General features: G+C 42.7%; 5 protein-coding genes across 8 annotated transcripts in view; 1 reads left to right on the top strand and 4 right to left on the bottom strand.

Moving 5' to 3' along the window:
• Positions 1–16,538: 16,538 nt before the first annotated feature.
• On the bottom strand, positions 16,539–19,346 carry LOC129851464 (major histocompatibility complex class I-related gene protein-like). The gene is made up of 2 exons (XM_055918019.1): positions 19,219–19,346; positions 16,539–19,119 (listed from the first exon to the last, which is right to left on the bottom strand). The coding sequence occupies exons 1-2, from the start codon at positions 19,292–19,294 to the stop codon at positions 18,176–18,178; spliced, it is 1,020 nt and encodes a 339-aa protein (XP_055773994.1). The 5' UTR covers positions 19,295–19,346; the 3' UTR covers positions 16,539–18,175.
• A 160-nt stretch (positions 19,347–19,506) lies between these two features.
• On the top strand, positions 19,507–38,269 carry si:dkey-261l7.2 (uncharacterized protein LOC569751 homolog). Of its 2 annotated transcripts, none has more exons than XM_055918018.1 (7): positions 19,507–19,733; positions 21,872–22,009; positions 22,418–22,507; positions 23,485–23,579; positions 23,764–23,924; positions 35,134–35,247; positions 35,949–38,269. In XM_055918018.1, exons 2-7 carry the CDS (start codon positions 21,885–21,887, stop codon positions 36,042–36,044), a joined length of 681 nt encoding a protein of 226 aa, XP_055773993.1. In that variant the 5' UTR covers positions 19,507–19,733; positions 21,872–21,884; the 3' UTR covers positions 36,045–38,269. The 2 variants fall into 2 exon arrangements, with proteins under 2 accessions (XP_055773993.1, XP_055773992.1); XM_055918017.1 differs by having other exon boundaries at positions 19,508–19,733; positions 21,877–22,009.
• Positions 29,072–42,236, bottom strand: irak1bp1 (interleukin-1 receptor-associated kinase 1 binding protein 1). Of its 2 annotated transcripts, XM_055918015.1 has the most exons (4): positions 41,889–42,234; positions 40,565–40,630; positions 36,902–37,032; positions 36,391–36,821 (listed from the first exon to the last, which is right to left on the bottom strand). In XM_055918015.1, exons 1-4 carry the CDS (start codon positions 42,177–42,179, stop codon positions 36,575–36,577), a joined length of 735 nt encoding a protein of 244 aa, XP_055773990.1. In that variant the 5' UTR covers positions 42,180–42,234; the 3' UTR covers positions 36,391–36,574. The 2 variants fall into 2 exon arrangements, with proteins under 2 accessions (XP_055773991.1, XP_055773990.1); XM_055918016.1 differs by lacking the exons at positions 36,391–36,821; positions 36,902–37,032 and adding an exon at positions 29,072–29,743 and having other exon boundaries at positions 41,889–42,236.
• Positions 42,237–50,191: 7,955 nt separating this feature from the next.
• On the bottom strand, positions 50,192–52,487 carry LOC129851461 (homeobox protein ANF-1-like). The gene is made up of 4 exons (XM_055918014.1): positions 52,193–52,487; positions 51,912–52,093; positions 50,785–50,886; positions 50,192–50,451 (listed from the first exon to the last, which is right to left on the bottom strand). Exons 1-4 carry the CDS (start codon positions 52,329–52,331, stop codon positions 50,344–50,346), a joined length of 531 nt encoding a protein of 176 aa, XP_055773989.1. The 5' UTR covers positions 52,332–52,487; the 3' UTR covers positions 50,192–50,343.
• A 644-nt stretch (positions 52,488–53,131) lies between these two features.
• Positions 53,132–70,184, bottom strand: part of LOC129851460 (DCC-interacting protein 13-alpha-like) — a 20,627-nt gene continuing 3,574 nt past the window's right edge. The window contains exons 3-22 of one of the 2 annotated variants that reach the window (XM_055918011.1): positions 68,820–68,879; positions 68,361–68,432; positions 67,926–68,013; positions 67,612–67,653; positions 67,438–67,496; positions 67,161–67,307; positions 66,934–67,016; positions 66,597–66,755; positions 66,052–66,240; positions 57,904–57,946; positions 57,718–57,774; positions 57,417–57,508; positions 56,917–57,102; positions 56,529–56,581; positions 56,226–56,400; positions 56,072–56,108; positions 55,695–55,841; positions 55,337–55,387; positions 55,139–55,228; positions 53,132–54,928 (exon numbers count right to left, since the gene is read on the bottom strand). In XM_055918011.1, the coding sequence (XP_055773986.1) occupies positions 54,773–54,928; positions 55,139–55,228; positions 55,337–55,387; positions 55,695–55,841; positions 56,072–56,108; positions 56,226–56,400; positions 56,529–56,581; positions 56,917–57,102; positions 57,417–57,508; positions 57,718–57,774; positions 57,904–57,946; positions 66,052–66,240; positions 66,597–66,755; positions 66,934–67,016; positions 67,161–67,307; positions 67,438–67,496; positions 67,612–67,653; positions 67,926–68,013; positions 68,361–68,432; positions 68,820–68,879 (1,986 nt within the window). In that variant the 3' untranslated portion in view covers positions 53,132–54,772. The remainder of the gene's footprint in view (positions 54,929–55,138; positions 55,229–55,336; positions 55,388–55,694; positions 55,842–56,071; positions 56,109–56,225; positions 56,401–56,528; positions 56,582–56,916; positions 57,103–57,416; positions 57,509–57,717; positions 57,775–57,903; positions 57,947–66,051; positions 66,241–66,596; positions 66,756–66,933; positions 67,017–67,160; positions 67,308–67,437; positions 67,497–67,611; positions 67,654–67,925; positions 68,014–68,360; positions 68,433–68,819; positions 68,880–70,184) is intronic. The other variant, XM_055918013.1, reaches the window with a different exon arrangement.

The raw sequence follows: 70,184 nt of genomic DNA, 5'->3' as shown, positions 1-70,184 counted from the left end.
TTGGTAGCCTTGCCTTTAAATTGTTTAACTTGGGTCAAACATTTCGGGAGGCCTTCCACAAGATTCCCACAATAAGTTGGGTGAATTTTGGCCTATTCCTCCTGACAGAGCTGGTGTAACTGAGTCAGGTTTGTAGGCCTCCTTGCTCGCACACACTTTTTCAGTTCTGCCCACACATTTTCTATAGGATTGAGGTCAGGGCTTTGTGATGGCCACTCCAACACCTTGACTTTGTTGTCCTTAAACCATTTTGCCCCAACTTTGGAAGTATGCTTGGGGTCATTGTCCATTTGGAAGACCCATTTGCGACCAAGCTTTACCTTCCTGACTGATGTCTTGAGATGTTGCTTCAATATATCCACATAATTTTTGCTCCTCATGATGCCATCTATTTTGTGAAGTGCACCAGTCCCTCCTGCAGCAAAGCACCCCCACAACATGATGCTGCCACCCCCGTGCTTCACGGTTGGGATGGTGTTCTTCAGCTTGCAAGCGTCTCCATTTTTCCTCCAAACATAACGATGGTCATTATGGCCAACCAGTTCTATTATTGTTTCATAAGACCAGAGGACATTTCTCCAAAAAGTACAATCTTTGTCCCCATGTGCAGTTGCAAACCGTAGTCTGGCTTTTTTATGGCGGTTTTGGAGCAGTGGCTTCTTCCTTGCTGAGCGGCCTTTCAGGTTATGTCGATATAGGACTTGTTTTACTGTGGATATAGATACTTTTGTACCTGTTTCCTCCAGCATCTTCACAAGGTCCTTTGCTGTTGTTCTGGGATTGATTTGCACTTTTCGCACCAAAGTACTTTTATCTCTAGGAGACAGAACGCGTCTCCTTCCTGAGCGGTATGACGGCTGCGTGGTCCCATGGTGTTTATACTTGCGTACTATTGTTTGTACAGATGAATGTGCTACCTTCAGGCGTTTGGAAATTGTTCCCAAGGATGAACCAGACTTGGCTGATTTCTTTAGATTTTTCCATGATGTCAAGCAAAGAGGCACTGAGTTTGAAGGTAGGCCTTGAAATACATCCACAGGTACACCTCCAATTGAGTCAAATGATGTCAATTAGCCTATCAGAAGCTTCTAAAGCCAAGACATCATTTTCTGGAATTTTCCAAGTTGTTTAAATGCACAGTCAACTTAATGTATGTAAACTTCTGAAATTGTGACACAGTGAATTATAAGTGAAAGAATATGTCTGTAAACAATTGTTTAGATAGATTGTTCAGTAGATGTCCTAACCGACTTGCCAAAACTATAGTTTGTTAACAAGAAATTTGTGGAGTGGTTTAAAAACGAGTTTTCATGACTCCAACCTAAGTGTATGTAAACTTCTGACTTCATCTGAACATACACACAGACATTACTCACGTGGCTTCAAAGTAGCAATCGTAGGAAACGTCTGTAGACTACAGTGCCCGATTTCGGGATTTACTGGTAAGTACTAATATGTTTACATTACTTATTTTATTCATTCCCCACCGTTCTATATGTCAGAACACAAAAAAGTTAAAAACACTCAGAGGCTTCTCTGTCAAATAAATGTGTCTCTGACTACATCGAGAGGTCGGCCGCATCATTACAATCCATTTTTGTCAGCTCTTTGCCACATCACGTCAATGGAGCGGTCCTTAGAAAGCTGCTCTGCTGGTTGACTCGCTCGCAACACAGACATGACACAAACATCACTGGATTCCTATTGAGCATATAACCTACACACTTCATTAATCCTAAAATAAGTAATTTTGTTTGGAAGTACAAAACTTTTTTTTACGTTGGAGACAGACAAAGCACATCAGTAGAACCAAGAAAAGGCACCCTTCTCACAGCTAATCTCCCCTTGTCGATAGGGTGCACATGCTGTTTAAATGGTCAAAATGTTGAATTAGACATTCACAAATTTTACAAATCACCATGTCATGATATTTTGGGTAAAGTAATAAAGAAGGTGAAATATTTTGGGTGGATCTTCCTAAAACTGATTTTAACTCTACAGTACGTATACAGACATTGTGAAGTATGAAAAGGCTTATTTATGGTCAATTATGAACATTTGAACATCTTGGCCATGTTCTGTTTTTAATCATTTAATCATTTTAATAAAATTTGGACTCATCAGACCATATACAAATATGATGATATCATAGTGAATTAATTTCAAGTGAAGAAATAAATCAAATCAAATGTATTTATATAGCCCTTCTTAAATCAGCTGATATCTCAAAGTGCTGTACAGAAACCCAGCCTAAAACCCCAAACAGCAAGCAATGCAGGTGTAGAAGCACGGTGGCTAGGAAAAACTCCTTAGAAAGGCTGGAACCTAGAAAGAAACCTAGAGAGGATCCAGGCTATGTGGGGTGGCCAGTCCTCTTCTGGCTGTGCCGGATGGAGATTATAACAGAACATGGCCAAGATTTTCAAATGTTCATAGATGACCAGCAGGGTCAAATAATAATAATCACAGTGGTTGTCGAGGGTGCAACAGGTCACCACCTCAGGAGTAAATGTCAGTTGGCTTTTCATAGCCGATCATTCAGAGTATTTCTACCGCTCCTTATGTCTCTAGAGAGTTGAAGACAGCAGGTCTGGAACAGGTCAGGGTTCCATAGCCGCAGGCAGAACAGTTGAAACTGGAGCAGCAGCACGGCCAGGTGGACTGGGGACAGTAAGGAGTCATCAGGCCAGGTAGTCCTGAGGCATGGTCCTAGGGCTCAGGTCGAGAGAGAGAATTAGAGAGAGCATACTTAAATTCACACAGGACACCGGATAAGACAGGAGAAATACTCCAAATATAACAGACTGACCCTAGCCCCCCGACAGGGCCAAACAGGCAGAATATAACCCCACCCACTTTGCCACAGCCCCCACACCACTAGAGGGATATCTTCAACCACCAACTTACCATCCTGAGACAAGGCCGAGTATAGACCACGAAGATCTCCCCCACGGCATAACCCAAGGGGGGGGGGGGGCGCCAACCTAGACAGGAAGATCACGTCAGTGACTCAACCACTGAAGTGACGCACCCCTCCTAGAGACGGCATGGAAGAGCACCAGTAATCCAGTGACCCTGTAATAGGGTTAGAGGCAGAGAATCCCAGTGGAGAGAGGGGAACCGGCCAGGCAGAGACAGCAAGGGCGGTTCGTTGCTCCAGTGCCTTTCCGTTCACCTTCACACTCCTGGGCCAGACTACACTCAATCATAGGACCTACTGAAGAGATGAGTCTTCAATAAAGACTTAAAGGTCGAGACCGAGTCTGCGTCTCTCACATGGGTAGGCAGACAATTCTGACAACTGCCTCCAGCTGTTTGCTTAGAAATTCTAGGGACAGTTAGGAGGCCTGCGTCTTGTGACTGTAGCGTACGTGTAGGTAGGTACGGCAGGACCAAATCGTAAAGATAGGTAGGAGCAAGCCCATGTAATGCTTTGTAGGTTAGCAGTAAAACTTTGAAATCAGCCCTACTTCACTACATTCATAAAGAAAATGATGTACTTTTTTACTCCATACATTTATCCCTGGTCATTCCTACTGCCTCTGATCTGGCGGACTCACTAAACACATTTCATTTGTAAATGAGTGTTGGAGCATGCCCCTGCCTATTGGTAAATTTAAAAATCAAAGATATTGGTGCCGTCTGGTTTGCTTTACATAAGGAATTTGAAAAGATTTATAATTTTACTTTTGATACTTAAGTATATTTTAGCAATTACATTTTCTTTTGATACTTAAGTATATTTAAAACCAAATACTTTTAGACTTTTACTCAAGTAGTATTTTACAGGGTGACTTGAGTCATTTTCTATTAAAGGTATCTTTACTTTTATTCATGTCAATTGGTTACTTTTCCCACCATAGCTGGTATGTGTTTTGTTACACTCAGTCAATAATGGGGCGTTACGTTTTTCCACAATTGTTTCCACATGTTTGCTGAATCTTTGGCCCATTTTCACAAAACTCTAAACACAAAACCACAAACAAAATGCAAAACTCTACAAATCTCTAACAAAAGCAAACACTGCATTCAAAACTGTTCTCTACAACATTTTTTTTGCACCAAAATCACACACACACATCATATGAATAGATCTGTCTACCAACCAACACACTGATGTGCTCAACACTATGAGTAGATCTGTCTACCAACCAACACACTGATGTGCTCAACACTAAACACTATTGTGAGTATCCCATCCGTAGGTTCATGCCTTTTGCATTTTCAGTGTTACACTGTAGCCGGTTGTAAAAGATTGCTACAGTAATGTATACCTATTAAAATATACACAAATAAACACACACAAATGCAATACAGTAACAAAATATATTGTCTTTTATTTCCAAAATGCAGTATTTTTGAACACTTGTGTTTTGTATGTAACACTTTCTATACCCAACAGGAGAAAACCAGGAAAACATTGGGTTAGATAAAGATTTATCTGTACAAAAAAAAAAAAAGGAAGTGTCTCATCCTTTCAAAACACAAGACAAACACACGTGCAAAATGTAAGAAAAAAGACATTGGGCTGCATCCTATTTTGGTCTGGCAACAGCACCTCATCTACATCATAAGCGATGTTCTCCCTGGAGTGACGGATCCAGCCGCCGAAAGCCCCCACATCAACTTCACCAATGCATCCTCCATTGCATGGAGAAGAGGCATGCATGCGAGGGGATGGCGGTCATACACCTTCCATCGCCATGCTGAAAAAAACTCTTCAATTGGGTTTAGGAATGGGGAATATGGGGGGAGGTAATAGAACACTAAATTGTGGGTGGTCGATGAACCAGTTGCGGACCAGAGCAGCCCGGTGGAAACTCCCGTTGTCCCAGATGACAACATACCTGGGCTGCTCTGGTGCACCCCTCTGCTAGGCTGGAATGAGGACGCCATGTAGTGTGTCCAGGAATGTGATGAGAAGGGCAGTGTTGTAGGGACCAAGGTTGGCATGGTGATGGAGGATGCCTTTCTGGCTAACAGCTGAGCACATGGTGATATTCCCTCCACACTGTTCAGGGACATTCACAATGGCACGGTGGTCAATAACGTCCCGTCTTTGTCCCCTTCTTTTGGCTAGTACTGTAATGTGTCTATACAGTGCTGATATGATAGTAAATTCACAGTATAGTACTTACTTGCACATATTTATAGAGCTGTTCTTTAACCCTCTCTGAGTTTTGCTCAAATGGCACCCTGTAGACCTGTTTCATCTGGATTCGGTTGTGCTGTAATACACGATCTAATGTCCACAAACCCACCCGGTGAATGTTATTGAATATTGTGTTGTCTGCAATTATGTGGTTCTGGATTTCTCGTAGTCTAATGGTATTGTTTGCCACCACCATGTTCACAATAGCGGTCTCCTGTTCTGGTGTGAACAGCCAGTGTCTTACACCAAGGCCTTGCCCTCTCTCAGTTCTGCAGAAGATCTACAAATATGACATGATCGGTTACAGTAAGCTAAAATAATCTATTTTCTTTCAATATGAAATTACTGTAACATTGGCAAACAATCACTGAGTAACATAGGCCTACTGATATGTCGGACTGCAATATACATACATAAAGAGCGTAGGGTAGATGGTAGGTAACTTACCGGTTCTCATGTCTGAATGTACGGATGATAGATGCAGTAGTGTAGATGGTAGGTAACTTACCGGTTCTCATGTCTGAATGTACGGATGATAGATGCAGTAGTGTTGATGGTAGGTAACTTACCGGTTCTCATGTCTGAATGTACGGTTGATAGATGCAGTAGTGTAGATGGTAGGTAACTTACCGGTTCTCATGTCTGAATGTACGGATGATAGATGCAGTAGTGTAGATGGTAGGTAACTTACCGGTTCTCATGTCTGAATGTATGGATGATAGATGCAGTAGTGTAGCGGCTCAAGTTCGACTGAACTCTCTGATTGGCGTTGCTTCCAAAGAGATTTTAATTTTGAATGTTGTGCCTAATGTAGAGAACTGTGTATTGTTTTGCAAAAAGTGTGATATAGAATTGAAAACTGAGTGTAAAGCAGGAATTGTGCTTGCAATTTTACAGACTTGGTTTAGGGATTTGGTATATTTGTTTCAGGTTTTGGTGATTGCGTTTCAAGTTCCAATTTTAGTGTGTAAACAATTGGGGAAAACTGTAAGATGAGCACCTGCAGTTGTGCTATTGAAAGTCTGAAAGTGCTTGCTACAAACACAGATATTTTGATATTTCTCACATAAACTGGATACACCTCCACGGGGCGGTACTACGTCCTAATAAGCATGCTGAATTCTGGATATTGTGGTTTGCTTCTAACCAAGAAATGTATCTGGCCCATTTCTACCAGTGAGATGCAGAATTTCTTGTATTTGCGTGTTGTGAGGAAATTCTGCATTTTTATACACATATGATATGTTAATCACATATTAATGAACATATATCGTGAAATAGAGCAGTGGTGAAAATTCCCTTTAAGATGGCAGGTAGGCTTGTGTCTCCATGTGTCATTGTATGCACTGATGGCCAGTCTAGTGTGATTTTCTCCAACCACGAATGTCCCAGTAGTAATGGAAAGTCTCCTTTCACGATGTAGAGTGGCAGCTTTTTAGTTTGTCTGTTTAACTGAACTGTGACATCAGTGATGCTTCCAACAGCGACAGATTCACCTGTGTAAATCTTTAACATCATGTGTGCTGGCTGAAGTGGAAGGTGTTTCAGTGTCTTTTTGTAGACTGTGTCTGACACAAGAGATACAGCTGCCCTTGTGTCAATCTCCATACATACCGGCTGTCCCTCTAGCAAGGGGGAGAACATAGTAGCCGTGCGGCCCCCCAGCAACAGTCAGTATATTCAGTGTGACTTCCTTGTCTGATGAGTTACTCACCCAGTGTTCTCCTGCTCAACAGTGTGACTTCCTTGTCCTTGTCTGATGAGTTACTCACCCAGTGTTCTCCTGCTCAACAGTGTGACTTCCTTGTCCTTGTCTGATGAGTTACTCACCCCAGTGTTCTCCTGCTCAACAGTGTGACTTCCTTGTCCTTGTCTGATGAGTTACTCACCCCAGTGTTCTCCTGCTCAACAGTGTGACTTCCTTGTCCTTGTCTGATGAGTTACTCACCCCAGTGTTCTCCTGCTCAACAGTGTGACTTCCTTGTCCTTGTCTGATGAGTTACTCACCCCAGTGTTCTCCTGCTCAACAGTGTGACTTCCTTGTCCTTGTCTGATGAGTTACTCACCCCAGTGTTCTCCTGATCAACAGTGTGACTTCCTTGTCCTTGTCTGATGAGTTACTCACCCCAGTGTTCTCCTGCTCAACAGTGTGACTTCCTTGTCCTTGTCTGATGAGTTACTCACCCCAGTGTTCTCCTGCTCAACAGTGTGACTTCCTTGTCCTTGTCTGATGAGTTACTCACCCCAGTGTTCTCCTGCTCAACAGTGTGACTTCCTTGTCCTTGTCTGATGAGTTACTCACCCAGTGTTCTCCTGCTCAACAGTGTGACTTCCTTGTCCTTGTCTGATGAGTTACTCACCCCAGTGTTCTCCTGCTCAACAGTGTGACTTCCTTGTCCTTGTCTGATGAGTTACTCACCCCAGTGTTCTCCTGCTCAACAGTGTGACTTCCTAGTCCTTGTCTGATGAGTTACTCACCCAGTGTTCTCCTGCTCAACAGTGTGAACATGTCTCTTTTTCTTTCATTGGAATATTTCTTACTTGTTTTCAGTCTTTGACGTTTTCTCTGAGCTCTTTTTGTTTCTGCAGGCTCATTCGATGTGGCCCTTTTTACCACAGGCTCGGCAATCCATGTCCTTACACCAGCCTGATGTCCCATTTTGCCACAGCCGAAAGCATGTGCCTTGATTTCCCTGTCTCTGATTTTCAGTTTCAACTCTGTGCACTTTTCCTGATTAACTCAACTGCTGAGCCTCTTTAGCAGCTAGTTCCATGGACACACTGACTTCAATGGCCTTTGCCAAGGTCAGATTACTTTCAGTCAACAGTCTCTTTTGTGTAGCTTCACTCCGTAGCCCACTTACTAGTCTATCTCTAATGGTGTAATTTAAAACATCATTAAACTCACAGCACTCTTGATAGTTTCTTTAACACATCCACAAACATTGTCACTGATTCTCTCTATCTCTTCCTGATTTCTTCTGTGGAACCTAAAACTTTCAGCAATTACTAGTGGTTTTGGTGAAAAGTGTCTTTTCAGTATTTCCACAAAATTCCCATACGTCTTATTGCCTGGCCTGTCTGGCTGTAGCATGCTGCATAGTAAATTATATGTGGTCGGTCCTATTACACAAAAAAATGTAGGCCAAATTTTGTCCTCGATGTCATTTACAAGAACAAAATATTCAAACCGTTCTGTATATGAGCTCCACTGCTCAATACTTTCATCAAACTGTCCAATGTTTCCAATAATTTCAGGCATTTTTTGTTTCTTCATTGTCACTCACTTCAATATTGTCCTCAACCACGGCAATATTCTGTTCAGCCATGATCATCTGAATTTCTGTCTCCCGTCTCATTATTGAATTGTTATAAATATGTGGTTATGAAACCCACGAGACATAACAAAATATTGGCTACAAAGAAGTCTGAACCGACAGTGACTATTCTGTACAGAATTTTTTATTTTATTCTATGTTTAAAACTTATTTTCCATGGTACAGTCTAAGCCAGGTGTATTCAACTCTTACCCTGTGTAACGATCTGAGTGTCGGGAGGTGCGAAGTCAGACGCAGGAACAGCAGAGCTTCAATATGTTGAGTCCTTTAATACTCAATTTGAAAACCCAATGTCCAACACGGACATACTGGGTGTCACATACAACGGTCCAACGACACGAATAAACGAACCCAGTCCACAATAATAATATCCACTCCCGAAATCCAAAAGCCACAATGAAACAATCCCGCACAAAGAAGCGTACGGGCTGGCTGACTAATAAAGCCACACTAATTAACAATTAACTGAACACAGGTGATACAAATAAACACATAAGGAGGGGGAGGAAAAAGAGTCAGTGGCAGCTAGTAGGCCGGTGACGACGACCGCCGAGCGCCACCCGAACGAGAAGGAGAGCCTGCCTCGGTTGAAGTCGTGACACCCTGCAAGGTCCGTAGTCTGCTGGTTTTCTGTTATTTCTGATAATTACATTGCACTCACCTGGTGTTCCAGGTCTCAATCAGTCTGTGATTAGAGTGGAACAATTTAAAAAAGCAGTGGAACTGTCTTCGAAGTCCAGAGTTGAGTTTGAAAGGCTAATGTTAGCACAGTGCAATGCTAGCTGAGGCAAGTGCATAGCTAAGAGAGAGAGTTAGCTTCGTCATGGACGGCAGAAAAGGATTCGAGACGGATAACGGAGCGGGGAAAAAACTTGATTAAAAAGGGAGGAATATACAGTGTGTGTCACGTTCCTGACCTGTTTTCTGTTGTTTTGGTATGTGTTTAATTGGTCAGGGCGTGAATTTGGGTGGGTAGTCTATGTTTTCTGTTTCTATGTTGGTTTAAGGGTTGCCTGGTATGGCTCTCAATTAGAGGCAGGTGTTTGGCGTTTCCTCTAATTGAGAGTCATATTAAGGTAGGTTGTTTCACAGTGTTCGTTGTGGGTGGTTGTCTTCCGTGTCTGTGTATGTTGCGCCACACGGGACTGTTTCGGTATGTTTGTTCGTTCGGTTTTTGTGTAGTCTGTTTTTTCCCTGTTCTTGCGTTCTGCGTGTTACATGTAAGTTCTTAATTTCAGGTCAGTCTTCGTTGTTTTGTTATTTTGTAAATCATTCCAAGTGTTTGTTTTCGTGTTTTCGTCGTCTGTCTAATAAATCATTATGTATTCACAACCCGCTGCACGTTGGTCGAATCACTACTCCTCCTCTTCGTACGAAGAGGAGGAATGCCGTTACAGAACCACCCACCAATCCCAGATCAAGCAGCGGGTTAACGGACAGCAACGACAGCGCAAGAAGGAGGAATGGACATGGGAGGATGTTTTGGACGGTAAGGGTTGCTACACATGGGAGGAGATCCTGGCTGGAAAGGATCGCCTCCCATGGGAACAGCTGGAGGCAGCTCGGAGAGCGGAGGAAACCGGAGAGAGAAACCGGCGTTATGAGGGGATGCGTCTAGCACGGAAGCCCGAAAAGCCCGTGAGTACTACCCAAAAATGTCTTGGGGGGGGGGGTGGCTAAGAGGTAGTGGGCCGAGGGCAGGTAGGAGACCTGCGCCCACTTCCCAGGCTAACCGTGGAGAGCGGGAGTACGGGCAGTAACCATGTTACGCAGTAGAGCGCACGGTGTCTCCTGTACGTGTTCATAGCCCGGTGCGGGTTATTCCACCTCCCCGCACTGGTAGGGCTAGATTGGGCATTGAGCCAAATGTCATGAAGCCGGCCCTACATATCTGGTCACCAATACGTCTCCTCGGGCCGGCTTACATGGCACCAGCCTTACGTATGGTGTCCCCGGTTCGCCTGCATAGCCCGGTGCGGGTTATTCCACCTCCCCGCACTGGTCGGGCGACGGGGAGCATTCAACCAGGTAAGGTTGGGCAGGCTCAGTGCTCAAGGGAGCCATTACGCCTACACGGTCCGGTATATCCGGCGCCACCTTCCCGCCCCAGCTCAGTACCACCAGTGCCTACACCACGCACCAGGCTTCCAGTGCGTCTCCAGAGCCCTGTTCCTCCTCCACGCACTCTTCCTATGGTGCGTGTCTCCAGCCCAGTGCAACCAGTTCCGGCACCACGCACTAAGCCACCTGTGCGTCTCCAGAGCCCTGTACGCACTGTTCCTTCTCCCCGCACTCGCCCTGATGTGCGTGCCCTCAGCCCGGTACCTCCAGTTCCGGTACCACGCACCAGGCCTATAGTGCGCATTGAGAGTCCAGTGTGCCCTGTTGTTGTTCCCCGTACTAGCCTTGAGGTGCGTGTCTCCAGTCCGGTACCACCAGTTCCGGCACCGCGCACCAGGCCTGCTGTGCGCCTCAGCAGGTCAGAGTCGGCTGTCTGCCCAACGCCGCCTGCACTGCTCGTCTGCCCAGCACCGTCTGAGCCATCCGTCTGCCCAGCGCCGTCTGAGCCATCCGTCTGCCCAGCGCCGTCTGAGCCATCCGTCTGCCCAGCACCGTCTGAGCCCTCCGTCTGCCCAGCGCCTTCTGAGCCATCCGTCTGCCCAGCGCCTTCTGAGCCATCCGTCTGCCCAGCGCCTTCTGAGCCATCCGTCTGCCCAGCACCTTCTGAGCCATCCGTCTGCCCAGCGCCTTCTGAGCCATCCGTCTGCCCAGCGCATTCTGAGCCATCCGTCTGCCACGAGCCATTAGAGCCGCCCGTCTGTCCCGAGCCATTAGAGCCGTCCGTCAGTCAGGAGCCGCTAGAGCCGTCCGTCAGTCAGGAGCTGCCAGAGCCGCCAGCCAGTCAGGAGCTGCCAGAGCCGCCAGCCAGTCAGGAGCTGCCAGAGCCGCCAGCCAGTCAGGAGCTGCCAGAGCCGCCAGCCAGTCAGGAGCTGCCAGAGCCGCCAGCCAGTCAGGAGCTGCCAGAGCCGCCAGCCAGTCATGAGCTGCCAGAGCCGCCAGCCAGTCATGAGCTGCCAGAGCCGCCAGCCAGTCATGAGCTGCCCTCCAGTCATGAGCTGCCCTCCAGTCATGAGCTGCCTTCCAGTCATGAGCTGCCCTCCAGTCATGAGCTGCCCTCCAGTCATGAGCTGCCCTACAGTCATGAGCTGCCCTACAGTCATGAGCTGCCCTACAGTCCGATGCTGCCACTCAGTCCGGAGCTGCCACTCAGTCCGGAGCTGCCACTCAGTCCGGAGCTGCCACTCAGTCCGGAGCTGCCACTCAGTCCGGAGTTGTCCCTCTGTCCTGAGCTACCTCTCTGTCCTTAGCTACCTCTTTGTCCTTAGCTACCTCTTTGTCCTTAGCTACCTCTTTGTCCTTAGCTACCTCTCTGTCCGGAGGTGTCTCCTCTATTGTGAAGGGGCCTTAGTGAGGAATCCTGGACCATGGTCGGGGGCGAGGGTCGCCACTCAAAGGACGCTAAGGAGGGGGACAAAGACAGTGGTGGAGTGGTGTCCTCGCCCACCGCCGGAGCCGCCACCGCGGACAGATGCCCACCCAGACCCTCCCCTTGAGTTTTAGGGGTGCGCCCGGAGTTCGCACCTTGAGGGGGGGTTCTGTCACGTTCCTGACCTGTTTTCTGTTGTTTTGGTATGTATTTAATTGGTCAGGGCGTGAATTTGGGTGGGTAGTCTATGTTTTCTGTTTCTATGTTGGTTTAAGGGTTGCCTGGTATGGCTCTCAATTAGAGGCAGGTGTTTGGCGTTTCCTCTAATTGAGAGTCATATTAAGGTAGGTTGTTTCACAGTGTTCGTTGTGGGTGGTTGTCTTCCGTGTCTGTGTATGTTGCGCCACACGGGACTGTTTCGGTATGTTTGTTCGTTCGGTTTTTGTGTAGTCTGTTTTTTCCCTGTTCTTGCGTTCTGTGTGTTACATGTAAGTTCTTAAGTTCAGGTCAGTCTTCGTTGTTTTGTTATTTTGTAAATCATTCCAAGTGTTTGTTTTCGTGTTTTCGTCGTCTGTCTAATAAATCATTATGTATTCACAACCCGCTGCACGTTGGTCGAATCACTACTCCTCCTCTTCGTATGAAGAGGAGGAACGCCGTTACAGTGTGTAAAGGAAAGGACATTTATTCAGCTGTGAAGAGGAACTGAATATAAAAAACTGCTAAATGAGCGAACTTGAGGATGCAACGTCAGTAAGTGAAGTGAATGAAGATCACGTGACTAAAGAAAATATTGCCATGGCTGAACAGAATATTGCCGTGGTTGAGGACAATAAGAACCCCCATGATGCTCTGCGGCACAACCCCAATACACCACAAACTGTCTTGATCACCTGTTAAACTCGACTGTAGGCTATAAATCGCGCTGCTTATGGGATTGCATACAGCAAGAGAGATGCGCATGGTCATTTGTTGTATGGCTACTTCAGGAATATGAACCCATCACGGCCAGAAAAGGTGACAAACTTATTCTGCAACGGTTATGAATATAAAATAAATAGGAAATAGATTGCTATGGCTATTGTAAAAGGTTGAGTCAATCAAATCTGGTATCAGAATAAAATGTGATTCAAAGTCACCGAATTTACAGTACTTAAAGTATTTTTATTTAACATTAGCTCAGAATGGTAAATGCAATTTTCGTATATACGGGTTCACTGTATCACCACGCAGGGTAAAGCAGGGAACTGACTGAAATAGTACAGACATCTTCTTTTATACTGTGACAGAGGTAGTTCCAACTTTAGAGTTGGCCTGTCACAGTAGAGGCTTAGCGTGGTTTAAACTTGCTAGCCTATCGGTGGTGTCCAGTCACAGCACTCAGGATTGAAATGCCCGGAATGGTGCTTGTGAAGATTGAGCTGATTTGTTGGTTTCTACTCATTCCTCAGTTCCTGTTTTCTTGTTATTCAGCATTTTCCCTACTCATTCCCCAGTTCCTGTCTTCTTGTTATTCAGCATTTTCCCTACACATTCCCCAGTTCCTGTCTTCTTGTTATTCAGCATTTTCCCTACACATTCCTCAGTTCCTGTTTTCTTGTTATTCAGCATTTTCCCTACACATTCCTCGGTTCCTGTCTTCTTGTTATTCAGCATTTTCCCTACACATTCCTCCGTTCCTGTTTTCTTGTTATTCAGCATTTTCCCTACACATTCCTCAGTTCCTGTTTTCTTGTTATTCAGCATTTTCCCTACACATTCCTCGGTTCCTGTCTTCTTGTTATTCAGCATTTTCCCTACACATTCCTCCGTTCCTGTTTTCTTGTTATTCAGCATTTTCCCTACACATTCCTCGGTTCCTGTCTTCTTGTTATTCAGCATTTTCCCTACACATTCCTCCGTTCCTGTTTTCTTGTTATTCAGCATTTTCCCTACACATTCCTCAGTTCCTGTTTTCTTGTTATTCAGCATTTTTCCATCTTGTCTCAACCTTGTGGTTTACCCAGTCGACACCCACCCTAGATTAACAACAGCTTTTCTGCAGTCACGCTATGTTTTGTGATTAACATGTCCTTTTTCTATAAGGCATATATTAATGTTAAAAAGAGAACAAAACCATCCTTCACACTATGTTGAATTATTTTAGATTCCAACACATCGATTGTCACTCTTCTCACTAAAGGCAAATGGCTGCATCCTGTTATTATGTTTTTATGAACCAGGCGGTGATGTGTTTCATCCCCCATATGTCCAAAATACTTCATTCAACGACCAGTAAATTTGCGAACACATGGTCTTAAGTTTGCAGGTGAGCACATTCTCACGTCAAGTTCCATTTTTATAAATGCCAACTTTTGCGTGAAAACTGGCACAAACACATCTTTGGGTATATTTTATACGTATGCACGGTTTATAAATGAGCCCCCTGGACTCCACTAGCTATTCCATGCACATTTTTGCTATATGTTTAAAAATATATATACACTGAGTGTACAAAACAGGACCTTCCTAATATTGAGTTGCAGCCCCTTTTGCCCTCGGAACAGCCTCAAATCGTCGGGGCATGGCATGTACAAGGTGTCAAAAGCATTCTACAGTGGTGCTGGCCCATGTTGACTCCAATGCGTCCCATAGTTGTGACAAGTTGGCAGGATGTCCTTTGGGTGGTGTACCATTCTTGATACACATGGGAAACTGTTCAGTTCATCGTTGCAGTTCTTGACACACTCAAACTGGTGCACCTGTCACCTACTACCATACTCCGTTCAAAAGCACTTAAGAATGTTGTCTTGCCTCCCGGGTGACGCAGTGGTCTAGGGCACTGCATCGCAGTGCTAACTGCGCCACCAGAGTCTCTGGGTTTGCGGCCCAGGCTCTGTCACAGCCGGCCGCGACCGGGAGGTCCGTGGGGCGACGCACAATTGGCATAGCGTCGTCCGGGGTAGGGAGGGTTTGGCCGGTAGGGATATCCTTGTCTCATCGCGCTCCAGCGACTCCTGTGGCGGGCCGGGCGCAGTGTGCGCCAACCAAGGGGGCCAGGTACACGGTGTTTCCTCCGACACATTGGTGCGGCTGGCTTCCGGGTTGGAGGCGCGCTGTGTTAAGAAGCAGTACGGCTGGTTGGGTTGTGCTTCGGAGGACGCATGGCTTTCGACCTTCGTCTCTCCCGAGCCCGTACGGGAGTTGTAGCGATGAAACAAGATAGTAATTACTAGCGATTGGATACCACGAAAATTGGGGAGAAAATGGGATAAAAATTAAAAAATAAATAATAATAATAATTAAAAAAAGAAAGAAAAAAAAAGAATGTTGTCTTGCCCATTCACCGTCTGGATGGCACACATACACAATCCATGTCTCAATTGTCTCAAGGCTTAAAAATGATTATTTAACCTGTCTCCTCCCCTTCAGCAACACTGAATGAAGTGGATTTAACAGGTGACATCAATAAGGGATCATAGATTTCCCATGAATTCACCTGGTCAGTCTATGTCATGGAAAGAGCAGGTGTTCTTAATGTTTTGTACACTTGGTGTATAATTTGCAAGCAATTTAACTTTAAAAATGTATTTGAAATCACATTTCACAATTTGACATAATGGCAGGCAACATTTTAGTCTTTACATTAGACATTTTCTAATTTTCTCATATTCTATTTTTAAAATAAATTCTTAAGCACTAAGCTACTGAATGAAAAGCCGTTTTGGAGCCAAACAAATAACTCTTTTAGGTGAATGGAGACAAACGATCCGGCTCACCAAAAAGACTCGGAATGCCCATCACTACTCCACAACAGTCTTCCATTGAAGTTTCCACTTACAATCATCCACTCTCCTCTAGCAGTCGATGCTTCCAGTTACAATTGCATGAGCGGTTTGATTCTTCCAATAATCACTCCTTTGCAGCATTGCCTTCTCAGTTGTCATTTGAATATTACAAGTTACAATCGAGGTATAGGTGTAACGGATGTGAAATGGCTAGCTAGTTAGCTGTGGTGCGCGCTAATAGTGTTTCAATCGGTTACGTCACTCTCTTTGAGACCTTGAAGTAGTGGCAAGGGCCACGGCTTTTGTGGTGCGATGGGTAACGACGCTTCGTGGGTGACTGTTGTTGATGTGTGCAGAAGGTCCCTGGTTCGCACCCGGGTCGGGGCGAGGGGACGGACTAAAGTTATACTGTTACATAGGCACGTATAATGCCTCATAATTAATGTTGTAGTTAACTTGAATCAATACATTAATCAATTAGGCTACATTTCATTGTCTGTAATAAAGGTATTATTGTGCAGGATGAACATACTGCATACACCACATACAATACAAAACATGGAGACAATGTAAAGCCATTCCAATAATAAACAGACCTCATACACATGATTCTCCTTACAGTACCGGTGTGTGGGTAAAATCACTGCCGAAGCCAAGCCAGAAAAAAATAGCCATATTACAACCCATGTGTTGTGATAATTGCATTGTTCCCTCTATAACCTGTTAGTTCATATGCCTTGCCACCGTGATATATAGGCCTAATTTCGAGACAATAGGAAGACACAATGGCAGAATAAATTCAACAACACATTTGTTTCATCAGAAAACCAGAGAGCAACATCTGTTCGGTGAAGTCCACAAAGCATATTGCATGTAACAAACAGTTAGTTACATGACCTACAGCATGGACAAGCAAGTTAATGTTTCCAACATTTTTGGATTACTAAACAACTATTGATTTAGAACCACGGAGAGTTAGGCTACCGCATTAAACAGAAGCTGCCTATACTATTCCAGCACCATTTCAACATCATCAAATCACCTATGCTTAATCTAATACAGAGACAACTAAAATATACCAAAAACAATTTAGTCCAATCAACATCAGCAAAATATGATGTGGCTGTTCATGTACTAATTTGTTTGTAGAAAAAACATGTTAACTCACCCTACTTGTAGAGAAACGCCAATGCCCTCCTCCTGTCTTTCCCGTTCCTGAAACGGTCTATGACTCTATCATACAGTACACACTTTTAGTTTTGTTGTCCTAGGCTACCTGGCTAAAATGCTTACTCGCTAGCCTATCTTCCTTTCATGGGCAACGATGATGAGCCAGCTAGTTAACATTAGCTACATATTGAACTTCCATCCTCTCAGGTAACAGGCACAATGTATGAATTTATGGTTGGATCAAAAATCGCCGTTATAATCATTGGCCAGTGCGGAGAATTAAATAAAACCACAAGTCAAAATCCCTATCTCCATCCATGGCTAATTTAGGAAAGGGACAATTTTAGCTAGCTATCCACCGGAGGACAACAACACAACGAGAATCAACAATTCAAGTTTTTTCTGTCCATGATGTTTGGCTTTTGATGTGATGTGATTGGTGTGAAGCCAAATCCAGACTGGCTTCCCTTGACACTTTTTTTTTGGTGCACCAGGACCCTTCCCAGTTGAGCTTGCTCAGTTTCGCTCAACAGTGATTGGCTATTATTTTATACTTTTTTAATCAAGGGAAGCCAAATACTTGCTGGCTTCCCTTGCATTCAATGTTATGGGCAGCAACAATATTATACTATTTTTGACCAGACAGCATCAGATAGATGGGCTACACATACAGAGACAGAGAGGGGCTGTTTCGCTCGCTCGGATGGTTTCTCCGGTGAAATACATTAATCAAATTAAGAATTGAAAAAAAAAAAAATGAATCACAGAGACTCAATATAAAATGATTGAATGATTTTTTTCTTGGTAAAGTCTTTGGGGAAGCCTGGCTTCCCTTGGCACCCATGAATACACGCCACTGTCTCCTGGTTTAGATACTGGATATCAGGAAATACAACACAGATATAAAGTGTATTGTGTAATTAATATAAAGTCATGATTTGAAATAATTATGAAAAGATTACTTTTGTTAATGTAAAATATATACATGCAAATCTGGACCAATGCCCAGATATATGTAATTGTCAACAGTCTCCACAACCTGATCCTTTATTAGTTGTTTGTTGTTGGGTTGAGGTTGGGAAATCAACCAATAATAAAATAATGATTGGCACATTTTGTGTCTGCTCTCATAGTCATAGGTGTCATTGTGAATTGACAAAGTCGCATCAGTGTCCCCCAAAAAAGATGATATCTCAGAATGTGATGACAGGTTCATTTCATCGGCCTCTAATGCATCAACGCTGGCTAGTTGCAACAAATTCTACGAAGCGGCGCGTATCCTTCTTGTGAGGCAAATTAAAATGCAGAATAGAATAACAATCAGCGCCATCACCAGTGGAGCTGAGAGGATGAATAGGTGAACTCTCTCCGCCCCAGACTCCCAACTGACATCCAGCTTGTTGTTCAGACTGAGGTGAGAGGCAGTGCAGGTGTAGTTGTGTCTTTCCCTTAGCTCCTCAGTACTGACATAAATACTCTTCCTCAGCTGGTAGGTCCCATCTCCACTAGGCAGCACCTCGCCCCCTGTCAGCTCCTGTTCTGCCACTGGATGGCCGTCTCTCAGCAGGGTCAAGTTGATGTGGCGGGGGTAGAAACCAAACGCCAGGCAGATCACCTGGAGGTCTCCAGAAACCTCTTTCTTTATCAACCTGAGTCTGGGAGGCACTCTCCGCATCACAAAGTTCTCTCTGTTCAGGAATTTTTTCAGTGTGTTGATGCAAATAGGAAGCCAAACATTAGCATAAAGTGTTCTTTCAGTTGCTTGCCTCATCCAATTATATCCTAGTAGTAGTTTCCCAGAATCATATGTAAAATGTGTCATGTTGTAATATACCGCATAATCTGCAAAAATTGCATTAAAAGAGTTCTTTGTCATGATCAGGGCCGGTTCACCATTGTGCAGTATCTCACAGCCACCGATTCTTTGCTGAACGTGAACACCTTCCGTAAGATTTAAGTGGTGCTTTAGGCGAAATGATCTCTCTTTCATGTGGTGGTACATAGTTCCAAGTACATAAGTTCCGTCCTGAGCTTCGTCATTCATTTTGTCTGTAATATGGTAACCCCTGTAGACAGACTGTTTAATGTTGGAGTCATAGTAACCTATTTGAACGTCATCCAACATCAACACAACCGTAAACTCAGGGAAAGGTGTCTCTCCGATTATGTATGTTGCAAGTGCCCACAGAGAATGTGATCCTGAACCTGAGAAAAGAGTGACGTTATACACAGTTATGGACCTTAACATTTTATGACATAAAAGTAATTAAATGAGTTTGAGATTAAGTTAGTAGTCCATTTTACCTGCGTTGACGGTGTAAAATGAAAGAACAATGGTGTAAAATGAAAGAACAAACAAAAAGATTGACAGTTTGCCCATGATTCTGAAGTGTAGCCTTGTGTAGCATGTCTCAAGTTTCTGACAGACTTCCTGTTTCATTTATAAAATAATATATACTAAGTTCCTGCATGTGGGCATTCCAGTCTGCAGGAACGCCCCTCCCTCGAGCGTCCCATTGGTTCCTGCATTCCTGTCGTGGCGAGGCGCGCCGGTATTTCGTGGACTGCAGCGATTGGACACGCGATATTGACAATTTTGTCAATGTAAATATGCAGGTGCGCTTGCCGGACATATGTATGTAAATATAACTACCGAGGGACACCGAAACCACTGAGCTGTTTCTCCTCGCGCCATGGCTTGTTCCGTACACCACAGCACAACTGCTGTCAACTGACTTTACTAGTCGCCTTCCTCAGGAACGATGTCAGACAGATAGTTGTTTAAAAGTTGATTTGACTCGGGATTTCTTATAATCACGGTAAGATAAGGTTTCCAATATGTCTGCTAGGTTTAGAAAGCTGTCAGTTGGTTTGTGTCATCATAGCATAAGTGTGTGCCTTCTGCAAATGAAAAAATGCATGACTGCGTTATGGGTTTACAAGAATCTGCTAATCATGTGAATGTGACCAGTACAATTTGATTTGGGTGGATGAACAGTAAAAAGTTATTGCATAGAATAGGACTATGTTTCCATATGGCAGTTGAGCTATGACAAAATGTAATCAATTAATAAAAATGGACCATATGCACCGAAGTTAAATTCGTTTTACATTGGATATTCGGTTTTCTCTGGCCGATAGCTATTGAACCAAGTTTGCCATGACTATGAAAATGGTTGACTTCTGAATCGGGGGTGGACAGACAACAATCCACACTTTTTTTTGGGGGGGGGGGGAGTAAAAAATCTTCTATAGCTCTTAAACAAAGTGTGCCATGAAAATGATATACACTGAGTATACTAAACATTAGGAACACTCAATACTAGGAAGGTGTTCCTAGTGTTTGATATACTCAGTGTATATCATTTTCATAGTCATGGCACACTTTGTTTACTACCGACCCTGTTCAAAGGCACTTAAGGATTTTGACTTGCACATTCACCCTCTGACTGGTACACATACAAAATCCTTCTTTACCTGTCTCCTCCCCTTCATCTACTCTAATTTGAAGTGTATTTAAGTGACACCAATAAGGGGTTGTAGCTGGATTCACCTGGATAGTCTGTCATGGATTCTGTCATGGATTCACAATTATATCATTTGTTTGTTTACATCAGTAGGAATCAACTTTTTTGAGTTGAAAGACGATTGCCAGAGCTTACCCTGATATTGCACAATGACAAAAATGATGACTTATTGATGAAAGTATGATAAATCTGAACTGCCCACTTCATGCAAATCCATGTGACTGCGATGTTTTTTCCTATTATATGACATAAAAATTATTTTAGTTTCAGGGCTGGGTTTTATTTTAATGTTACCACTAGGCCAGGGCGGTATACCGTATATTTAGACATTTCCACGGGTTGTTCTTTCAATATCACTTAAACTATTTCGTTGCATTTTTTATTTTTATAAATGGGAATATTTGTAGCTACTTAAGTAAATCCCTGCAGTCAACGTGCATTACGTTAGGAGATAAAGATCTCGTTCTTAATTTCTCTTGTCACAATTTTTCATTTTGAAGTCACGTGATGTTTGTTTACACAACGACGAGAGAATGGTGCCTTGTGAGTCACTCAGTTGTGCAGCGCACACACGACTGGTGATCTAGTTACAGGATGGAATTCGCAAGTAAATGTTTGCCAGCTAGATATCTTTATAAATGTTAACTTACTAAAATGTGCTAAATTCTCTGCAGTTGTGCATTTTGGTTTGCTAATTTAGTAGCATTTAGCTAAGTGGTAAGCTTGTTCCAAAATCAAGCTTAGTTTCGTAACAGCAGAGAATCCCCTCCTGGATCAGGAGCCTTGCTGTCTAAGTTACTTGTATAACTTTCTGAGCTGGATTGTCTGTCCTGAAAATAGTTAGACTGTATAAAATGTTTGCAATGCGCTCATTAGTATTTAGTTAGCATTCTCTATGGGATATTACATGCACTTTATAGCATTGCTAACCTTTATTAGAGGCTGGGGGGGGTTAGAAAATAACGTCCCTTGTGTTCAGTGCTGGTATTACCGACAATCCCGCTATGGCACAAGGTTGGTATGATAATCTGGATACCTCCCAAGTCTAGTTACCACCCACCAGCATGACATTGTTTATTAACCAGAAACATCTGCTAAGGTCTTCCTCACTGAGATGAGCCAAACAGCCTGTCAAATTGGCTATTGAAGATTTAAATCCGAAATCTTGTATTTAGATTTTTTTCTCCCATTTAAAAAAAACAACCATTTTACATCCACACCTGTTTCAGAATACGCCATTTTCATAGTCATGGCCTGCTTGGTTCAGTTGCTATTTATGAAAGAAAACCATATATATATGGTTATCTCAATTTAACTTATGCTCAAATTATTTATTTATTTATTTATATAGCCTACGGCAGGCATACCTACCTGCTGGCACCAACAGTTTTAGCCTACTGATAATTCTGTCCTGTGCTCTGTTTGGTAAGGTCAGGTGTTGTGATGCCCCAGTTAACGGTGGCAACCATCCTGCAGCTCACCCTACTGCTCTCCGCGCTACCAGCCCAGTACCTCATCTCCCGGTGGACCGGAGCGTCTGTGGCGCAGCGCTACCATGCCACCAAACGGTAACGGTCCGCTCAGACCCCCTAATGGCATGGCATTCATTCATCTGCAAGCACACCCCTACGACTCACCATTCCGAGAGCCACCATCTCTCTAAATCTAGCAACAAACATGGCACAGCATATGAGAGCGTTTCTTTGACCTTTATTCTCCTAATATTATAAGTGAAATATCTGACTGCAGGGTGTGGGATTACGGTTAACAATGTTTCTGTTTTTACTGCAATTTTCTGGGTATCTGTGATCAGGGGTTAGAGGTCAGGGTTATGGTTATTATAATGCATGTCTGTTTCTACCAGGGTATCTAGGTTGAGTTGAAGTCCTACCTGAACACCGCCATCTGGACCGAGTTGTTCGGGGCTAGGGTTAGGGGTAAGAGGTTAGGGTTATTAATGTGTCTGTCTCGACCAGGTTGTTGGGTATGTGGGGTGAGTGGAGGAAGTCCTACCTGAACACCACTGTCTGGACAGAGTGGATCGCAGACCTTATGGATAGAATCACGTACGTCACATTTACCTCTAGTAATTCTACAGCACTACTCCTTATAGCAGAGGTGTCAAACTCATTGCTGGAGGGCTGTGCGTCTGTGGGTTTTCACTGCCCCCTTGTACTTATTTGATCAATTAAAGTAATTGATTATTTAGGACCTCCCCTGACCATTTTGTCTGGGTCTTAATTGGACACAGTGGAAAAAACAGAAACCAGCAGACACTCGGTCGTCCAGAAATTGAGTTTGATCCCCCTACTGTAGGGTTGAGTGGGGTAAGTTGAGCCACCCATGTTTCTAGGAAACCATACACACAATTCATAATTTCACCAAATATTTAGGAAGAGGTAATCATTTCATGGAGTCTGAAGGAAAAAAACACGTGGAAAAGGTGCTAAGTTAAGTAAAAAAATAAATAATTGTCAAATGAATTAATATGTCGGAGGTTTCATGATGCTTGTATCTAAACCAAAGTATATCATTCTATACATTAGTTGGGGTCTCTAAGCTTCAATAGAGTTCCTAAAACTAGCATTAAAGTGCATCATTGTAGCTGTGTGGGTTAATATAGTCAGTGTTTACCTTGGTAAGTTGAGTCAATAGCAAGTTGAGCAAATAAAAGTGTTTTCTTCCCAGGCGTAATGCAAGGCATTATCGCCGGGATATGAGCTAACAACAGGGCCTGTCTAAAAAAAAAAATAAAAAAAAATAAAAAACTTACCATGCGTGGAAAGTTGTGCCAAGAGACCAACTTTTTGGGGTACGAGTTATGTTTACATTAATTCTGATTATTACCAGGGATACACAACATCCTGAAATGTATGTAGATTATCTTTGTTAGAAAGAACACTATTCCCTTGACAGAGTGATACTGAATGTACACTCTGTTACATTATACACCAACTTATAGTATCCACTACCTGCAGACTGACCCAGGCCCCAGCGGCCATTTTGGAAGCAGCCATGGTAACACTGTTTGTCTAACTCCCAGGGTGCTGGTGGCAGGGGAAGAGGAGGGAGAGGTTCCTGGAGAGTCTCCTGCTCTGGAGGTCATGCTGCAAGACAATGACCTGGGCTTCTTTGGAGGTGTGTGTGTGTGTTTGTTCTTGGTGTGTCTGCCAGTCAGGAATGAAGGGGAGAAACCCTGCAGAACCAGTCTGGGTTGGTTTACTTCCTGTTACTGGCCTGGTCTGATTGGTATGAACCTCTCCTTTCTCCTCCTTTTTTCTTCTCTCTTACTTTACCACATATCCTCTCTTTATCCCCCCAGCCTCCCGGTCGGTCCGTAGGCCGCGCCCCCCCTTCGTCTTCCTGCGTGTGGGTGATGTCGTCATGGAGCGGAATGGTCACATGATCGGGGTGATCGTCAGCTGGGACCCAGAGCTCCGAGCCCCCCCAGAGTGGATGAGCAGGGTGCACCCAAATGAGGAGGTAGCTTTGCTATGGAAAGATGTTTTGAAGTGGAGGACTTCTCCCCTCCTGACTGACTCGTCATCTCGATGGTCAGCTAATTCAGTTCTATGTCGGCTAAAGCCTGCTCTGACCGTGTGTTTAGCCATGCTGACAGCAGTTAGCTAGCATAGGTTGGGGATAGATAGACTAGCCAGCTGCAGCTATTTCTCTGTCAAATCAAAGTTATGCCAAGATAGCAAGAACGAGGATCTGGAATGTGTTTCATAAGAGACTCGTTCTACAACACCTTGCTAAGAAAGTATCTTGAAACTTAGTTTCAAAGTTTTGTTATGTAAAGACATGTTACCATGGAAACGATATCAACTGCAAGTTGAATGCCTGTGGTCTTCAGTCAGCTCAGCTGTCATACAACACAATATTCTATAACTGGCTAGTTTTGTCTCTTATCAACTGAAATTTTTCCTGGGGGAGAAATCCCAAAGCTACTAATATCCCTACAGTGGTAGGCTATACAATGGCATTGCCCAGCTTGAGCGTATCTAGAATGGCATTCTAATTCATTCAACCTTTATTTAACTAGGCAAGTCGGTTAGAACAAATTCTTATTTACAATGACGGCCTACCCCGGCCAAACCTGGACGACGCTTCGCCAATTGTGTGCCGCCCTATGGGACTCCCCATTCACGTCTATTTAACCACACACTGACCTGCACAGCTCTCTGGGTGAGGTTCTATATTCAACTCTCCAGTGGGTGATGAAGTCCCTTCCATCTATGTCATATATTAGAGGTTATGGACAGGTGCAGTCAGGTGGCAGGAGGGGTGGAGTGCATGACACTCCATCCTGGATATGCCAGGGTGCCTCAACCCATGGGTCCAGGAGGCAGAGTACAATAACTACAGGCAGTTGTAAGATGCAGAAGCAGACCACTCTGTAGGATACTGACCAATTCAAAGCTCCTTCCAGGAGGAATGTTCCTTCAAGAGTCTCATTAGGTCATTAGCTAACATTTACATAGGAATGTTTCCATTACCACGTCAAATAGAACTTACCCAGAACGTGGTTACCATGATCTCCGAATGTAAGACATTAATGTTCTAGACACGTTTCTTGGGAACGTTGCAAGAATACCTTTTATTTATCGGTTTTCAAGGATGTCACTTGATGGTTCCAAAAACTTTCTCCACCAAATTTGTTTTCATTACATATCGTGCCTTGTTACTGTTGCCGAGCCAATCAAGGCCCTGATTGGTGAACCATTAATCCATTCATGGCTCTTTTTTTCTGTTGGCAAGATTAGGGATACTCCCACACAGTGCTTTTAGCATGGTGTTTCCAATTGACATATTTAAGACACTTTGACGTAGAGTCGTAGATGATTGCATTGTGCATGTTCATTTATAAAGGAATTATTATTGAACATTGTGGTGGAAATTCTACCTTTTTTAACTAACGAGAAGAGGCAAAATCAAAAGGTATTACTTTTATTAAAAACGTATTATAATGTGGAGCCTGGTCGCCCAACCCACGCAGGTGAGATGGAGTGAGAGCCTCCTGTACAAAGAGTACAGGATCATTTATACAGTCAAGCTACCCCATCCAAGCATCTGTAAAACACGTGACTGTGTGAAAAGGTTGCCTCAGTCTGTCACAACTCAGTGAGGACAATAGGGGCCAGAATGACAGGAAGTCACTCCAGTCATACTTCCTCTAACAGTAGCTCAAGTGCCTTTGACTGTCGACCCAGGTCATGTATGACTAAGGTGCTCATCATTTCAAATAGGCTACATGTCATATTAATATAGCCTATTTTATAGATAATAGAACAAACAAAAATGATTTGGTCACACACAAAACATGAATCTTTGGCCCAGAAACAGGCTCCAGACAGAACAATAGCTTTATCATTGGTGTGCAGGATTTAACCTTTACTCTGACTCCAGTTAACTTAAGAGGGACCAGTTAGTTTCTGTCAAGTATTGGCTGAGTGCCCAGACATCATGGGGTCATTCTACATACACAGAACTGTTATAACAGGCCTCTTATTAATGCGCGCACACTTTTCTGAGTTAGTTTCTTTGACAATTTTGAACCTAATGCCTAGGCTTTAAGACTGATGTTTTAGTACACAGGCATTACTAAGGTTGAGCAGAATGTCCTCACCTGTAATTTGTACTCACAACCTCTTGGTTCATGGTATCCTCTTGGGTCATGATCTTCCCACCACGCTAACATGTCAGGTATCAGTTTATCTGACTATACTTATCATTCTATAGCCAGCAACATACCACCCTGCACCCTACTGCTGGCTTGTCTTTGAAGCTAAGCAGGGTTGGTCCCTGAATGGGATACCAGATGGTGTTGGAGGGCTAGTAAGAGGCACTCTTTTCTCTGGTCTCCCCCAAAATATCCCAGGGCAGTAATTGGGGACATTGCCCTGTGCAGACCATGTGAGCGGAGCTGGAGAGCTGAGCGTGATCCCCAAAGGCTGGAGCATCGGCCTTCTCACCCGCTCCAGTAGCGCTCACTTCACGAGATCAGGGAATGCCAGGCCCGCATGCTTTCGTAGGCCGTGTGCTGCTAATAGCCCCTTGCTTTAGTTACTGTCATAGAGTTTGCTAAATGTTTTCATAAAGAAACTGATAAAATGCACAGGTGCAAAATCAAGGTGACTTACAAAGATGAAGAGCAAAGGAGCGAGTACAGTGATGTAGTGTCCACAACCTAAAGAATCATTTTGGAATCTGAAAAGACACGTATCCCGAAAGCATGATGGTGTACTTACTACGTGCACATGCTAAAAGAAAGGAACGAGCTGCGTAGATAACTGTGTCATTGTAGCAAAGTATTTATAAACTGAAAATCATTTTTGTTTGTTCTATTATCTATAAAATAGGCTATATTAATATGACATGTAGCCTATTTGAAATGATGAGCACCTTAGTCATGTTTTTATTAAAATACTTTTAACCAAATGGTAGGTCCATGTAGTCAGAAAAATAGATGGGTGTTGGTTAAATTGTGATTTTTTTTTTTTTATTTTTTTTATTTTTTTTAATGACTGGAGTGAATTTGGAGTGGCAGTTTTTTTTTGTTAGTTTTTTCCTGTGAGCGTGTAGTGGTTGGAATGGACGTAGAGCAATGATTTCCAACCGCTCAACTCACAGGGTGCCGTCTAACGGATGGGACGTTAAACGGATGTCTAGACTCTGTGGTCACTAAAGATCCCATGGCACTTATCGTAAAAGTAGGGGTGGTGACCCCGGTGTCCTGGGGTTTCCCAATCCCCAATCTGGCCCTCATACCATCATGGCCACCTAATCATCCCCAGCTTCCAACTGGCTCATTCATCCCCCTTCCTCTCCCCTGTAACTATTCCCTCGTTGCTATAAATGAGAATGTGTGCTCAGTTAACTTACCTGGTAAAGTAAGGTTAAAATGTAAAAAAGACTCCTGATATCTCCAGGAGTGGTAAGTATAATTTTGTCTATCTGTTGTTTAGTAATGTATCTTTGCTAGCTAGGGCTGTCTACATTAAGTGCTGCCTACTTGATGTGCTGACTGCTGTTAACTTACAGATGATTGACATATCAACCTAGGCAATCAGCAATTAGTACTGGGAGGTGTGCTCTTCACCTTTTGCAAGGCCATTAGTACATCAGTCTCTCCTGTTTTCTCAGCAGCTGTAAGCAGCGGATTCATCTCAACTAAGGCTATTGCCAAAACGGACTGTTTTGTGTTAAATCAAGTCTAATTTTATTGGTCACATACACGTATTTAGCAGATGTTATTGCGGGTGTAGCGAAATGCTTGTGTTCCTAGCTCCGACAGTGCAGTAGTATCAAAATTCTCAAGAATTACACAAATCTAAAATTTAAAGAAATATATTCGAGGAAGAAAAGAGGGCAAGGTTCCACACCACTCTCTTAATTGAGTATTTTTACCTAGTTATTTTCAGATTCTCTCATTTCACTCTTTTGTAGCTTTGGAAACGTTCATATCCCAGTTCGCTCCTCTCCCTGTAGTCTTTACAGACGCTCTCCACCCTTTGACTGCAACCATTCTAATTTAGTGTACCCTGTGCGCACAAACCACGTGAAATTCCTGGTCTCTGGCGTTGTTTGGAACTGCTGATCTGTGGTCAGGAACGCAGAGTTCATTTCAGCCTATGCTGCCCTTCAGTCCCTTTTACTTTTTGGCCCTGACATGGATTGCCCCAAAGAGCAGCTTTCTTAATCTGACTACGTTTTCTCAGTCATCCGGTCGGTGGTGGCACAGGGTGTACATATTGTTCCTAAATGGAGATTCTCTCTTCTCCTGCTCTCACCTGTTCATCTCCTTACTTAAATTCCATGCTGTCACTTGTCCACTCAAGCTTAACATTGTTGTCCTCTATCACCCACCAGGTGTATGTTGTCAAATCCAATTAAAAAGTTGAACATGTACGAGATGGTGAAGATGAAGCATCATTGCGTAAGCAAACACTGAGTGGAGAGAGATGTGGTCTAGCGAGCAGAGGACGGGTCCTGGGAGAGAGCGCAGAACAAGACAAAGGGCAGAATCTGATACAGTTCATCCAGTACAATAAACAGAATATAGATGCAGAATTTCCACAGATCCACACGCGCAAATGTAGCTTATATGAACATTTATAAGCTACATTATAAATGATGCATGTAAGAGATGTGCAGTTCAGGGATGATGGTGCGTAGTCTGTGGATGAATAGTGCGAAGTCCATGGATGAGAGGATCATCGTGGCCGAGCTGGCGGGTTGGTGAGGGCCACGGCACGGGGGGAAGAAACTGTTCAAGGTGGCAGGGTTTTGGTCGTGATTAACCTGAAACGTTTGCCAGAGCGGAGTCTTTGGAAGAGAGGGTAGAAGGGGTCGGCGGCGATCTCTTCCTTGCCCTGGAGTCGTGCAGAACCTCTATGGAGGGCAGGTGGCAGCCAATGACCCTCAGCAGACCGGACAATCCGTTGAAGTTATGGAGTTGAGGATGGACTTGACGAAGGTTGTTTTAGAACTGAATCAGTACACGCAGCATTCAAAGGAGGACTGAGGACAAAACGACACCATGCATTCACCAAACATTGCACTGAGGAAAACCGATTTTAATTGTCTGATTGGGTGGGAACTACCATTGTAATTTATAGACAATCTCATTTAAATTTGGCATTCGAAGTTTTATTGAATAAAGTTAGTAATGCAGGAGTCAAATCGCAGGGAGAGTCGGATCAGATGTTATCAGCAAGCAAGGGCCATCTGTGGAAACGGCACAAGTAGAACAAAGATATCAGTGCAAACAGAATAAGTGAGCTCTGTCCCAATTCATCTCTCCTTAACCCCTCGCATCCTTCTCAAAATCCTTTGAAGGAGGTCCAAGGCGAGGAACCTTGGGTCGTCTCCTCCAACAAAAATAAATACATCTATTGAAGGATGCGTGATGGTCAGTTCTTGCAGCCATAGCTCTGTCTATGAATTAGAGAGGGTGGTTACATTTCTACAGCCCCATCCCGCAGCTTTTTACTGAAACATGGCTGGGAGATCCACTTTGTTGTTGTTGTTTAAACTACTGATTGACTCTTTAAACACATAAATGAGCACACAAGTATGTTTAAGCATACATGACTGTTGGGAAAACGGTGCCATAGCTCCCAGGTGCAGCAGAGCTGACACACTAAAGATGAAGTTGCAGCAGATGTCTTGACCACCTTCTGGCTGTTCTCCAGACAGCAGTAGCGTTGGAAGGTGTCCCAGGCACTGTTTGTGGCCACGTCACCTCCCTCAGAACCAATGGAGCTCTCCAGGTTCTTACAACGGGACATCAGCATAATCTATAGAGAGGCCAGAACAGTATAGGAGATGGAATTAGATTTAGTATGGAGTCAATGTCCCAACTTCAAATCCTAGTACAATCCATAGACATTGGTAAAATGGTAAACAAAAGTAGGGCACTGGAGTTTGAGGAAGGTGGAGTGATATGTGCGGAACTGTGTAAGGCATAAAATAAGCTGGTGACTCATTGGTCCTAACTTGGCGTCCTCTGCCTTGTTGGTATAGTGGTCCAGGGCGATGAAGTAGAAGTCTGACTCCACCTGGTCAAACGTGTTCCCTCTACACACACTGACCTGTCTCCTGAGAATAACTAGAGTGAGAGAGAAGAAAGTAAGATGTCAGGAAATGTCAGAGTTCAATTGGAGTTCAAATGTTTTTTAACATCTTAAAGTTGCATTCAAAGTAACAGTCCATTTTAAGACTGCCGTAGCTGTATCAAGAGGCAACTATGGATAGTCATTTAGTCAAATTAAATTGCCCTGTACCAATCAATACCACTTGTCAGTCAGCATGGCTCAGTATTGAACAGCCTGCTGTCATGTCATGCCCAACCCACCTCGAGGAGAGCTATCCTTCTATAGGTTCTCACTTTATCCCTTACCTTCACTAATCATATTGTTTAGCAATGATTGTCACACACATTCAGTATAGAACCATCTTTCTAACCAATAGACAGCAGCAGGTTATCATCCTCTCTGTGTCAAATATCCTATGGCACAATGCCTTCATACAGCATCAAAGAAATTAGAGGAACTCTCAGTACCACTAATGATTAAGTTACGGGGGTGATTGGTGGATGTCATGGTTACCTGCAGGAAGTCCCCAGAGTGATGTGCATAAAGGAGAGTTACGAGGAAAGTTATGAGGAAAAGTATCCTAATTACTATGATCTCGTTAGAGAAATAAAATCACAACCCAATCTTCAAACATTCTCTTCATCCTTGATATTTTCTACACCACGTGAAGGATGTAAACATGATATATATATAAACAGTGTAAAATCTCCTCAAGTTAATGTTTTCGTTATGTTAATGTAAATTTTTTAATGACATCACAAAATAGACATGAATGTTCCATGCCAAGAGCGTGCAAAGCTGTCAAAGGCAAATGGTGGCTACTTTGAAGAATCTAAAATATATTTTGATTTTTTTTTAAACTTTTTGGGGTTAATACATGATTCCATGAGTGATTTTTTTTTTTTCATAGTTTTTATGTCTTCAACCATGTAAAAATAAAGAAGCCATTGAAAACGCAACATTCGCACGTAGCTAAAGGCTACTCACGCAGCCGACGTGAGTAAAACCTTTAAAACAGGTCAACATTCACAAGGCCGCAGAGCCAGGCGGAGTACCAGGACGTGTACTCCGAGCATGCGCTGACCAACTGGTGTAATTACAATATACAAATTAAACACTGGAGGGATTGATGTGCAGAAGATGAATGTGCAAGTAGAGATTAGAGGTCGACCGATTAATCGGAATGGCCGATTTAATTAGGGCCGATTTCAAGTTTTCATAACAATCGGTAATCTGTATTTTTGGAATCTGTACGATTTGCCTATTTTATATATTTTTATATATTTTTATTTTTCATATTTTTTATTTTTGTAATTATTTATATATATATATATATATATATATATTTTTTTTTATGTATTTTTTTTTACGCCTTTATTTCACTAGGCAAGTCAGTTAAGAACACATTCTTATTTTCAATGACGGCCTAGGAACGGTGGGTTAACTGCCTTGTTCAGGGGCAGAACGACAGATTTTTTACCTTGTCAGCTCTGGGATTCGTTTTTGCAATCTCCCGGTTACTAGTCCAACGCTCTAACCACAAGCCTTACATTGCACTCCACAAGGAGCCTGCGTGGCAGGCTGACTACCTGTTACGCGAGGGCAGCAAGAAGCCAAGGTAAGTTGCTAGCTAGCATTAAACGTATCTTATAAAAAACAATCCGTCTTAACATAATCACTAGTTAACTACACATGGTTGATGATATTACTAGTTTATCTAGCGTGTCCTGCGTTGCATATAATCAATGCGCCTACTTCGACAAACGGTGATGATTTAACAAGCGCATTTGCGAAAAAAGCACTGTCGTTGCACCAATGTACCTAACCATAAACATCAATGCCTTTCTTTAAAATCAATACACAAGTATATACAGTGGGGAGAACAAGTATTTGATACACTGCCGATTTTGCAGGTTTTCCTACTTACAAAGCATGTAGAGGTCTGTAATTTTTTATCATAGGTACACTTCAACGGTGAGAGATTCTAAAGCAAAAATCCAGAAAATCACATTGTATGATTTTTAAGTAATTAATTTGCATTTTATTGCATGACATAAGTATTTGATCACCTACCAACCAGTAAGAATTCTGGCTCACACAGACCTGTTAGTTTTTCTTTAAGAAGCCCTCCTGTTCTCCACTCATTGCCTGTATTAACTGCACCTGTTTGAACTCGTTACCTGTATAAAACTCACCTGTACACACACTCAATCAATTTTTAAACCTGCATATTTAGTTAATATTGCCTGCTAACATGAATTTCTTATAATTAGGGAAATTGTGTCACTTCTCTTGCGTTCCGTGCAAGCAGTCAGGGTATATGCAGCAGTTTGGGCAGCCTGGCTCATTGCGAACTGTGTGAAGTTCATTTATTCCTAACAAAGGCTGTAATTAATTTGCCAGAATTGTACATAATTATGACATAACATTGAAGGTTGTACAATGTAACAGCAATATTTAGACTTAGGGATGCCATCCGTTAGATAAAATACTGAACGGTTCCGTATTTCACTGAAAGAAAAAATGTTTTGTTTTTCGAAATGATAGTTTCCGGATTCGACCAAAGGCTCGTATTTCTGTGTGTTATTATGTTATAATTAAGTCTATGGTTTGATAGAGCAGTCTGGCTGAGCGATGGTAGGCAGCAGCAGGCTCGTAAGCATTCATTCAAACAGCACTTTCGTGCGTTTGCCAGCAGTTATTGCGCTGTTTATGACTTCAAGCCTATCAACTCCTGAGATTAGGCTGGTGTAACCGATGTGAAATGGCTAGCTAGTTAGCGGGGTGCGCGCTAATAGCGTTTCAAACGTCACTCGCTCTGAGACTTGGAGTAGTTGTTCCCCTTGCTCTGCATGGGTAACGCTGCTTCGAGAGTGGCTGTTGTCGATGTGTTGCTGGTTCGAGCCCAGGTAGGAGCGAGGAGAGGGATGGAAGCTATACTGTTACACTGGCAATGCTAAAGTGCCTATAAGAACATCCAATAGTCAAAGGTATATGAAATACAAATCGTATAGAGAGAAATAGTCCTATAATTCCTATAACAACTACAACCTAAAACTTCTTACCTGGGAATATTGAAGACTCATGTTAAAAGGAACCATCAGCTTTCATATGTTCTCATGTTCTGAGCAAGGAACTTAAACGTTAGCTTTTTTACATGGCACATATTGCACTTTCATTTTCTTCTCCAACACTTTGTTTTTGCATTATTTAAACCAAATTGAACATGTTTCATTATTTATTTGAGGCTAAATTGATTTTATTGATGTATTATATTAAGTTAAAGTAAGTGTTCATTCAGTATTGTTGTAATTGTCATTATTACAAATACATTTTAAAAATCGGCCGATTAATCGGTATCTGCTTTTTTGGTCCTCCAATAATCGGTATTGAAAAATCATAATCGGTCTACCTCTAGTAGAGATACTGAGGTGCAAAGGAGGAAGATAAATAATAAATACAGTATGGGGATAGGCTATTTACAGATGGGCTATGTACAGGTGCAGTGATCTGTGAGCTGCTCGAACAGCTGGTGCTTTAAGTTAGTGAGGGAGATATGAGTCTCCAGCTTCAGTGATTTTTGCAGTTCGTTACAGCCATTGGCAGCAGAGAACTGGAAGGAAAGGCTGCCAAAAGAGGAATTGGCTTTGGGGGTGACCAGTGAGATATACCTGCCGGAGCGCGTGCTACGGATGGGTGCTGCTATGGTGACCAGTGAGCTGAGATAAGGCGGGGCTTTACCTAGCAGAGACTTGTAAATGACCTGGAGCTAGTGGGTTTGGCAACGAATATGAAGCGAGGGCCAGCCAACGAGAGCGTACAGGTCGCATTGGTGGGTAGTATATGGGGCTTTGGTGACAAAACGGATGGCACTGTGATAGACTGCATCCAATTTGTTGAGTAGAGTGTTGGAGGATATTTTGTAAATGACATCACCGAAGTCGAGGATCGGTAGGATGGTCAGTTTTACAAGGGTATGTTTGGCAGCATGAGTGAAGGATGCCTTGTAGGAAGCCGATTTTAATTTTGGATTAGAGATGCTTAATGTGAGTCTGGAAAGAGAGTTTACAGTCTAACCAGACACCTAGGTATTTGTAGTTGTCCACATATAAGTCCGAACCGTCCACTTAGCTAACATACTCACCAACACCAATCACAGACGTGAACCTGTCTGATGTAATCCATTCCTGGTCATCTGGCAATATTGTTGAAATGCATTGTAAGTTTGTGCCAACTTTATGGAAGCCCATTTTACCACATATTTGCCGGGTGACGTGTGTGTGTTGCACCCATATGGAGACTTCACAACATGGCAGCTGGGGGCGGACTACAAACGTGTTGTCACTGGGCAATTGTATAATTCGCAAAAGTGGGCATGTAAGTGTAACAGTTTAACTTTAGTCCGTCCCTTCGACGCAGGCGCGAACCAGGGACCCTCTGCACACATCGACAACAGTCAAACAACAGTCACCCACGAAGCAACGTTACCCATCGCACCACAAAAGCCACGGCCCTTGCAGAGCAAGGGGAATCCCTACTTCAAGGTCTCAAAGCGAGTGACGTAACCGATTGAAACGCTATTAGCGCGCACCACCGCTAACTAGCTAGCCATTTCACATCCGTTACATAAGTAATGCATTACCAAATCCTCAAGTAAGTCGTGATGAATTTACTTACAAAACTCAGTTTTGGACTAGAGTGACTTTTATGACAAATTATCCGATTTACACTTTGTAGTGAATTTTGACACTAGAATAAATGTTTGACTCATATCGATGCCACATGGGCTGTTTTCAAAAGGAGAAGTTGGTTTTTAGGGGCAGTTGCTCTTTAAAGATGGAATCCACAGTAGGGAAAAACGGTGGCACTGTCCGCCCCACCGTCGTTTTTGTTTTGTTGACGAAACAGAGCTGGGGAGCGTCAAGGTAATAACAATTGCAATAGGTCCTACATGCTGCTGTTCTATCGTTTGTGCAATGATGTCCGAGGGACATCGTTGTTGTACTGTAATATCACTAACGGAAGTGGCAGTTAAACAATTGAAGGATTCTAGCTTGAATTTATGACCTTCACCTCTCACTTTGTGTGTGTAGGTTACCGCAGAGAATACCCCCCACTATAAGGTGTTATTCAGCGGTCCTGGCCCCTCCTCTTTCCTAGTGGGATACCTGCCTCAGACCAGGCTGGAACGGGTCACTGGAACCAGGGTAGGAACACGAACGAACACACACACTCTCACTGTGCATTCAACCCCATTTACTTTTTCCACATTTTGTTGCATTACAATGTGGAATTAAAATTAATTTAGTTGTCATTTTTTTGTCAAAGGTCTACACAAAATACTCTTATCAAAGTGAAAAAAATTGAAAAAAAGTATGAAAAATAAAACACTCTTAACTTGATTAGATAAGTATTCAACCCCCTGAGTCAATACACGTTAAACACCTTTGGTGGCAATTGCAGCTGTGAGTCTTTTTGGGTAAATATCTTAATTTCTTTGCACACCTGGATTAAACAATATTTGCCAATCATTCTTTCAAAAATTCTTCAAGCTCTGTCAAATTGGTCCTGCCATAGATTTTCAAACCAATTTAAGTCAACTGTAAGTAGGCCACTCAGGAACATTCAATGTCGTCTTGGTAAGCAACTCCAGTAGAGATTTGGCCTAGGTTATTGTCCTGCTGAAAGGTGAATTTGTCTTTAGGATTTTGCCTGTGCTACCAGGTTTTCCTCTAGATTAGTGACACAATCTCAAATGAATCCGTTTTAAATTCAGTCTAACACAAAATGTGGAAAACATCAAGGGGGTTTAACATTTTCTGAAGGCAAACTGACACACTCAAACATACATATACACACCTAACCCTAACTGAACCTCCGAGTGTGTGTGTGTGTGTGTGTGTTCCAGCCGGAGATCCGCACCCTAGAACAGTACTTCACACACTTTGATGGAGAGCGGTTCATCATGCAGCCCTGGCTCCAAGAGATCTTCCCTGAAGACTGACAGACAGGGACCACAAGAGTGTGTGTGTGTGTGTCAGTGGGACACCTAACTGGACGGTAGATGTAAAGAAAAGGACACCTCCTCTCTCTGTTCCCCCACAAGATCAATTTAATTTCACACAGTGATTTAGTGGAGGGGAAAAGGCTTTTACGCATTTAGCCACCTATTGCGGAAAAATGCATTGAAAATATAGGAAGCATTATTTTATTAGCTGCAAACTGTGATCAGCGTTTACCCACCTACTGTTTTAACCACTACATCACTGAAGATGTCATACAGTATTTCATATCAGAACAAAATTAAAGACAGAATATCATAAAGACCTCAAACTTGAATCAAGAACAGCCACATTTACATAATTTATTGACATTCATGTTTATGGACAGAAGCTTTGAGGAAAGGCTTGAATAAATATTATTCTAAACAAAACAATGACTGTCCATCCTCGTTTTTGTCTTCATATCTACAGTGTGATTGTGAGGGAGTGTGTGTTTGCACTTTGCTGACGGGGTAGATGGGTAATGTAGTCTTCAAATCTTCTTCCTGGTTCTGTCTTTGTGTCGGAGGTTAAAGGTGACAAACACACGAGAGGTCACATTGATGCTAGGCCTGTGTACCCCCTCCCCCACCCTCCCCTCTCCTCCTCTCCCCCCATCTCTCTCCGTGGCCTCTTCCTCTCTGACCAGTAGGGGGTGCCCCAGAGTCTGTCCCAGCATGCTGCTAATCTCAGACGCCTTCAGACGAGCATTCTCTACTGCTGCTACACACACGCTCCGCCTGGACACACACACACACACACACATTATTATGATAGTATAGTGTGTGTGTGTACGTGTGTGTGTGTGTGTGTGTGTTACCTCAATAGGCTGAGACACTCTTCACTGTGGTAGAAGTGAGGTGTGCTGACACACACACTCTTATCCAGCTTCTCCAACAGAACAATACACACTCTCTCCATCTGACCAAAATCTGAGAACACCACCATCACCTGTAAAAACACACACCCACAGCGGTAAGATTGTTGGGCTAGTAACCGAAAGGTCGCTAGTTCGAATCCGAGCCGATAAGGTAAATGTCGTTGTGCCCTTGAGCAAGGCACTTATCACAAACTGCGCCAAGATCACCGCTGATAATGGCTGAACCTGGCCCCATTCTCAGGGGGAGATGGGATATGGAAAAAAACATTTAAGTACAGTACCAGTCAAACGTTTGGACACACCTACTCATTCAAGGGTTTTTCTTTATTTTTTACTATTTTCTACATTGTATAATTAATAGTGAAGATATCAAAACTATGAAATAACACATATGGAATCATGTAGTATCCAAAAAAGTGTTAAACAAATCTAAATATATTTGAGATTCTTCAAAGTAGCCACCCTTTGCCTTGACCACTTTGCACACTCTTGGCATAGTAGCTGACGTGTAGTCATCCGCATACATAGACACACTGGCTTTAAGTGGCATGTCATTAGAAAAGATTGAAAAAAGTTATGGGCCTAGACAGCTGCCCTGTAGAATTCCTGATTCTACCTAGATTATGTTGGAGAGGTTTCCATTAAAGAACACCCTCTGTGTTCTGTTAGATAGGTAACTCTTTATCCACAATATAGCTGTTTTTTTTTCCAGCAGCAGACTATGATCGATAATGTCAAAAGCCGCACTGAAGTCTTTATTATTATATTCTCTCAGCCAATCAGTAATTTGTGTAAGTGCTGTGCTTGTTGAATGTCCTTCCCTATAAGCATGCTGAAAGTTTGTGGTCAATTTGTTTACTGTAAAATAGCATTGTATCTGGTCAAACACTATTTTTTCCAAAAGTTTACTAAGGATTGGTAACAGGCTGATTGGTCAGCTATTTGAGTCAGTAAAGTACTATTCTCAGGTAGGGGAATGACTTTTGCTTCCTTCCAAGCCTGAGGGCACACACTTTCTAGTAGGCTTAAATTGAAGATGTGGCAAATAGAAGTGGCAATATCGTCCGCTATTATCCTCAGTAATTTTACATCCAAGTTGTCAGACCCCGGTGGCTTGTCATTGTTGATAAAAAAAATGTTTTCACATCTTCCACACTAACTTTACAGAATGCAAAATTACAATGCTTATCTTTCATAATTTGGTCAGTTATACTTGGATGTGTAGTGTCAGCATTTGTTGCTGCCATGTTATGCCTAAAATGTGCTAATCTTGCCAATGAAAAAATTATTAAAGTAGTTACAATATCAGTTCGTGTTGTGATTAATGAGCCATCTGACTCAATGAATGATGGAGCTGAGTTTGCTATTTTCCCAAAATGTAATTTAAGGTGCACCAAAGCTTTATACTATCATTCTTTGTCATTCATCTTTGTTTCATAGTGTAGTTTCTTATTTTTATTCAGTTTAGTCACATGATTCTCAATTTGCAATACCTTTGCAAATCTGTTGTGCAGCCAGACTTATTTGCCATTCATTTAGCCTCATCTCTCTCAACCATACAATTTTTCAATTCCTCATCAATCCATGGGGATTTAAGTTTAACAGTCATTTTCTTAATGGCTGCATGCTTATTAGTAACTGGAATAAGCAATTTCATAAATGTGTCAAATGCTGTGTCTGTTTATTCCTGATTACACACCACAGACCAATATATTATTTACATCAACAACATAGGAATCACAACAAAACATATTGTATGACCTCTTATACACTATTTTAGGCCAAGCCTTTGTAACTTTGGTTTTCCTAGATATGACTACGATATTGTGATCACTACATCCGATGGATCTGGATACTGCTTTCAAGCAAATTTCTGCAGCATTAGTAAAGATGTGATAAATACATAAATTTGATGATTTAATTCCTGTGCTGTTTTGTAACTACCCTAGTAGGTTGGGTGACAACCTGAACCAGGTTGCAGGCACTGGTTACAGTTTGAAGCTTTTTTTTTGAGTGGGCCGCTTAATGAAAGCCAGTCAATGTTTAAATCACCCAGAAAATATACCTCTCTGTTGATCACATACATTATCAAGCATTTCACACATGTTATCCATGGGGCAGCAGGTAGCCTAGTGGTTAGAATGTTGGTCCAAAAGGTTGCTGGATTGAATCCCCGAGCTGACAAGGTATAAATCTGCCATCGTGTGCAAGGCAGTTATCCCACTGTTCCCCGGGCGCCGATGACGGGGATGTCGATTAAAACAGCCCCCTGCACCTCTGATTGAGGGGTTGGGTGAAATACGGAAGACACATTTAATTTGTACATATTACTTCAACAGTATTTAACATGAGATCCTCTCTAATCTTTACAGGAATGTGGTTCTGAATATAAACAGCAACACCATTGGCATTTCTATTTAACCTTTATTTAACTAGGCAAGAAAAAAATTCTTATTTACAACAATGGCCTAGGAACAGTGGGTTAACTGCCTCGTTCAGTGGCAGAACAACATATTTTTACCTTGTCAGCTCAGGGATTCGATCTAGCAACCTTTTGGTTACTGACCCAACGCTCTAACTACTAGGTTACCTGCCGCCCCTATCTTTTCTGTAAATGTATTGCTACCACTGTATCATCAAAGGTATTATCTAAGTGAGTTTCAGAGATAGTCAGAATATGAATGTCATCTGTTACTAGCAAATTATTGATTTCATGCAGTGGTATAAAGTATTTAAGTAAAAATACTTGAAACTACTACTTAAGTAGTTTTTGGGGGGTATCTGTACTTTACTTTTTATATTTTTGATTACTTTTACTTCACTACATTCCTAAAGAAAATAATGTACTTTTTACTCCATAAATTTTCCCTGACACCCAAAAGTACTCATTGAATTTTGAATGCTAAGCAGGACAGGAAAATTGCCTAATTCACACATTTATCAAGAGAACGAGCATATCCCTGGTCATCCCTACTGCCTCTGATCTGGCAGACTCACTAAAAACATACTTTGTTTGTAAATTATGTCTGAGTGTTGGAGCATGCCCCTGGCTATCCGTAAAAAAAAAAAAAATGATGCCATCTGGTTTGCTTTATATAAGGAATTTGAAATTATTTATACTCTTACTTTTGATAAAGTATATTTTAGCAATTACATTTACTTTTGATACTTAAGTATATTTAAAACCAAATAATTTTAGACTTTTACTCAAGTAGTATTTTACTGGGTGACTCACTACTTGAGTCATTTTCTATTAAGGTATCTTTACGTTTACTCAAGTATGACAATTGGTTATTTTTTCCACCACTGATTTCATGAACCTTGTTTCTTAAGTTACATATGTTAACGTGGGCTATTTTTTGAGCACTTTTCTTCTGGGATGCTTAATTGTTTTTATTGCTTTACTGGGAAGCTTAGCAGCAGTAGATATGCACATGTTATTTATGTTAGTGCAGGGTGAGTATCAATCATGTGCAGCTATCTGCTGGACTTCTCACAGTAGGCATGGACTAGAATATAATTCTCCAATCCTTTCCCATGTTAATGCATGGCCTACTTCAGTCTGTACATACAAGTTTAGGGATTTCAGCACAGGGAACCTACCAGAGCCTCCATGTGGTACAGGTCATCAGCTCTGTAGATGTGTCTCGTCACTGTCAACTCTTCCCCCTGCGGGGTGAGAGGAGGAGAAGAAGAGTGGAGAGGAGGGAGGATAGAAATCTTCAAACATCCTACTTTATAGTGATTAGACAGCTGTGTCAGTCAGTCAGCGTGCTGACTGTATGTTTGCCCTGTGTCTGTCTGTCTGTCTGTCTGTCAATGTCACTGACATTGCATTACACCAGTTGCCCACCTCCACTCCTCCAGTACCCCCAACAATCCAGCACACATTTGAGTTGTATCCGCAGAAGATTCAACTCATTGAGGGCTTGATGATTAGTTGACAAGTTGAATCAGGTGTGCTTGTCCGGGGCTACAAAAACAATTGTGCTTTTGGAGGTACTGGAGTCCTGGAGTTGAAATAGTGAATTACACAGCTGGGATATGAAATTACCTATGCAACCAATAGCAATAGATATCCTATTGAATTGTTTTAGGCCTATATGCCAATATATCTATATTAAAAGTTATTTGAACTAATATAATTAGGAATTATAATACTAGAATAGACATGATCCTTCATATGATGGGATAAATGTCAGACATTTTGGTCATTGTTTTGTATTTATTAGGATACCCAATTAGCTGCTGCCGGGGTCCAAACAAAAAAAACACTGAGTTGGTCAACTCTGGTTTGCTAGTGCTGTGATAAGATATTGTGTAAAATAATGAATTTGAAGAATCTATCTGCACTGTAAGTTTGTTAGCTAGCTAGGCAGCCAGTTTTAGAGGAATGAGTCAATGGATTTATTTTTCAAATGAACTGCCAATATGCCAATATTCCATTCAAACACTGCAGTCAATCCATGCCCATACATACACTGGAGGAAATAAGTTGATTATAGAACTTAGACAAGTTGTAAATGCAACAAGTACTTGTATCAAATACTTGTATCATACAATAGCACTCACAGCTTTCCAAGAACTAAAATGTATACATTTATGGTCTGTTTTCATATTTTAGAGGCTATTTATACAGAACATTTGTATAAAACACTTATAAACTGTATTTATAATTATATGACTATTTTAGGTTGACAGTTCTATTACACAATTTCTGATAAATCACATGCCTTACTTTTATTTCCCTGCATAAGTATAATAAGGATTACGTCTCTACTGCCATTCATTCCAATTTCTGGTTTGAATTTGACCCTGAACAATATGGCTGCCATTTTCAAAGCCATTCTGGAACTTTAAAGGCTTTATGACATAGCCCATCTAGTCATTTAATAGGATATCTATGGTTGTATGAACTCTAAGTTACCTTGACATGGTGTTGTCTCAGGGTCTGTAGAATGTACTCTACTCTCCTTGAGATGCTGTTGGTGACGTCGTTCACCGACTCCTTGCTGTTTCTAAAACTAACGGAAACAGTAGCGCGGTCGGCTGGGCACGAGGCCTCTGCGCTCCCAGTCACCTGGACCTCCCGCGCGCTGTTCTGGGTTCGCTGAACAGTAACCGTGTGTCCCCCCATCCCTGGTTCGTTTTCGTCCCGGTAAATATCTCCCGCGGCGGGTAATAAAGCAGCGAAAACTCTAGACGGACTGCTAGCCATGGCGGAACACAAATTAAACTCTCGCTGCTATGGTAACTAACGCGGGTGTAGGGATGTGTAGTTCATATGTAATTCCATCTGCGAAGAACTACATGTTCCAAGACAGATGAAGAGGGAGGTTTACAAATTTAGCTGACACATTTTCTATGTCAAAAATTTACATTTTGTACACATTTTAATGTATACAAATTGTAAGATTTGCTGAGATTTTGTATAAAGCTTGTTACAAATGTTAGACTATTAGAGTGACTGATAAGAAATAGGCTTTACATTGTAGTATGATTTATTATGTTTTTGAGTTTTTTACCCCATATTTCAGATGTTTAGCACTATATTCCCAGTCCCCCAAAACGTTTCTAATAAAGACAGACAGACTTGTACCTTTTTAAAATAGCCCGCCCAAAGATTTACCAGTGTATTAATGTGGTCAATAGAAGGCGCCAGAAGCCTTATAATGTAGGCCGACCCAGTAACCCAAAGTACGGTAGGGTACCTTTTCCATCGGCTTCGGAATGCATCAGTAATGCCGAGGGGATTTCCTTTCCTAGCTATTAATTAATAATAACATATGACAAGTCTATTTCTACAATAGCAATTTAAAAGAAGAATATATATTTTTTATGGAACCCATGTCACTTGAAATACGCCTTAATAATAGATCTATCGTAGGCTATGCTACAGCTTTTTTAAAGGCAATTTTTCCCTTTTTTGTTGAAATGTTATCAAACAATAAATAAAATAACCAATTGATAATGGAAATTAACTATAAAATCATTAGGATTATTTTTACCTACATAATGTTGTTTGTATATCAGTAGGCGGGTACTGGAGGTGCTGCTGCATATGTGATGCAGTCATATGATAATAGTATTTGGTCTGATGATTATGTCAGGGTCAAAGAGGGGCAGTAGAGAGAGTGAGAGAGAGAGCATCGCCCATGTTGAGGCAGGTTAAGGACGAACAGGTCATCAGGTAAGAATTTGAGTTAAAAGGCACTATCAGTTCAACTGCTGACTGAAGCCCAAGTGCTATAACACAGAGGTTAAAGTTCTTGTCATATTTTCCATCATATTTTGAATGTAACTTTATTATTTTATGAATTAATACTGCAATTAAATTGTGTAACCAAGTAAGAAGTGTCTGGACTCAGATTGCCTCTACTCCTTTTAAATGAATTGGGTATAAAAATGTTTTTATTCAAGACCATGTACTAGCCAAGCTTGGTGATAGAATAATGGGTTTTGACATTTCAATTTAGTTAAAGAAGGGGTGTAGCTGTGACTTTCTAAACTGTTAAAAGTAAGAACACAGTTTAAATTAAATATAAAAATATTAGTATTTCAGTTGTAATTGGTGAATATTGACCAAAAGATCATAACTTTTTTTAAATGTATTTTTGCGAGACTGGGTGAAGGGCCCTGCGAGGCCCCGGATAAAACTCAACTACTCTTCTCCTTCGCCCCTTCTGACACCCAGGTGGCGACACGCAACTCTGCATGCCTGGCAGACATCTCAGCTCGGATATTGGCCCACCACCTCAAGCTCAACAAAACAGAGCTGTTCTTCCTCCCGGGGAAGGCCTGCCCTCTCCAAGACCTCTGCATCACGGTTGACAACTCCGCGGTGTCCCCCTCCCAGAGTACAAAGACCCTTAGTGTAACCCTGGACAACACCCTGTCATTCTCTTCAAATATCAAAGCAGTGACTCGCTCCTGCAGTTCCATGCTCTACAACATCCTTACAGTATGACCTTTCCTCACACAGGAAGCAGCACAGGTCCTAATCCAGGCACTTGTCATCACCCATCTAGACAACTGCAACTCTCTGTTGGCTAGGCTTCCCGCTTGTGCCATCCAACCACAGCAAGTTATCCAGAATGCCGCAGCCCACCTGGTGTTCAACATTCCTAAGTTCTCCCATGTCACCCCACTCCTCTGCACACTCCACTGGCTTCCAATCAAAGCTCGCACCATCTTCAAGACCCTGGGGCTTGCCTATGGATCAGCAAGGGGAACTGCCTCTCCTTATACCTTCAGGTTATGCTCAAACCCTACATCCCAACCCGAGCACTCCGTTCCGCCACCTCTGGTCTCTTGGCCCTCCCGAGTCCCACCCCTATGGGAGGGCAGCTCCCGCTCAGCCCAGTCAAAGCTCATCTCTGTCTTGGCACCCCAATGATGGAACAAGCTTCTCGGTAAAGTCAGGACAGCCGTGTCCCTGCTCATGTTCCAAATACATCGGAAACCCCTCCTTTGAAGAGTATCTTAAGTAACTCTCACGGGCACTTGTCTTTTCCTACTAGCACTGACTTTGCTGATAAATACTTTGTTGAAGGAAAATGTACTTGATATGATTGTGATGTGTTATTGTCTCACCTAGCAATCTTAAAATGAATGCACTAATTGTTAGTTGCTCTGGATTAGAGCGTCTGCTAAATGACTCAAATAAAAAATATATATAAATAAAAAGAGGTCCCAGGATGAAAACAGGGCCCGTGGCACACTCAGGGAAAGTTCCGGAGGAAACTATTAACAATTCACTTTTTTTGAACTATGTAATGTATGTAACTATGTAATGTAATCCTTAAAATAATCATAAAACATTTTTCTCATGTACCAAAAGTGATACCAAGGATAATTTAGCTATTTGATAGAGAATTTTCAGATCCCTTGAATTATAAAAAATGTATATAAAAATAATTATTTAATGAATTTTCTTTTAGGCCTTACTGCTATTAGCCCGTACAAACGCATTGAATAACATTTACTACACGGAACAACAGATAGTCCCAAAAACAAATCTAAAGGATGTTTGTTCTAAAGTGTCTATCCGATATCTGAGAGGTATAAGAAAGATCAGGAAACATTTCTTATTTTTGTACATGTAATTAACCTCTTATTTTTGGCACTAAACAGTCTCCATATTTCCATTCATGGGGTTCTGGGGGACCTATAGATGAGTCTTGTGAGGCATGTGGTTGTCCTAGAGCAAAAGAAACTGACATGTACATGTTCGTGAGAGTTTCACCTTCCCACAGAGTCCAAACTGTTTGGACACTACAGACAGAAGTTGGCAGATCAGCTGTATCAACTTCAGACAATTCCCAATATACTTGTGGGGTTTGTGAGAGTCTCATCTGTCCATAGAGGGGTCATAATAGTTTATAGGCCAAACCGTTTGGACGCTACAGACAATTTTGTGAGAAGACCAATTTTTCGGGATATCTCATGGTCTTTTTTTTTACAAAAACAATAAATATATAAAGTACCAGTCAAAAGATTGGACATACCTACTCATTCAAGGGTTTTTCTTTATTTTACTATTTTCTACACTGTAGAATAATAGTGAAGACATCAAAACTATTAAATTACACATATGGAATCATGTAGTAACCAAAAAGTGTTAAACAAATCAAAATATATTTTATATTTTAGTTTCTTCAAAGTAGCCACCGTTTGCCTTGAAAGAGCATGAGGTGTCTGTGTGTGTCCCTTTCCTCTTCCTCTCCTCCTCCTCTTCCTCTCCTTCTCCTCCCTGTTATTTATAGCACACTCAATCCTAGGAAACCGTGTGTGTGTGTGTGTCTGTGTGTGATTAGATACACTCTATATACAAAAGTATGTGGACACCCCCTCAAACTAGTGGATTTGGCTATTTCAGCCACACCCATTGCTGCCAGGTGTATAAAATCGAGCACACAGCCATGCAATCTCCATAGACAAACATTGGCAGTAGAATGGCCTTACTGAAGAGCTCAGTGACATTCAACGTGGCATTGTCATAGGATGCCACCCTTCCAACAAGTCAGTTTGTCAAATGTCTACCCTGCTAGAGGTGCCCCAGTGAACTGTAAGTGCTGTTATTGTGAAGTGGAAACGTTTAGGAGCAAAAGCGGCTCAACCTCGAAGTGGTAGCCCACCCAAGCTCACAGAACGGGATCACTGAGTGCGGGTAGCGCATAAAAACCATCTGTCCTCGGTTGCAACACTTACTACAATGTTCCAAATGCCTCTGGAAGCAACGTCAGCACAATAACTGTTCGTCTGGAGCTTCATAAAATGGGTTTCCATGGCCAAGCAGCCGCACACAAGGCTAAGATCACCACCCGCAATTTCAAGCGTCGGCTGGGGTGGTGTAAAGCTCACCAGCATTGGACTCTGGAGCAGTGGAAACGCGTTCTCTGGAGTGATGGATCACTCTTCACCATCTGGAGGAGGAGAGGTTATCAGCCTGGGGCAGGAGGAGACTGTGGCCAGAGAGACAGGTGTGGTTACTTAAACCTCAGTGTGTGGGTGGCTGGCTGAGTGGCTGGGTGGGTGTGGAATAATTAGGTTCTGTGTGTAGTAATGGAGGTATTACCCCTTCGCGAAAAAATTAAGTGTGCACAATTGTTTGGGAGAATGTAAAACGTCAGCCATACACCTTAGCCAAATACATTTAAACTCAGTTTTTCACAATTCCTGACATTTAATCCAAGTAAAAATTCCCTGTCTTAGGTCAGTTAGGATCACCCCTTTATTTTAAGAATGTGAAATGTCAAATAATAGTAGAGAATTATTTATTTCAGCTTTTCTTTCTTTCATCACATTCCCAGTTTGGTCAGAAGTTTGCATACACTCAATTAGTATTTGGTAGCATTGCCTTAAAATTGTTAAACTTGGGTCAAACATTTCAGGTAGCCTTCCACACGCTTCCCACAATAAGTTGGGTGAATTTTGGCCCATTCCTCCTGACAGAGCTGGTGTAACTGATAAGGTTAAAACATTAAGTTTAGACACTCATTCTGAATGGTTAGGTTAAGGGTTAACACTGGGAACCTCGGAGCTGGAGCACACAACTTATGCCCATTCACCATCCACGTCCATGATGCCCTTAGAAACACCCAAGCCTACTTGATGGTAACAGCACCCTACATTGTTTTGAAGGCATCACCCAATATCCCTGGGACATGGACGGGCGTCCAATTTTGAAGTGAATTTTGAGCGACCTGGCTGGTGTGTGTAGTGGGTGGGTGTTCTCTGGGATTTAGAGAGTTGTAGGAGAGTTACTGGTCTGGTTTTGGGAGGCAGAGTACATAACATTGATCTCTGATGGGTCACACATCCCTTGTGTGTGTGCGTGCGTGCGTGCGTGCGTGCGTGCATGCGTGCGTGCGTGCGTGCATTCTCCAGTGGACCTCAACAGGTGCTGACAGGGCTGTGGTAAACTGAACCAAAGTGAGAGCTGATTTGCTGTTCCTTCTGTCACTCAACTAAAGAAGACAAACAACTTCCATCCCTCCATCTAGCCTAATCTCATGCTCTCTCCCTCTTTCTTTTCCCCTCTCTCCCTCCCTCCCTCCCCACTCCTCTCTTATCTTCCTCTGATGTCATGGTTGCGAGACCCGAGGGAGCAGAGGCGTTTATGGGAAGGTTCATACTTATAGTCATAAAGACCAAACAAACCCTGCTGACTTACACTGATATGGGGGGTTATCAGTCCAGCCTGGTCACTAGAAATAGACTTCAATTTCAGATGTTTGGGGGGAAAAAATTGAGAAAGGGAAGAGATGACCGTAGAATGGGATGAAGAGAAGAAGAGAGAAATTATGGAGGAAAGTGACATAATGCTGATTGGTCATCCATCAGGTTTCAGCCAATCAGAGCGTATCTCTCTCAGTGGTGACAGCCCCTGACCTCTAACCCTAGCATGGTGTTAAAGAGCTGACACGCTTTGCTGCTCCTGCTATATCCATACAGAGGCACGCATACACAATCACTCACCTGCACACACATTCATTCATGTGCACACACAATCACTCACCTGCACACACAATCACTCACAAGTTGCATGTCCTGGCAACTTGCATTCTACAGTAAGAACATCATACCAACAGTCCGTGCTTCTACACCTACATTGCTTGCTGTATGGGGTTTTAGGCTGGGTTTCTGTACAGCACTTTGATTTGAACAGTCAAGCATGGTGATGGTAGTGTGATGGTTTAGGGTTGAATTGCTGCCCCAGGACCTGGACAACTGGCCTTAATAGAAGGAACCATGAATTCTGCTCTGTATCAGATAATTCTACAGGAGAATGTCAGGCCATCTGTCTGTGAGCTGAAGCTGAAGAGCAGCTGGGTCATGCAGCAAGACAATGATTCAAAACACACAATCAGGTCTACATGAAAATGGTCCAAAAGCAACAAATTTGACATTTTGGAAGGGCTTAGTCAATCCAGACCTAATCCCAAATGAGATTATTGTGGCAAGACTTGAAACGATCAATTAATGCTTGGAAACCCACACGTGTCGCTGATTTAAAGCAGTTCTGCATGCAAGAGCCAGAATTCCTCCACAGCGATGTGAGAGACTGATCAAAAACTACAAGAAGCATTTGGTTGCAGTCATTGCAGCAAAAGGTGTAAGGGGGCAATTACTTTTTCACACAGGGGAATTAGGTGTTGCATGACTATTAATTAAATAAATAAAAGGTGTATATTTGTTTTATTTGTAAACTTAGGTTCCATTTATCTAATATTAGGTTTTGGTTGAAGATTTGAAAACATTCAGTATCAAAAATATGCCAAAATAGAGAAAATCAGAAAAAGGGTAAAAACTTTCAGTGGTGTAAAGTACTTAAGTAAAAATACTTTTAAAGTCGTTTTTTGGGTATCTATACTTTACTATTTATATTTTTGACTACTTTTACTTCACTACATTCCTAAAGAAAATAATATACTTTTTATTCCATACATTTCCCCTAACACCCAAAAGTACTCGTTACATTTTGAATGCTTAGCAGGACAGGGAAAATGTCTAATTCACACACTTAAAGAGAAAATCCCTGGTCATCCCTACTGCATCTGATCTGGTGGAATCACTAAACACAAATACTTTGTTTTTAAATTATGTCGGAGGGTTGGTGTGTGCCCCTGGTTATCCGTAAATTTAAAAAACAAGAAAATAATGCTTAATATAAGGAATTTGAAATGATTTATACTTTTACTTTTGATACTTAAGTATATTTGAACAATTACATGTACTTTTGATACTTAAGTATATTTAAAACCAAATACTTTTTTACTTTTACTCAAGTAGGATTTTACTGCGTGACTTTCACTTTACTTGAGTCATTTTCTAAGATATCTTTACTTTTACTCAAGTATGACAATTTGGTACTTTTTCCACCACTGATACTTTTTCATGGCACTGTATATATGGGTCTACTTCTTTAGTTAATTTGAGAGATACTGGTATCTGCCACGCATAAATGCAATTATCTGAAATTTGGTCAAACATCATATAGGCTAGTGATGAAGCAACCAAATCAAACAGCATGCACCAGATTTAAATATACGTTTCTTTCTTTTAGAACTCTTGCCCTACACCTTTATACCGTCTCCTTCCTGATGCCTGCAGGGCAGGCTGCCTCCCTGCTACTCCTTTGTCTCTACTTCCCTCAACTTAATTGCCTTGCTGAGGCCCAACTAATTCAGTCTGAAGGAGACAAATTAGTTCCTGCAGGGGAATTTCTCAAACAATAAAATTGTCGCTAAGCAGAGATTATCTCTGTTTGCATCCCAAATGACAGCCTATTCCATAGTGTGCTGCTTTTGGCCAGAGCCCTATGGGCCATGCCCTGAACAAAAGTAGTGCACTATATAGGGAAGTGGTATTCAACTCTTACCCTATGAGGTCTGGAGCCTGCTGGTTTTCTGTTCTACCTGATACTTAATTAACCCACCTGGTGCTAAATCAGTCCATGATTAGAAGGGGGGGAAAAATGGAAAAACAGTGGAACTGGCTTCGAGGTCCAGAGTTGCGTTTGAGGGATATAGGGAACAAGGTGCCATTTGGGATGCAAGCTCAGGATGTTCATAGGCAACACCCACTGCAAACTAAATTAATGACCTGACATTTCTTACCATGATAATTACATTTTTGGGAAAAAGAACAATGTCACCAATATTGCTGCCGGATGGTGAAAAGAACATGAAAGAAAATTATGAACCACTTGCAAAGGTAGGCCTTTTTGTTTGTCAATGATCTGATCTGTTTATTAAAATGTGTACATACCCTAGACAAATTGACATTTAATATAATATATTAGAAATATACCAGAGAGAGACTGAGAGAGATCCGTAAAATAAAAGTATTGTAAATCTTTTTATGTCCTTGTTTTAGCATTATTCCTCTTCTTTGTCCTTAAGATCTGCAAAGGCTTTTTTCACCATGAGGAACTGTGACTCTCTTTGAGAACGTTTCAGCTTGGCCCTGCGGTTCTGGAACCAAATCTGTGGAGAACAGTGCATATAGAGCTCTATAGAACAACCTTTGTGGTGTAAATAGTGTACCTTAATTTATCAACTAAAACAATGTTTTTGTATAAGACTATCCAGTAATTACTCTGCTAACAACATTTTATTAACATGTTGTTACTTTATAATTCCGTAATTACTTAATTGCATTGTTGAGTTCAGATGAATAAATAACAGTCCCTATTTCACTTCTGTATTCTATTACAACGCAATAAGTAATGTGCTACTTAATAACTATTCAACATCAATTACGGTGCAACTACACATGTATAAGAACAACCTTAAGTGTTACTAGTTTATAATGCATACCTGTATTCTGTCCTCCTCCAGTTGCAGTCTCTGTGCCAACTCTTCTCTGATGTCAATACCCGGGTAGGAGTTGATGAGAAACACACTCTCCAGGACCTCAATCTGCATGGACCCCAAGAAGATATATCCATCATACAATCAAATTGTATTTTTGTTATTTTCACAAAGACATCTGTCACAAAGTGAATAACAGTAACTAACAGCCCCCAAAAAATTGAAAACATAGGCCTGACAGAATATGTCAATGAGATGTAAATCAGAAATGCTTTTTAAAGGTTGATTTATAATATCTATATCAATCAATATTTTTGTTAGTGGAATGTTTTGTCACTCACTACACATGGAACCTATATGCCATTGGGCACAGTTGTGTGTAAAATTTAGAGAAACACTCTTTACACACCACTTCCACACAGAAGGGAGATTTTCATAATAGGTATTAGCTGAATTTACGCAGCAGGTTAGGATAATTAACGTAGGATGTTAGGAGACTGATGTTAAGCTCAGGGGAAAGAGTTAGGGTTAAAGCGTCTGTCTACATGCTTGCCATTCGAAAATGTTCAGAATAGATCGTGCATATATTATGACGGCATTGTTGTCTTCGTTGGGGGTTTCTCGGCTGTTCGTGTACACAACATTTTTCTCGAGGCAAGCCGAAGTTCGGAACCGAAGTTTATGCTCTTTCGTCGGTCATTGGTCAACAGTAGGGATCCTTCAATGAAGTGTTTGTTGTCATTCAATGATAGACGACTTGTTTTCATGCACATTTTTTTTCACTTGAGAAATACTGCACCAAACATCTTAGTTTGATGTAAAATTGTGCGACCAAGATCTCCTCGGTAAAAACCGTCAAATGAATGACAGAGTTCTCAAATGATCTTAACTAGATTCATTCTGAGTATTTTGAGGAAGTGTATACTGGCTTCAGCGTCTGAAGATGGACAAACAGTACTATTGCCGCTTTTTATCGTTTTTCAAGTGGTCTTTTAAGGGAGTATGCTAGGAGCCAGCCAAACCGAAGCATGCGAGAAGCCTTTGGCGAAAATGCTCTCCTAACCTGCTACGAAAATCGCTTCGTATCAAAGTGTCATGAAAAATGTGCCTTGTGCCTAAAAGTGCATTTTTACCTGTGCACTACTGAATGCCGTCCGCGGCCTGCGCCCGATGTACCAATTCAATGTTCTCCTGTAGGACTCTGTAAAGTGTTTACAGTTGAGTTTATGTTCCTCTTCTTTTTTCTTAATCTCCGACGAAGACTTCGATGATCCTTTTACTGTAATGTGACGTCTCTGTTGGGTTGTTTCCAACTCTGAAATCCAGACAGAACCCAATATAACTCAACAGATAATGACAGCAGGTTTAGTCTACAAGGAAATCATGGCTACAATGTAAATAAATAATATTTGACCTGTCCATGGTCGATACAGCTTCAGGGACACATTGCGTGGTTCTTGCCTGTCCAAGTCCAACCCAAGGAATCTGTCTATGGTGAAAACTAGCCGTGCGTCAACCTGCCTGATCTGGCAACTAACTGTAGATATAGCCATAGTGTCAACCAACTGTCTTCTGGAAGCTGTCCGCTCAGGTTACGATTTTTAAACGATTCTGGGATTTAAATACGTCACTAAATAAAACCGGAGGTTCTTAAAATTTAGCATATGAATTGGAGACCCCTATTCAGATTTTGGGGGTTGCAAATGGACCTAGGCATAAAGGTGTTATCTCTTTAGGCAAGTGATTCCGTTTCTAATTTTCTAACTTTAACGAAACACCAGTGCCATTCTTTTCATTAAAACTACCAAGGTAGAAAATCAAACCCATTCCCACTTTTAGCCTATACTGTCATTATGTGGGGCCAGTCAAGTAACATCATTCCATTTCGTACATTTTTGCCATGGAAATATAAACGAATAACAATCCTCCAATACCATCAGGTTTAATCCTAATGAATGTTCCCTCTTCCTGCCGTTGTGATGCATATAGGACGGTGAATTATGTTTGGGCCAAACAAAAGCCGTCACAGCACAAGGTTGACATGTTGCTGGAAATCTGCGTGTAATCATTGTTCTTCCGCGATTCGACCTATTAAGAGCGGATTAGTGCTCGCTTTAGCGACCAGAACAACGGGAGCTTTAAACGAATTGCACACTTGTTTACTTTTCTCCCTGGATGGAAAGGAGAGGATTCGGACACACGGGACGTCCTCAATGCGCACGGGCGCGCCCAAAGACTTTTGTTCAGACTATAAAAGTAGTCTGCTACTGTATGAAATAATATACTTGTTTTTACAGTCACCCTCTAGTCTCGAGACACACACACAACCTAGGAGTTCTAAAATAAGACAGCCTTAAATTAGTGTACCTTTATTGTTGAAAAGCTATTTAAGACTGCAACAGTAATCACTGAAGTATATAGAGTAAACTTGATCCTATTTCCCCCTGCATCAATAAAGTGCAGTCCCCCATATTAACATATCAGTAACAACAGTTCCTAACTACTCCTTTAAACACCTTTCCTCAAAATGATAATAAAGTAGACTCAACTTTCATTATCGGTAATATGTCAAATCAATTCCACTTTGTTGATATGATAGTTTTCCCTGCATCATGTCACTGCAACATGTGTTCACTATTAGTTGATAAGTGATAAACTTAGTCAGAGCTCAGCAGAAACTTACATAGCAATGGGTTAAGGTTGAGGAACATTTCAGACAAAATGTTCAATAGCATACGTATGTAGTGCATTTCTTTATACAGAAATCGGAGAAAAACACAAACAATTTCAAAACATAAAATGGATTAACACACATCATGGGAAAAAACAAACAGTTCATAGATCCTGTTATTCCTTTTAAGAGTCAATGCCCTGATTTAGCACTTTTTATTATGGTATTGTTCTTTGTTCCAACCAATGAGATGAATACATTACACCTCAGGCACAGGGTCTGTTGGGCTATGGCAAGTAGTCTGATCCATTGAATGAGAAATCATTATTGGTGTTTGGGGTTAAAATGATTAGAGATCTAAATTCTCATCTTGAAACCAAACACACTCAAAACGGTCACTTGAAAGGGTAATTATTCATTATAGAAGAAAGAAAAAAAAACATGACAATTAGGTATCTTGACTGATGGGATCCAAAGCACATGCAATCGTGTTAGCTGAATGGAAGACAACATGTATATGGTTTACATAAACAAGTAAGTATTTTATAAAAGTCATTACAGTATTAACATGTGCAATGTCTTCCCTTCCCCAACAAATTAATACACTCTATACATCTCTATGTTTTGTAGTATGCCATGGTATTCAGAGTCAGAACCACCCTGATTATTTAAAAAAACAAGCTTAAAAGCACTAATCATCTCCTTCTACATTTCCTCTGAATACAAGTACCAGTATATAATACATGATTTACATATGGAGGATGAGAAAGATCCGGAAGGATTCTTTGAGTGTTCAGTCATTCACACACATTTCTCCTCTTCTTTTGTTAGTTTAGTGGGGTCTTAATCCATCTTTGTTTAACGTTATAAAGTCTATTTCCAGTCCAACTCCTCTGTAAAACAATGTAGGAGCCAGAGAAAAGCCCATAGAGGCTAAGCCGAGGCCCAGGGCTGAGGAGCCGAGGAACCAACTCCCGCTCTAACTGTGCATTTTCACTGGATACTACTTTATAGTAAGACATCGCCAAGCTTGTGCAGTTGTCTGTTCAGAAAATAACATTGGCTCAACATAGGTGACTTTTTAAATTTATTTAACTAGGCAATTCAGTTAAGAACAAATTCTTATTTACAGTAACGGCCTACCCCGGCCAAACCCTAATCCGGACGATGCTGGGCCAATTGTGCCCACCCTATGGGCCAAAAATCACACAAACAATTGCTCAAAGTCTTCTCACGTCGTCTCCTTCCATTGAAGATGACCGATTTCCGGTAGTTTGATGGTCCAAAGTAGTATCTGGTGAAAGCTCTTTCCCTTCCATTCTGTTAGGCCTCCGACTCTCCCTTCTCCCGCCCCTCCTGTCCTGCATCACTGTCCTCTGATTGGCTTTTGCTCAGCACCAGGAACTGCCCATCAGCACTAGGAGCAGGGGGGGTGGGGCGACTGGAGGCTGCGATTAAACGGCTCTGTTCCTCCAGGTCCTGTGGGTTCATTCAAATTAATTTATTCATTAATCAATGAATTTCAGTTTACTGTAACATGAGTGAACACAGAGGGTAATACAGTTATGATTATAGACCAAAAACTGATCAAGATAGGCATTGATCTATAAGTCAACAAGAATAGGAGAAATACAATAGTCAATTTTTTTGGTATGGAAATGTATTGATTTGCTGGGACACTGACGCTACCTTTTCAATCTGTTTCTGTTTACTCAGCTCCTCCTGCTGTTTCTCCTTGGCCTTGTCCTGCTCCTCCTTTTTCTCTGTAGCTTTGCGATCCTGAATCAGCCCAAAATTTGTCAAGGTCCCACATGAGTAGCTAAGATTCATCTTAAAATCTTAACTAATTAATTCAACTAAAACAGAAGAGAGTCTCACATGTCTTACCATCTCTGAGTGGAAAGCGATCTGTTTGGCCAGCCCAACACTGTCACATATCTGAAAGGAGAACAGCACAACATGCACTCAGAGATAACAAGAAATGAACACAGGGAACAGTAGACACATGCAAATGTCTTCCTTTTGTCACAACATGAAAACTATAAACCGTTTTAACTGATAGTGCCATCCCTATACAGACACAATATGCTTATTCCTAGAGTCAGGACTTGTTCCAAACCATGAAAATACATTTGCATGTGTGGCTGACCAGGAAAAACTCCAGGCCCTAGTTATAGCCTGTAACTACTGGCCCTTACTAACACATCATGTTAGAACAAAGGCTACACAGCAGAGCAGAACTTACCTTCTCCCCATCATTGTTGGACTCAAAGATATAGCAGACGGTGACAGGTCGTCCGTCCACCCTGCCTTCTGCAGTCTGCAGGACGAATCCAAACAGACGCCTGTTCTCCTGGTGGGACGAACACACCACCACACTGGAAAGAGGGAACTTGGGGAGGGGAGAATTAAAACAAGAAGTCATGTCTAATATCGAGTCTAGATATGTGTTGTGTCAGTGATGATAGGTCAATAGCCTCTAGACAGGTGTTGTGTCAGTGATGATTGATTTGACCTATCAGTAATGCTACTGAGGAAATGATATAATTGACTATCAGTGAATAGAATGATAGATAAACAGAAACATGTTTTAATGGATGTAGTGTGAGAGGGAGGACCTACCCTCAGCCGTGTGACTTGTGTCTGAGGATCGATGAGCCTGAAAACCACAAAACATCACACACGGCAAATCTATTGACTGTAAGAGCATGCTTTTAATTATGTCACACATTATAAACAAAACGCATGCACATTACTCAAAGAGCATATGTCTCACTTGAGGCACTCGCAGGTGACCAGCAGGTGAGACTCAGTCATCCTGAAGATGTTATGTATGGCCCTGGCTGCTAGGATCTGTCTCATGGTCTCATAGATGACGTCAGCGCTGTCTGCATTCTTCACCTCCATAGAACCCAGGAAACGCACGATGAACAGCTGGTGCAGGATGGAGTCTGGATGGACACACAGACAGAGAGAAAGAGAGAGAGAGAGGGTGACACACACAGACAATGGCATGCGCACAGACACACACACAGCAAGACAGACCTGACACAGACAGATAGACAGACAGAGACAGTACCTTCACTCTCCTCAGGTGGAGTGTCTCCTGATTCACCAAACGGGTTGGTCCTTCTTTCAGAAACGGGGAGAAAAGAAACACAAAAATATAAATTAATATGACTGTTTTCATTTCAATATAGCTTGAACCAGGGGCGCAACTTTCTGTAATTGCATTTTTATCATTGGAATGTGATATAAAACGAGGAAACGCTGTGCTTTAGGACCATGCGGATGCCTCCGAGCGGTTGGGTATGCTGTTTGGAGTCTTAATCCAACTGTATAATTAAAATAAATAATAACTTATTTCCCCACTTCTAAAACCAAAGTTTCACCCCTAGCTTGAACATATACCAGGGGCTCGTCCCGCCTATACACCGTTTGGGAAACCCTGGTTAGTTAGTACCAACCTGCCCTGTCCCGCAGCCTTGGCCTGGCCTGCGTACTCGTCGCTGACTGGAGAGATGATGTCAAACTGGATGGGCGTGTCAGGAGCCACCAGGGCGTCCAATGAGAGGACAGAGAGGGCCGGTGAGGCCGTCTCAGAGCCCGCTGAGCTCACACTGCTGGTCCGCGCTGCCCGGGACCGCCCTTGTCTATACAGGAGAGACGGACGTTAGAGAGAGATTGAGGTCAGAGAGAAACGGAGGTTAGAGAGAGATGGAGGTTAGAGAGAGATGGAGGTAAGAGAGTTGGACAGAATGCAATATCATGACACCTCTAACTAGAGCAGGGTTTGTCTTAATTTAACTTACTACAGTAGGCTTTACCTTGGTTAGTCTTGATTATGTAACCACTTTATAGGCTAGAGTAGTTATCGGCTATACACTACCAAGGCCCAGAGAGTTCCATGGTCAGGAACAACTCCTGGCTCTAATAATAATGAAGTCTCTATGATTCAGAAACGCACGTGGTCGGCCGCATACTCTCATGCCTCTGCTGGAAGGAGGGAGACGGTGTCACGGCCTCAAGAGCTGATTGGTTCACTCTGGCTGCAATTTCCTGCCAATAGAAAGAGGGCATTTCAGCAATGAGGAAAGGTGCTTGACAACAGCTCGGTAACAAAGGGAGGTGGGAGATGAGACTCACATCACAGACATCCAGCATTGTCTGGGGGAATGTCACACCATAGGGCTCACAGCTCTAATTATAGATGACAGATCGAATGATGATGTAAGAGTAGGCTTTTCCAGTGATTGCCGGCTACTCACCTCTGGGTTCTCACTCAGATATATCCTCTTTGAGATGTTGTTTATAGTTGCAATCCACTGAGGGAGGAGAGGAGCACAGGACAGCGTTATTAGGAGATGCACGAATTCCATGTCTGTCTGCTGTATTTATACAATGCGTAAATAAATAAGATGTACAATACATTATGACTAAAACTGTTGTTTCACCTCTTCACAGTCCTTCCTGCTATCTGCCTGCAATATGGCCACCCTGAAACAAAGACAAAGCACCTCAGTAACTTCAGTGAAAATAGTTACTAAGTTCTAGGTTCATAATCAAATTGTATTTGTCACATGCGCGTTGAATACAAACAGGTGTAGACCTTAACATTAAATGCTTACTTACAAGCCCTTAACCAACAATGCAGTTAAGAAAATATTTACTAAATAAGCTAAAGGAATACAAAAAAGGTAACAAAATAACAATAATGAGGCTATACACAGGGGATACCGGGTCAATGTGGGGGATACACGTTAGTTGAGGTAATATGTACATGTAAGTAGGGGTAAAATGACTATGCATAGAGAAAACAGTGAGTAGCAGCAGTGAACAAAACAAATGGAGGGGGGGGGGGGGGGGGTGTCAACGTAAATAGTTCAGTGGCCATTTGATTAATTGTCCAGCAGTCTTATGGCTTAGAGGTAGAAGCTGTTAAGGAGCCTTCTGGACCTAGACTTGACGCTCTGGTACCGCTTGCCGTGCGGTAGCAGAGAGAACTGTCTAAGACTTGGGTAACTGGAGTCTTTGACCATATTTTGGGTCTTCCTCTGACACCGCCGAGTATATAGGTCCTGGATGGCAGGAAGCTTGGCCCCAAGTGATGTACTGGACCGTACGCACTACCCTCTGTAGCGCCTTACGGTCGGATGCCGAGCAGTTGCCATACCAGGCAGTGATGCAACCGGTCAGGATGCTCTCGATGGTGCAGCTGTAGAACTTTGAGGATCTGGGGACCCATGCCAAAAATTCGGTCTCAGGAAAAGGTGTTGTCGTGCCCTCTTCACAACTTTCTTGGTGTGTTTGGACCATGATAGTTTGTTGGTGATGTGGACACCAAGGAACTTGAAACTCTCGATGTGAATGGGGGCGTGTTCGGCCCTCCTTTTCCTGTAGTCCACGATCATCTCCTTAGTCTTGCTCTCATTGAGGGAGAGGTTGATGTCCTGGCAACACACTGCCAGGTCTCTGACCTCCTCACTATAGGCTCTATTGTTGTCAGTGTTCAGGCCTCCCACTGTTGTGTCGTCAGCAAACTTAATGATGGTGTTGGAGTCGTGCTTGGCCACGTAGTCGTGGGTGAACAGGGAGTACAGGAGGGGAGTAGGCACGCACCCATGAGGGGGACCCTGTGTTGAGGATTAGCGTGGCAGATGTGTTGTTGCCTACCCTTACCAACTCTGGGCGGCCCGTCAGGAAGTCCAGGATCCAGTTGCATAGGGATGTGTTTCGTCCCAGGATCCTTAGCTTATTGATGAGCTTTGAGGGCACTATGGTGTTGAACGCTGAGCTGTAGTCAATGAACAGCATTCTCACATAGGTGTCCTTTTATCCAGTTGGAAAAGGGCAGTGTGGAGTGCGATTGAGACTCTGTGGATCTGTTGGGGTGGTATGCGAATTGGATTGGGTCTAGGGTTTCTGGGATGATGGTGTTGATGTGAGCCATGACCAGCCTTTCAAAGCGCTTCGCTTTTTTGGGCACAGGGACTATATTGGTCTGCTTGAAACATGTAGGTATTACAGACTCAGACAGAGAGAGGTTGAAAATGTCAGTGAAGACTCTTGCCAGTTGGTCCGCGCATGCTCTGAGTACACGTCCTACTAATCGCGGCCTTGTGAATGTTGACCTGTTTAAAAGGTATTGCTCACATCGGCTACGGAGAGCGTGATCACAGTCGTCCGGGAACAGCTGGTGTTCTCATGCATGCTTCAGTGTTGCTTGCCTCGAAGAGAGCAAAAAGGCATTTAGCCCGTCTGGTAGGCTCGTGTCACTGGGCAGCTCGCGGCTGGGTTTCCATTTGTAGTCCATAATAGTTTGCAAGCCCAGCCACAACCGACGAGCATCAGAGCCAGTGTAGTATGATTCAATCTTAGTCCTGTACTGACGCTGGCCTGTTTGATGGTTTGTCTGAGGGCAAGCAAGATTTCTTAGAAGTGTCCGGATTAGTCTCACGCTCCTTGAAACCGTCAGCTCTAGCCTTTAGCTTGGTGCAGATGTTGCCTGTAATCCATGGCTTCTGGTTGGGATATGTACGTACAGTCACTGTGGGAACGACGTCGTCAATGCACTTAATCAATGAATATTTGTATTTATTATGAATCGCCATTAGCTTCTGCCAATGCAGCAGCTACTCTTCCTGGGGTCCAGGAAAATTAAGGCAGTTTATACAATTTTAAAACATTACAATACATTCACAACACACTGTGTGCCCTCAGGCCCCTACTCCACCACTACCACATATCTACAGTACCGAATCCATGTGTATGTATAGTGAGTATGTTTGTGTGTGTATGCATATGTCTGTGCCAATGTTTGTGCTGCTTCACAGTCCCCACTGTTCCATAAGGTGTTTTTTTAAAATCTGTTTTTTAAAAATGTAATTTTACTGCTTGCGTCAGTTACTTGATGTGGAATAGAGTTCCATGTAGTCATGGCTCTATGTAGTACTGTGTGCCTCCCATAGTCTGTTCTGGACTTAGGAACTGTGAAGAGATATCTTGTGGCATGTCTTGTGGGGTATGCATGGGTGTCCGAGCTGTGTGCCAGTAGTTTAGACAGACAGCGCGGTGCATTCAACATGTCAATAACTCTAATATATAAAAGTAGTGATGAAGTCAATCTCTCCTCAAATCAAATTTTATTTGTCACATACACATGGTTAGCAGATGTTAATGCGAGTGTAGCGAAATGCTTGTGCTTCTAGTTCCGACAATGCAGTAATAACCAACGAGTAATCTAACCTAACAATTTCACAACAACTACCTTATACACACAAGTGTAAAGGGATGAAGAATATGTACATACAAATATATGAATGAGTGATGGTACAGAACGGCATAGGCAAGATGCAGTAGATGGTATCGAGTACAGTATATACATATGAGAGATGTAGGGTATGTAAACATATAAAAGTGGCATTGTTTAAAGTGACTAGTGATACATGTATTACATAAAGATGGCAAGATGCAGTAGATGGTATAGAGTACAGTATATACATGAGATAAGTAATGTAGGGTATGTAAACATTATATTATCTCATATGTATATACTGTACTCTATACCATCTACTGCATCTTGCCATCTTTATGTAATACATATATCACTAGTCACTTTAAACAATGCCACTTAATACACTGCTCAAAAAAATAAAGGGAACCCTTAAACAACACAATGTAACTCCAAGTCAATCACACTTCTGTGAAATCAAACTGTCCACTTAGGAAGCAACACTGATTGACAATAAATTTCACATGCTGTTGTGCAAATGGAATAGACAAAAGGTGGAAATTATAGGCAATTAGCAAGACAACCCCAATAAAGGAGTGGTTCTGCAGGTGGTGACCACAGACCACTTCTCAGTTCCTATGCTTCCTGGCTGATGTTTTGGTGACTTTTGAATGCTGGCGGTGCTTTCACTCTAGTGGTAGCATGAGACGGAGTCTACAACCCACACAAGTGGCCAGGTAGTTCAGCTCATCCAGGATGGCACATCAATGCGAGCTGTGGCAAGAAGGTTTGCTGTGTCTGTCAGCGTAGTGTCCAGAGCATGGAGGCGCTACCAGGAGACAGGCCAGTACATCAGGAGACGTGGAGGAGGCCGTAGGAGGGCAACAACCCAGCAGCAGGACCGCTACCTCCGCCTTTGTGCAAGGAGGAGCACTTCCAGAGCCCTGCAAAATGACCTCCAGCAGGCCACAAATGTGCATGTGTCTGCTCAAATGGTCAGAAACAGACTCCATGAGGGTGGTATGAGGGCCCAACGTCCACAGGTGGGGGTTGTGCTTACAGCCCAACACCGTGCAGGACGTTTGGCATTTGCCAGAGAACACCAAGATTGGCAAAGTCGCCACTGGCGCCCTGTGCTCTTCACAGATGAAAGCAGGTTCACACTGAGCACATGTGACAGACGTGACAGAGTCTGGAGACGCCGTGGAGAACATTCTGCTGCCTGCAACATCCTCCAGCATGACCGGTTTGGCGGTGGGTCAGTCATGGTGTGGGGTGGCATTTCTTTGTGGGGCCGCACAGCCCTCCAGAGGTAGCCTGACTGCCATTAGGTACCGAGATGAGATCCTCAGACCCCTTGTGAGACCATATGCTGACACATGCACATTTGTGGCCTGCTGGAGGTCATTTTGCAGGGCTCTGGCAGTGCTCCTCCTTGCACAAAGGCGGAGGTAGCGGTCCTGCTGCTGGGTTGTTGCCCTCCTACGGCCTCCTCCACGTCTCCTGATGTACTGGCCTGTCTCCTGGTAGCGCCGCCATGCTCTGGACACTACGCTGACAGACACAGCAAACCTTCTTGCCACAGCTCGCATTGATGTGCCATCCTGGATGAGCTGCACTACCTGGCCACTTGTGTGGGTTGTAGACTCCGTCTCATGCTACCACTAGAGTGAAAGCACCGCCAGCATTCAAAAGTCACCAAAACCACCAGCCTGGAAGCATAGGAACTGAGAAGTGGTCTGTGGTCACCACCTGCAGAACCACTCCTTTATTGGGGGTGTCTTGCTAATTGCCTATAATTTCCACTTTTTGTCTATTCCATTTGCACAACAGCATGTGAAATTTATTGTCAACCAGTGTTGCTTCCTAAGTGGACAGTTTGATTTCACAGAAGTGTGACTGACTTGGAGTTACATTGTGTTGTTTAAGTGTTCCCTTTATTTTTTTGAGCAGTGTATAATGTTTACATACCCTACATTACTTAAGTGGCATTGTTTAAAGTGGCTAGTGATACATTTTTTTACATACATTTTTCCATTATTAAAAAGTGGCTGGAGTTGAGTCAGTATGTTGGCAGCAGCCACTCAATGTTAGTGGTGGCTGTTTAGCAGTCTGATGGCCTTGAGATAGAAGCTGTTTTTCAGTCTCTCGGTCCCCGCTTTGATGCACCTGTACTGACCTTGCCTTCTGGATGATAGTGGGGTGAACAGACAGTGGCTCGGGTGGTTGTTGTCCTTGATGATCTTTATGGCCTTCCTGTGACATCGGGTGGTGTAGGTGTCCTGGAGGGCAGGTAGTTTGCCCCCGGTGATGCGTTGTGCAGACCTCACTACCCTCTGGAGAGCCTTACGGTTGTGGGCGGAGCAGTTGCCGTACCAGGCAGTGATACAGCCCGACAGGATGCTCTCGATTGTGCATCTGTAAAAGTTTGTGAGTCCTTTTGGTGACAAGCCAAATTTCTTCAGCCTCCTGAGGTTGAAGAGGCGCTGCTGCGCCTTCTTCACAACGCTGTCTGTGTGGGTGGACCAATTCAGTTTGTCCGTGATGTGTACGCCGAGGAACTTAAAACTTACTACCCTCTCCACTACTATCCCGTCGATGTGGATAGGGGGGTGCTCCCTCTGCTGTTTCCTCAAGTCCACAATCATCTCCTTTGTTTTGTTGACGTTGAGTGTAAGGTTATTTTCCTGACACCACACTCCGAGGGCCCTCACCTCCTCCCTGTAGGTCGTCTCGTCGTTGTTGGTAATCAAGCCTACCACTGTAGTGTCGTCTGCAAACTTGATGATTGAGTTGGAGGCGTGCATGGCCACACAGTCGTGGGTGAACAGGGAGTACAGGAGAGGAGCAAGACATCCTGGTCCGCGACGGGGTTGATTTTCTTTTTGTAATCCGTGATTGACTGTAGACCCTGCCACATACCTCGTGTCTGAACTGTTGAATTGCGACTACTTTGTCTCTATACTAACACTTAGCTTGTTTGATTGCCTTGGGGAGGGAATAGCTACACTGTTTGTATTCGGTCATGTTTCCGGTCACCTTGCCCTGATTAAAAGCAGTGGTTCGCGCGAATGCTGCCATCAATCCACAGTTTCTGGTTTGGGAATGTTTTAATAGTTGCTGTGGGTACGACGTCGCCGATGCACTTGCTAATAAACTCGCTCACCGAATCAGCGTATTCGTCAATGTTGCTGTTTGACGCAATGCGGAACATATCCCAGTCCACGCGATCGAAGCAATCTTGAAGCGTGGAATCAGATTGGTCGGACCAGCGTTGAACAGACCTGAGCACGGGAGCTTCCTGTTTTAGTGTCTGTCTATAGGCAGGAAGCAACAAAATGGAGTCGTGGTCAGCGAAAGGAGGGCGGGGGAGGGCCTTATATGCGTCACGGAAGTTAGAATAACAATGATCAAGGGTTTTGCCAGCCCTGGTAGCACAATCGATATGCTGATAGAATTTAGGGAGCCTTGTTTTCAGATTAGCCTTGTTAAAATCCCCAGCTACAATGAATGCAGCCCCAGGATATGTGGTTTCCAGTTGACAGAGTCCAATGAAGTTCGTTCAGGGCCATCAATGTGTCTTCTTGGGGGGGAATATATGCGGCTGTGATTATAATCGAAGAGAATTCTCTTGGTAGATAATGCTGTCAACATTTGATTGTGAGGAATTCTAAGTCAGGTTAACAGAAGGACTTGAGTTCCTGTATGTTGTTATGATCACACCACATCTCGTTAATCATAAGGCATACCCCCCCACCCCTCTTCTTACCAGAAAGATGCTCTTATATCCAATAGTTCCTTCCGACTGTATGTAATAAAACCTAAGATTACCTGGGGTACCAATGTAAGAAATAACACGTAAAAAAACAAAATACTGCATAGTTTCCTAGGAACGCGAAGCGAGGCGGCCATCTCTGTCGGCAGTTCACCTCCACTTTTAGCCAGGAGAGATTGACATGCATATTATTATTAATATTAGTTCTCTGTGTACATCCAAGGGCCAGCCGTACTGCCCTCTTCTGAGCCAATTGCAATTTTCCTATGTCCTTTTTTGTGGCACCTGACCACACGACTGAACAGTAGTCAAGGTGCGACAAAACTAGGGCCTGTAAGACCTGCCTTGTTGATAGTTTTTTTTAGGAAGGCAGAGCATCGCTTTATTATAGACAGACTTCTCCCCATCTTAGTTACTACTGCAGCAATAAGTTTAATAATATACTCCTCAATGCCATTGGATGAATCCCGGAACATATTCCAGTCTGTGTTTGCAAAACAGTCCTGTAGTGTAGCATTCGCATCTTCTGACCACTTCTGTATTGAGCAAGTCACTGGTACTTCCTGCTTTAGTGTTTGCTTGTTAACAGGAATCAGGAGGATATAATTATGGTCAGATGTGCTAAATGGAAGGCGAGGGAGAGCTTTGTACGCGTCTCTGTGTGTGGAGTAAAGGTGGTCTATAGTTTTTTCCCCCTCTGGTTGCACATGTGACATGCTGGTAGAAATTAGCTAAAAACTGATTTAGGTTTGCCTGCATTAAAGTCCTCGGCCACTAGGAGCACCGCTTCTGGACGAGCATTTTCTTGTTTGCTTATGGCCTTATACAGCTTGTTGAGTGCGGTCTTATTGCCAGCATCGGTTTGTGGTGGTATATAGACGGCTGTGAAAAATATAGATGAACAGTCTCTTGGTAGACAGTGGGGTCTATAGCTTATCATGAGGTACTCTACCTTAGGCAAGCAATACTTTGAGACTACCTCAATATTAGACATCGCGCACCAGAGGTTATTGACAAATAGACACACACCACCCCTCGTCTTACCGGACGTAGCTGTTCTGTCCTGACGATGCACGGAAAACCCAGCCAACTGTATATTATCTGTGTCATCATCCAGCCACGACTCGTGAAACATAAGATTTTACAGTTAATGTCCCATTGGTAAGATAGTCTCAAACGGAGGTCATCCAGTTTATTCTCCCGTGATTGCACTTTGGCCAAAAGAACGGATGGTAGAGGCGTGTTACCCACTCACCGACGTATTCTTACAAGGCACACTGATCTGTGCCCGCTGTATTTCCTTCTTTTCCTCATGCGAATGACGGGGATTTGGCCTTTCCGGGAGCAACATTATATCCTATGCGTCAGATTTATTAAAGAAAAAAATCTTTGTTCAGTTTGATGTGAGTAATCGCTGTTCTGATATTCGGTCATAAGAGGCAGAAACATCATGTACAAAATAAGTTACAAACAATGCGAAAAAACACAAAATAGCACAATTGGTTAGAAGCAAAACGGCAGCCATCCTCGCCGGCGCCATTCTTCTTCATAAGCTGGTATTACTGGTTTATAAAGCTTTAATATGTAGTCATTTACTTCTTGCCGTCAAAGGATGTGATCTGGAAGCAGAAGCGTCGGTCCTCACAGTCCACGGCCATGACAGAGCAATTATCGATGTCCATGACCAGACCCCCAGCTACATGCCCTCGTGCCTGGCCCATCAGGTTCCCTCCCTGGGTGAAGAAGTACTGCCGGTCCCAGGAGGAAGACACTAGGCCTGTTTTACTGGGCGGACACATTCAGAAGAGAAAAAGGAAAAGCATGGTTAAAATGGGTTGTTGTTCTGGTGCAGGTGACTGCATTTTGGGCCCAAACTAACGTCAACGTTTTTCACTACAAATGAATAGGACCACACATACATATATATATATATATATTTTTTTTTAATTCAAGGAAGCGTTATGAACATCTTCAATAAGCATTTACAGTTCCGGACAAATATATTGGCCAGAGACAAAACTGCTGTCCTACTGTAGCTTGATATGGACAAACTTGAGTGGACTTATTTTATTGAATACATTTGTTGAGGTAGCCACTGCCAGGCTTGTGTATGTGTCTAGTGTGTGACAGTGCTGTCTTACTTGCGTCTGTTGAGGTAGCCGGCCTTGCGTGTGAGGTTGCGGTTGACAGGAACCTGGCTGGGGTCGGGGTCTGGCATGTAGAGGAGGTCACTGGCCTGCTCCAAGTCCTGGATGGTCTGTTGCATTACATCTACCTCACCATCCATCTCTCTGCGGACACTGGACACAACCACACACAAAATTACACATGCCCAGCTTTAAACACACTGCATGCAATATGGCAATAATTCCAATTGGCCTAACAGAAGGCAATATGGAGCTACCACCATTGCTTACAACTATCCAATCTTCTCAGATCTCTATTCCTAGGGGCTAGGAGATTCAGGTTGAAGCTTACTTCTGAACGCTGGTTCCTATGTTGGTGAGGAAATCTTCCCACTGCTGGGTGAGGTTCTCTGATCCCAGCTTGAAAAAGCTGATCTGAGAGATACAGATATATAGACATGCTGATCAGAACATATTCTGGAGACAGAGAGATAGAGATACAGAGAGAGAGAGAGGAGAGAAAGAAGGTGTAAGAGAGAGAGAGGGACGGGAGGAGGAAGTAAGGTTGCTGTACAGTACCTGTGCCTGCATATACCCCAGCAGCGGCTCCAGAATGGCAATCTTCTTCTTGTACTGCAGAGTGTTGAGGGCTAGGAAGTAGTGCATCATGGTCTGGTGCTGCTTCTTCCTGGAGGTGTACACATCTTCCATCACCTCGCCCTTCACCTGGAGAGAAGACACGCACACAAAATATCAGGTTTAATTTGGTGAGACAGTTATTGTTACAACAAGGTAATCTTATAATAATTAACTTCTCCAAAAAATAATATTATGTTCCCAAAAACAAACCCTGTACCTTCTCGTTGTCCCTTCTTTTAGAGAGACGGCTGTATCTGTTGATGGCCATGTCATGATCTGTAGACAGAAAAATGTCCTGAGTGGTTATTACAATTACAACATGGGCTCATGAAATCATACCATGTCACAACAATAATTTGTTTTCATGTTTTACTGAGTAGTTCGCACTCACCATCACTGGCTAGCTGGAATACTTCCTTCAGAGTCAGTATCTCTGTAGGGGAGAGAAAGATGGTTAACATCCATTTCAACTATCTGTTCACATTCTGCCACTAGTCAACTTTACAAAGTGCCAGACGTTGGTCTAGGCTAGCGATAGTGCAGCACAGCCACCTTCGGACTCCTATTAAATTATATTTATTTAATAGGATTTTATATGTAATTCTATGCCCTTGTCATCCCTGTGATCTGTCTCCAGCTCTCATAACTGTATTTATCTCTATATAAACAGTAAAATAAATAAATAAATGGAACTTAGAGTCTTACCTTTTAAGTCCCTCTCCTTAAACTGGGTGATAGGGAACATCATGGCGTCAGCCAGCTGAGTGGAGAGGACTGCATGACAGGAACTCAGCTGTGGGAGAGAAGAAAGGCCAGTTACATTATTGAATCTCCTCAGGGAAATGTGTCTCTCATCACAGAGGAGCTTAGCGAGAAGGAAGAGAGAGGTAAATACAGAGTGAAGGAAGGGAGGGGTTTAAATTAAGATTGAAAGAGTATGTAAGAGTGAAGGATCGGAGAGTTTATGACAGAAAGATGGAAGAGGTTAAGATGGACTGAAAGAAGGAAGAAGCTAAAGTGCAGTGTGAGAGAGTGTTTATAGTGTAATTAAAGAAAGTCATTGTTTTGACAATGTAATCCTATGTGAGCAGCAGCGTGCCACAGGGAGGAGGAGGATGAGGGCAGTGCAGCAGTTCTCACCTCGTCTATGACTTTGGCAAAATGCTGCAGGGTGGAGCTCATGACCTCGTCGTCACTGCAAAGAGGGAAGCGCTGCAAAGACAGGCCAAAGTCCTAATGCATTTCCCATTTATATTTTAGTCATTTGACAGACGCTCTTATCCAGAGGGACCTACAATCAGAGCATTCTACTAATGTTCTAAACAAACGGGTTTCTTAGAAGATGCAGGAGAAAGAGAAATGCAAGCATTTCCTGACTGGAAGAAAATTAACTAGGCCCTAGTTTCTTGCCTGGTCACATTGTAAAACAAAACTCTGGGCCCTAATGATAAAACCATAATTGACATGGTGTTTTTATTTTTCACCTGGTACTAGTAGTGCATTAACGTGCCATAGAAAACATAACGGACAGTTCAAAAGGGAAATCCATCACCACCAATACCTCTATCATGCAAGCATGTTGATATTGTGAGAACATACCTGTTTCTCATACTCCTTCAGAAGTTTGGAGGTGAGATGGGTGGCAGCACTCAACTCATTCTGAAAAGGAGAAAAGCAAATGTAGTTTTACCTAACCAACTGTAGGAGCAACTACTTATTATTGTGTTTGTCTGCTTGGCCTTAACTACATATGAGGAGGTCTGGAAAATTTCTCTCATTTGCAAAAATGTTGAATAGTACAAATACAGTCCATTCGGAAAGTATTTCAGACCCCTTGACTTTTTCCACATTTAGTTACAGTCTTGTTATAAAATTAATACAATGATTTATCTTTCCTCATCAATCTACGCAAAATACCACATAACGACAAAGCAAAAACAGTTTTTTTTTGCAAATGTATTAAAAATAACTGAAATATCACATTTACATAAGTATTCAGACCATTTACTCAGTACTTTGTTGAAGCACCTTTGGCAGCGATTACAGACTCGAGTCTTCTTGGGTATGACGCTACCAGCTTGGTGCAACTGTATTTGGAGAGTTTCTCCCATTCTTCTCTGCAGATCCTCTCCAGCTCTGTCAGGTTGGATGGGGAGCGTTGCTGCACAGCTATTTTCAGGTCTCTCCAGAGAAGTTAGATCGGGTTCAAGTCTGGTCTCTGGCTGGTCCACTCAAGGACATTCAGAGACTTGTCCCGAAGCCACTCCTGCATTGTCTTGGCTGTGTGTTTAGGGTCGTTGATCTGTTGGAAGGTGAACCTTCGCCCCAATCTGAGGTCCTGAGCGCTCGGAGCAGGATTTCATCAAGGATCTCTCTGTACTTTGCTCCGTTCATCTTTCCCTCGATCCTAACTACTCACCTAGTATCTGCCGCTGAAAACAATCCCCACAGCATGATGCTGCCACCACCATACTTCACCGTACAGATGGTGCCAGTTTTCCTCCAGACATGACGCTAGGCACTCAGGCCAAAGAGTTACATCTTGGTTTCATCAGACCAGATAATCTTGTTTCTCATGGTCTGAGAGCCCTTTAGGTGCTTTAAGGCAAACTGTCATGGGCCTTTTACTTAGGAGTGGCTTCCGTCTGGCCACTCTACCATAAAGGCCTGATTGGTGGAGTCCTGCAGAGATGGTTGTCCTTCTGGAGTGTTCTCCCATCTCTACAGAGGAACTCTGTAGCTCTGTCAGAGTGACCATCGGGTCACCTCCCTGACCAAGGCCCTTCTCCCACGATTGCTCAGTTTGGCTGGGCAGCCAGCTCTAGGAAGAGTCTTGGTGGTTCCAGAGTTCTTTCATTTAAGAATGATGGAGGCCCCTGCGTTCTTGGGGACCTTCAACGCTGCAGAATTTTTTTGTACCCTTCCCCAGATCTGTGCCTCGACACAATCCTGTCTCGGAACTCC

The sequence above is a fragment of the Salvelinus fontinalis genome, chromosome 3 (assembly GCF_029448725.1).
Source record: "Salvelinus fontinalis isolate EN_2023a chromosome 3, ASM2944872v1, whole genome shotgun sequence".
NCBI lineage: Eukaryota > Metazoa > Chordata > Actinopteri > Salmoniformes > Salmonidae > Salvelinus > Salvelinus fontinalis.
Note: the sequence above shows the minus strand (reverse complement) of the source record. Positions and strands in the feature narration are given on the sequence as shown.

What these genes read in the sequence shown, in the direction of transcription:
- irak1bp1 (XM_055918015.1), bottom strand. Translation starts at nt 42,179, where the DNA reads ATGGCTAGCAGTCCGTCTAGAGTTTTCGCTGCTTTATTACCCGCCGCG. An exon ending in TGAGACAACACCATGTCAAG is followed by an intron (nt 40,631 to 41,888) that starts GTAACTTAGAGT and finishes CTCACCCCGCAG; the next exon opens with GGGGAAGAGTTGACAGTGAC. An exon ending in GAGTGTCTCAGCCTATTGAG is followed by an intron (nt 36,822 to 36,901) that starts GTAACACACACA and finishes GTGTGTGTCCAG; the next exon opens with GCGGAGCGTGTGTGTAGCAG.
- LOC129851464 (XM_055918019.1), bottom strand. Translation starts at nt 19,294, where the DNA reads ATGGGCAAACTGTCAATCTTTTTGTTTGTTCTTTCATTTTACACCATT. An exon ending in ATTTTACACCGTCAACGCAG is followed by an intron (nt 19,120 to 19,218) that starts GTAAAATGGACT and finishes CTCTTTTCTCAG; the next exon opens with GTTCAGGATCACATTCTCTG.
- si:dkey-261l7.2 (XM_055918018.1), top strand. Translation starts at nt 21,885, where the DNA reads ATGCCCCAGTTAACGGTGGCAACCATCCTGCAGCTCACCCTACTGCTC. An exon ending in TGACCTGGGCTTCTTTGGAG is followed by an intron (nt 23,580 to 23,763) that starts GTGTGTGTGTGT and finishes TTATCCCCCCAG; the next exon opens with CCTCCCGGTCGGTCCGTAGG. An exon ending in GGGTGCACCCAAATGAGGAG is followed by an intron (nt 23,925 to 35,133) that starts GTAGCTTTGCTA and finishes TTGTGTGTGTAG; the next exon opens with GTTACCGCAGAGAATACCCC.
- LOC129851461 (XM_055918014.1), bottom strand. Translation starts at nt 52,331, where the DNA reads ATGGCTATATCTACAGTTAGTTGCCAGATCAGGCAGGTTGACGCACGG. An exon ending in CGGCATTCAGTAGTGCACAG is followed by an intron (nt 50,887 to 51,911) that starts GTAAAAATGCAC and finishes GGGTCCATGCAG; the next exon opens with ATTGAGGTCCTGGAGAGTGT. An exon ending in TGGAGGAGGACAGAATACAG is followed by an intron (nt 50,452 to 50,784) that starts GTATGCATTATA and finishes TGTTCTCCACAG; the next exon opens with ATTTGGTTCCAGAACCGCAG.